The sequence below is a fragment of the Malaclemys terrapin genome, chromosome 1 (assembly GCF_027887155.1).
Source record: "Malaclemys terrapin pileata isolate rMalTer1 chromosome 1, rMalTer1.hap1, whole genome shotgun sequence".
Lineage (NCBI taxonomy): Eukaryota > Metazoa > Chordata > Testudines > Emydidae > Malaclemys > Malaclemys terrapin.
Window position 1 is genome coordinate 330,505,776 of NC_071505.1, and position 71,920 is coordinate 330,577,695.

General features: G+C 46.0%; 2 protein-coding genes across 5 annotated transcripts; one reads left to right on the top strand and one right to left on the bottom strand.

Annotated features, from left to right (window-relative positions):
• Positions 1–14,513: 14,513 nt before the first annotated feature.
• On the bottom strand, positions 14,514–26,241 carry PRSS23 (serine protease 23). The gene is made up of 2 exons (XM_054015692.1): positions 25,959–26,241; positions 14,514–17,868 (listed from the first exon to the last, which is right to left on the bottom strand). Exon 2 carries the CDS (start codon positions 17,853–17,855, stop codon positions 16,737–16,739), a length of 1,119 nt encoding a protein of 372 aa, XP_053871667.1. The 5' UTR covers positions 17,856–17,868; positions 25,959–26,241; the 3' UTR covers positions 14,514–16,736.
• Positions 26,242–26,401: 160 nt separating this feature from the next.
• LOC128830052 (uncharacterized) lies at positions 26,402–47,919 on the top strand. 4 transcript variants are annotated; one of them, XR_008443530.1, is made up of 5 exons: positions 26,402–26,565; positions 27,412–27,451; positions 27,558–27,650; positions 39,836–39,948; positions 47,726–47,919. XR_008443530.1 is itself a non-coding variant. In XM_054015690.1 (4 exons), the coding sequence occupies exons 3-4, from the start codon at positions 27,567–27,569 to the stop codon at positions 33,037–33,039; spliced, it is 1,170 nt and encodes a 389-aa protein (XP_053871665.1). In that variant the 5' UTR covers positions 26,402–26,565; positions 27,412–27,451; positions 27,558–27,566; the 3' UTR covers positions 33,040–33,357. The 4 variants fall into 4 exon arrangements, 2 of the variants coding, with proteins under 2 accessions (XP_053871665.1, XP_053871666.1); XR_008443529.1 differs by lacking the exon at positions 47,726–47,919 and adding an exon at positions 45,656–46,196; XM_054015690.1 differs by lacking the exons at positions 39,836–39,948; positions 47,726–47,919 and adding an exon at positions 31,954–33,357.
• The last annotated feature ends 24,001 nt before the right edge of the window (positions 47,920–71,920 follow it).

Sequence of the window (71,920 nt, forward strand, 5' to 3'; positions counted from 1 at the left end):
GGCCTTCTGCGCACTCAGGCTTGTAACTGCCCTTGAGCCAGTTTTCAAACCTGTTTACACATATGACACAGTTTGTGTCCATGCTCAGTCGCAAACAATGTTACAGCCCCATTAAGAACTAGTGAACCCCATGATGCAGTCTGTAGCATGACTTAGACTAGTATGTTTGTTTAGGGGAAGAAATTACCCATCTGTAGTAGAGCATCAAACCCTGCTCTCTACTGCTCTGATGGTAGTGCTTGAGAGAATCTTTTAAAAAGTGAGTGTAGTTTGTGTGGCATCTGCTCCAGGGAGAAGAAGCCCTATGAGGCACTCCACTAATATGTGCTTTAGAATTTTTAATGGCTGGGGAGAAGAATGGAAACAAAGAACCACACTTGGGGTATGTCTTCACTACCCGCCATATCGGCAGGTAGCAATCGATTTATCCGGGATTGATATATCGCGTCTCGTTAAGACGCGATATATCGATCCCCGAACGCACTCACTGTCGACTCCGGAACTCCACCAGAGCAAGCAGCGGTAGCGCAGTCTGACATCAATCCCACGCCGTCTGGACCCCAGGTAATTCGATCCAAGATACTTCGACTTCAGCTACGCTATTTGCGTAGCTGAAGTTGCGTATCTTGGATTGATTTCCCCCCCCTCCCCCAACTGTGGACCTGCCCTTAATCCAGGATTATTCAAGGCTTTGACTTTCCTGCCAAAGAGGACAGATCAGACATATTTGGGCTTGTGACCAAGCCCCTTGCGTGACTTCGGAAAGTTAACATGTGGGGGGGGGGAGGGGGGACTTTTATGTTGCTAAATACTTCAGATTATTGATGAGAGGAAACAAGGATACAGGAAGTGACGGAGGTCTTTTTTATTTAATCGGCATGTATCAGCCAACGGTGTAAGAGCAACAGGAAATCCTGTTTGAGGGTCACAAAGTGAACGTGTTCCCAAACCAAACTCCCAGAAGAGATTTGGTAGAAGTGGGAAAGTTCTTTGGCTAACATGGGCATCTCTGTTTTGTATCTGACCTAACTCAGGGTCAGAACAATGGAATTCAAATCCGGAACCAGACTGTATACAAAGTTCCCCAAATTTCACAGTGGTTTCTGATTAGCTTTTTCTAGTTCAGGACCATGCCCTGGTCCTGGGAGTCATATCCAGCAGTAAACAAAAGTTACTTTCAGGTTAAGAAAGGAAAGAAAAAGAGACTGGTGGCACCAAAAAGCACAAGATACACAGCTCTGCCAAAATTGGGGGAGGGAGGAATAAGCCAATACAATCAAATGAATTTTAAATACTAGGTCAGGAGTTCTCAAACCTCGTTGCACCAGAACCCCCTTCTGACAACAAACTCCTTCTGACACACACACACACACCAGTGGGGCTTGGGCTTCAAAATGGGGTTGTGACCCATTTTGAGGTCCTGACGCACAGTTTGAGAACCATTGTACTAGGTGATTAAGCAGCAGTAGGTTAAATCATAGTTTTCTTAATGTCTTTAGTTAATGTAATCATTTCTGTACCACTGTAAGGGCACACGAGTTAAAGAAAGAGCAAAATCCCTGCCCTGAAGATCTTACAAGCTCTTCAGCACAATAGGGTAGAGCAGAGTGAGCAAATAGAGTGCTGGCTGGTGCTTGTAGTTAGATTGTGTTGGGGAAGAGTTGATTGACTTTTCCTTCAACATCTCCCCAATAATCTCAGTTCAATTGGCTCACCTTATGATGGTGGGCACAGTACAAGAGCCTGAATAGAATAATTAAAGGTGTACCAAAAAGGGAACCTCAAATTGAGACCCTTTTGGGTTTTAAGAGGAGAAGGGGTCACATTTGAATCTCCAGATCCAAACAGACCCTGTCTTTAAGGTACTTATTTGGCCACCATTACTGTAGTATCTGAAGACCTCCTAATTTTTTAAGTATTTATCCTCACAGTGCCCTAGTGAGAGAGAGAGAAGTACTGTTATCCCCATTTTGCAGCTGGGGGAGCTGAGGCACAGAGGGCCAGATCCTCAGAAGTAATTAGGCTCCTAACTTCCATTGAAATTTATGGAAGTCAGGAGCCTAAATACCTTTGAGGGTTTGAGGCAGAGGGACTAAATTCCTTAAAGAAGGTCACAGATGGAAACTATGGTAGATCCTGCAGGATTTCTACCTTCCAAAATAGCATAAATCTCACCTGGATTGCTAATCTTGAAATTTACTCCATGTTGGAAATCATGCACAAGATCAGATCACCTGATTTTACTACTTAAACCTTAAACCAAACCTTATTTTGTCTCAAATTTGCACTTCACCCAGAATCACATAGCACCTCCTCAGCTGGTCTCTACTAATAACTTATATATTAATGTAGTCTTGGCACTAAGTTCTACACTAGTCTGAGAGTGTGACCTCTGTCCTAGAACACATTGGTTAGTTGCAGTGGTGCAATGTAAGTGTTTGTAATTTTTCTGTAGAAGCTGCACATAATCATTTAAGGTTATAGGTTAAAACTACTGCCTGGGAAGCTACTGTTGCAGTGGATTACCTCTCTGTCATGCAAACATAGTCATTATCTCAATTTTCCTCTCCTTTGCCTCTGGCTACACTAAAGCTTCACCCCTTCCAGGGTACAGAAAGCCCCAAATGAACAGAAATTCAACCCCTCATCCAGTCTCTCTCTCTCTCTCAAGGATCTGAGGATCTTCTTCCCTCTCCTGGGTATAACAGCAACAGTTCTCCTCTAGCTGAATGGAGCCAGTGTGGCATCATGGTTACCGTGATGGGGAAGTGTCTGGGATGCTGGCTTCCTTATCTGGTCACTGCGCGCATGCAGCTATTGACTCTGTCTGGAAGCTCTCCAGTTCAGTTGCTAAAATTTCACCCATCTCCAAGTAAGGAAATTTTATAGGGATAGTCCTGATATTTGGGGCTTTTTGATATATAGGCACCTAATATTCTCCACCCCCGTCCCGATTTTTCACACTTGCTAGCTAGTCATCCTATCTCCAAGGGATGACAGTAACAACTCTGACCGTCCCTCAGAGAAGAGGTGCTCTCTCCTGCCTACAAGAACTCTGGCCCTGGGCTCCATATGGTGATGCTGGTATCAGGTCTGACCTCAAACTCCCATCAAGGCCAATTCCTTTGACTCTGCTACAGACCCTTCACTTCCATCTATGGACTGGTCTGTGTCTGACTCTAAAGCTCAAATGACACCCTTGCTTCAGGGTACCTTACTCAGCTGTCTCCCCAGGGTACTTTTCCAAGCTGTCTGTTACTTTAGCCCTCTTCCTCCAGGCTAGGATTATACAAATAACAAATACTAAGAGTATATATTTCCCTTTAGAAAAATGTTAACACAATGCTATATGTAAGGGGACTTCCGGGAGCCGTGCGGAACCAGGGTAGGCAGGAAGCCTGCCTTAGTCCCACTGCGCCACCGACCGGGAGCCACCGGAGGTAAGTGCCACCCGGCTGGAACCCGCACTCCGAAACCCCTCCTGCACCCCAACCCCAGCCCTGAGCCCCCTCCCGCACCCAAACTCCCTCCTGGAGCCTGCACCTAAGTTCCCTCTAAGCTGCATGGCCGTGTGGCTGCGCAGCTGCCTATTAAGCCCTGTGCAGGGGCTCAGGGCGGGGAGAATGACTCTCCCCCAGCACGGACCTGCCATGGCCAGGGGAGAGGCGCCTCTCCCCGCTGGCCCCAGGCGGACCCGCCCCGGACTTGCTGCAGCTGGGGAAGAGGAGCCCCTCCCTCGGCTCAGCCCAGCCCCACTGGAGCTGCCACAGCTGAGGAGAAGCAATTCTCCCCCAGCCCCGAGCTGCTGTGGCAAGAGAGGGTTGGGGGGAGTCCTCTAACCCCACTGCAGCCCCTGGGCAGCCTGCAGCCCAAACCCCTCATCCCTGGCCCAACCCCAGAGCCTGCACCCCTAGCCGGAGCCCTCACCCCCCCACACACCCCAACCCTCTGCCCCAGCCCTGAGCCCTGTCCCACACTCGGAACCCCTTGGTCCCACCTCCCCACATGAATTTTGTTATGTGCACCAATATGAAGCTGATTTTATGCACATGGACATAAAAAATTAGAAGGAACATGGGCCCGCACCCTCTTCTGCATCCCAGCCCTGAGCCGGTCCTGCACCCAAACTTGGAGCCTGCATCCTGCAACCCCTCCCACACCCCAACCCCCTCCCCCAGCCCTGAGCCTGCTCCTGCACTCCAAACCTCTCAGCTCCAGCCCAGAGCCCCGTCCTGCACCTCAAACCCCTCATCCCCAGCCCCACCTCAGAGCCCTCCCTCCCAGCCAGAGCCCTCACCCCCTCCTGCTCCCCTGCCCTAGCCCGGAGCCCCCTCCTGCACCCTGAACCCCTCATTTCTGGTGCCACCCTGGAGCCTGCACCCCCAGCTGGAGTACTCACCCCCTCCTCCACCCCAACCCTCTGCCCCAGCCCCAGCCCAGTGAAAGTGAGTGAGGGTGAGGGAGAGTGAGCAATGGAGGGAGGGTGGATGGAGTGAGGAGGCAGGGCATCACATAAGGGGTGGGGCCTCGGGGCGGGGCAGGGGGAGGGGCAAGGGTGTTCAGTTTTGTGCCATTAGAAAGTTGGCAACCCTACCACTGCCAGAGCAAGTATCTGGCCCGTGGCATCCCTGCAGCACAGCAAGGGCCTCAGAAGGAGGCTGGAACATGTGAAGAACAGACTGTGAACTTCCCTTACATTCCAGAGATGGCTGGTTGTGGTTCCCTGTGCCCACAGAGTGGGGTTCCATGTTTTCCTTTAACCTTTTCCATTTTTTCCTTTATTTCTTTTAATTAGTTGCTGTTTAATAAATTGTATTTGCTTTGAACTATATGTGATGATCAGTGGGTCAGGGAAGTGTCCAGAGTGGAGAGAGTATGCCAGAGTCAGGAGACCCTAGCCAATTCCACTGGGGCAGTGCATAAACCTGGAAAGTTCCCCAACCCCTGCTTACATATAATTTAAAAATAATCCCAACTACATAACAGAACTCATCTGAGCTAAAGGGGGCAGTACGGTACAATGTGTAGCACACCATCTAGGGAGATAGAAGACGTGGTTCCATTCCCATCTCTGCCACTGACTCACTAAGTAAGGTTGGACAAGTCACTTATTATGTGCCTCAGTTTCCCTGTGGATGCTGCTGCTTCCCATTTTTGTAAAGTGCTTTTAGACCTGCAGCTGAAAAGTGATGTATGTGTTAGTTAGTTAATTCAGCTTTATTATCCCCTTTCACCCTCCACATACAGGCCGTCTCCAGTTAGCACACAAAACATGCCTGTCTTGCTGGTATTATCTTCAGGGAAAGTCTCAGGTTTTTATTTAAAGTAACAAGTATATGGAACATCTAGATTCTTTTCCCCTATGACTGCAATTCTCCCCACATGTAACTAACCATAGAACAAAGAGAAATAAAACAATGTTTCAGAAATTTGAGAGGCTTTCACAGTAAAGGAGATTAGAGAAAAGCATACACTGATACATGGTAGTGTCTGATTTAAACAGAATGGAGCTCCAGAACACTATACCAAGTTCTGTAATGTTTGCATCTTCAGGTTCCCTGAAATAGTTGAGGATGAGGAATTGTATTATTCAGAGTTGACATTTCTGAATTTGATTAGTGATTGTTACTCTCCCCCTTTCAAATATCCAAAATATTTTGTGTTCTATATAGGGGCTTGCTGCCAAAGCCTCCAATAAACCAACATCACAAACTATTATTGTAACCTTTCCAAGATCGTGAGAGCCAAAATCTGGAGAAAATGAAGGCAACATTATATTTTAGAATAAGAAGATTCATATATTTCCAGATGTCTCACAATCCTTTCAGGCTCAGCGAAAGAAATGATCACTTGTGAAAAAGCAGATTTTATAGCACTGGGCTTCAGAGTCCCATCAAAAATACGTCTTACTCATTCTCATCAAAAGAACGATCTGTTTTATGATTTTGATGAAGCTAAAGATATCTGCTCAGAAGCTTAGCAACAGTGTAAATGAGGCAGCTATAGAACATAAGTGATTGCAGTTCCTAATTTCTGTAGTTTATTACCCGTTTAATAATCAACTATGCCTGAAAAAAAATCAAGATGATTCTTAAGCTTTGAATGATCATTTGAGAAAAAACACAGATCTATAGAACTTTTTGTTAACCTTGAAGCTCAGGGTGATTTTGAGGTCTCATCTCCAAGATCCTAGCAAATAACAATTCAAAAAGGAAGAGTATGAAATAGTGCGTTTGTATCACACATGCTTTATCCTAGATTCTGAACTTGAGGAGGCAGCTACTGGCTTTACACTTGTTAGTACATTTCTTAACACACTGGGACCATAAGGCCTGATTGGGATCCTAAAGCACTGCAGCCATGGAAATATTAAATGACATGGACATGCATCTGTGAGCCTCTAGAAAAGATGTTAGTGCATTTGGGGCCCCCATTTGCAAACGCACTGTCTCACTGGTTCTTTAAACTGACGACATCTTGTTTCTAGTGCAGAATTTCAGATAAATATTCATTGTGCTTCTTCCCACCAGGGAGAGAGCTCCATTACGTACGGGGCAATGGAGGTGAGCAGTATTTAATGATCCATTGACAAGAATCAGCACATCATGTTCTCTCTCACACACAAAGGCTTGGTCTACACTAAACCCCCAAATCGAACTAAGGTACGCAACTTCAGCTACGTGAATAACGTAGCTGAAGTCGACATACCTTAGTTCGAACTTACCGCCGTCCAGACGCGGCAGGCAGGCTCCCCCGTCGACTCCGCGTACTCCTCGCGGCGAGCAGGATTACCGGAGTCGACGGGGAGCACTTCTGAGTTCGATTTATCGCGTCCAGACTAGACGCGATAAATCGAACCCAGAAGTTCGATTGCCTGCCGCCGAACCAGCGCGGTAAGTATAGACAAGCCCAAAGATACAAAGTGTGACAATTATTGCTTCCCTGATTCCAAGAGTCCTGAATAGGTCTCATGGCGTCCCATAATGGTTCAATAATTCTACCTACTGAAACATTGATCCTCAAATCTTCCTCCTCTTTTCCTCCTTCCATGTTGTCTCTACTATCACTTTTGGACTTGTCTCCATGGGGCCACTAAGGAAAGTTAAACCTAATTATTTTTTTAAGTGGAGTACTTAAACTGCGTTAAGCCCATGGATGCTCTTATTCAGAATTAAAGTGATCTTAATTCAATTTAGCTTAATTAAGTTAACTAAATTGAATTAGGCCACTTCTATTCTGGATAAGCCTATCCAAACAGGGGTTTGATGCGGTTAACTAATCCACTTTATATTCATAATTTTATTTAATTAGGATTAACTCTCCTGAATGTCCCTGGTGTAGCCAAGTCCTAAATATTGCCCTACAGGGCTTTAAGTTTTAAACCCTTATTTTAAGGAAAATAAGTTACAAAATAATACATACAGTGAGTAAACTGACAAAATGTGTGCCATATCCTGACAGATTCTGAAATACAGTATTCGGAGTAGCAGCCGTGTTAGTCTGTATCCTCAAAAAGAAGAACAGGAGTACTTGTGGCACCTTAGAAGGTGCCACAAGTACTCCTGTTCTTCTTTTTTTGAAATACAGTAGAATCTCAGAATGACAAACCCCAGAGTTACGAACTCACTGGTCAACCAGACACCTTATTTGGAACCAGAAGTATGCAATACCAGGCAGCAGCAGAGACCGGGGGGAAAAGAAAGAAGCAAATACAGTTCTGTACTGTATTAAATGTAAACTACTAAAAAATATAAAGGGAAAGTTTAAAAAAAAGATTTGACAAGGGAAGGAAACTTTCTGTGCTTGTATCATTTACATTAAGATGGTTAGAAGCAGCCTTTTTCTTCTGCATAGTAACGTTTCAAAGCTGTATTAAGTCAATGTTCAGTTGTAAACTTTTGAAAGAACAACCATAATGTTTTGTTCAGAGTCTCAAACATTTCAGAGTCACAAACTATCTTCATTCCTGAGGTCTTCATAACTCTGAAGTTCTACTGTATTCCTGCTTTACTGAGCATTTGATTCCCACTCTCCGACCCAACAAGTGCTAGAAAACATCTTCTCCTCTGTTTCTGTTCCTAACAATGCCCTTTCAGAAGAGCTGGCCTGATAGAAGCGCTCTCTCACATGACCAGTGGCATTTGTTAAGTCTCATGGCATTTTACTGTGCACACAGACCTTCCTTCTGCTCCAACTGAAGTCAATGGCAAGACTCCCCACTGACTTCAGTGGGAGTGGGATTAGGTCCACTGTGACATTTTCCTTCCGCCCCCAAACTTCTTTGCTGACTGAAACTTTTGTGACACGATGCAGGCCAGAGTGCCCACGTTTTTACAAGGCTCGCACAAGAAAGCTTATTTGCCAGCCAGGTTCTGGTAACACTTTACTGGAGAAGTTATCAATTGGCTTTCGCAGAAAGGCCATGTCCCTCTGAAAGAGTTTGGTAGCATTATGCTCCCCAGGCAGGCTAACTATCACTTTACATTCTAGCACAGATCCCATGGTGGAGACTTGATGTCTGTGTCTTAGGAGAGCATTAAAAGTGACAGTGCACCTGAAGGCTGCCATTTCAAAACCAAAACCTGGGCAGTAACAAAAGGAAGCTGTCCATCCCCCAGCTCTTCAGTGAAATAAGGCAAATGCATCCTTGTCCCATTCCCAGCAAATCACCATTCTCACGTGGAAGGATGGAAATGGAATTATTCTCTCACCCACAATCTCCAGCTCAGAGCTAAGGGGAAATTGAACAAGTATATTCACTGCAGTTTTGCAGAGGGACTAGACACAAAATACATCCACGTGACTTAGGCTATGTCCACACTGCTTCCCCTGCTCGTGTACACATCGCGCGAGCTCTCATCGAGCTAGTACAAGTATAAATACCAGTGTAGCCAGTAACACAAGCCGCTGAGGCATAGCTCCCCGGTGGTGCGTACAAACCCACCTGAAACCGGTGGGTATATACTCGGCACAGCTCAGACGTGCCCTCGCTACTGCTCTCAGTGCTAGTGCAGCTACACTGCAATTTATACTCACAGTAGCTTGAGGAGAACTAGTCATGTATGCGTACACAAGCAGGGGAATCACGGCCCAAGGTTGCAGCGTAGACAGCCTTAGATATGGTGTCTTTGGATTCCACTGAAAACTGTCTAATGCAGTGATTCTCAGACTGAGGCTCGCGAGCCGCAAATGGCTCTTTAATGTGTCTCCTGTGGCTCTTTGTGGCACATGATATTAAAACAGTGTGTGACTTAATTATTAACCAACCTAAGTTATTAACCAATCAGGATGCTTTCACTGTGTTAATAACCACTTGTAGTTGATAAAATAATAATACTTGGTCAGTCATTTTGCTGTGAGAATAATATATATAAACTAAATATTTCCCGGGATACTGTTTAAATATGGATATATAGTACTATAGGCAATGGAACAATGCATTCACACTTGTTACCCGAAATTGGGCCAGCTAGTACGCTTAGGGAGGACTAATGACCCACCAGAATTTGGCAGAAAGCAGCACATTTATTATACTGATAGCTAAGCTCAAAAGAAGCGGGAGGGGTCACACTCACACTCGCATACTCACGCTCCCGGGACAGGCACAGCACTGGAGATGTCAGGATCCTTTAAGGTAAGTGTCCCACAGTGCAGCGATGGACGATGCGATGGAGGTAAGTCTTCCTGAGGCACGATGGAATGCAATGCGGTGGACCACTGGCCAGGCAGTCCGGGTGAAGGGCCTTCATGAGAGGTACAAGCTTGTGAGTGCCCTCTTGAGCACATGGCCCCTTCCCCTTTTAAGGACCTGTTCCTCATGGCCTGCGACTAGAGATGACTTGGCCACGTCTAGTTGGTCACACTCCACCTCAGACAGTGTCCATGCATTGGGTGTGTGAGTGCTGCCTAATTAGAGTCCCCTTGTCTACCTGGGAGCTCTTCTGATCTTCCAGCTGTTCAATTCATTTCACAAGCATTCCAGGAGGGAGGGGAAGGGGGAAAGCCACTTCACAGGTATTCAAAGAGGGAAAGGAGACAAAAAGGGGGGGAAGGTGTAACAGACCTTTTGAACATACAGGTTATACAGAGCATACAAATCATTGCTGCTCCTACAACAGGGATCAGCAACCTTTGGCCCACGGCCCGGCAGGGTAAGCCCCCTGGCGGGCTGGGCCAGTTTGTTTACCTGCTGCATCCGCAGGTTTGGCTGATCATGGCTCCCACTGGCCACGGTTCACCGTTCCAGGCCAATATGGGCTGCGGGAAGCGGCACAGGCCGAGAGATGTGCTGGTTGCGGCTTCTCGCAGCCCCCATTGGCTTGGAATGGTGAACCGCGGCCAGTGGAATCGGCAATCGGCTGAACCTGTGGACGCAGCAGGTAAACAAACCGGCCCAACCCGCCAGTGGGCTTACCCTGGTGGGTCATGGGCCGAAGGTTGCCAATCCCTGTCCTACAACAACTACTATGGTTCTTTTGGGTAATGTTGATTGATAATTTGGCTCCTGAATCACTAAGACATGAGTAGCACTGGAAATGGTTTATTTAACCCTTAAGCCAAGTGTCATTTCATATCCCCATTATGGAAGCATTCTCCTACCCACTAACTACCTTCCCTACCGAACCCCCCTCCCCCTCCCATGTAATTAAATTCCTCGATTTAATAGAAATAAGATCACAACAAAGCAGCTACCAAATGAGTTTTTCCTTACTATAGAATTTTGTTTAGAGTATTGATTATAAGCTACAGTACCAACATCTGAGCACTGAGTCCTTCCCCCTTCACTGAGGACAGAATAGTACCAGTATATAAGGCCCAGCAAAAAAGTAAGGGTACAACTCAGTTTAAACCGATCTTTGTGTCACCCAACCCCTTCCGTGCTGTGGTAAATATGTCTTGGTTCCAGCTCAGAATCTGGATTTAGGACTAGAAAAGCCATTAAGTAATTTTTGGAGATGTTTTAAATTAAAACTAATCAATATTTTCCCCCTAATAGGCCCCACAGGTTAGCTAAATGCCTCTGGATTTACAGGCAGAATGATACGAGAAATATTTCCAGTAAAAAAGATTTAAAGTCTACATCATTCCTAGTATAGTTTTTTCTGTATCACATATGGCATATGCCAAGTACATGATGGTGTGGCAAAAACATTTTCTTAGAACTTTAGGATGACACACAAAACTCTATTATGGATTAACTACAGGTGAGAATGTCTGTCATCCCAAAGAAATCCTGATAAAACCTTCATACTACACTCTACCGTCATGTATTACACATGATCCTCCATGGTCACTTATCAGGAAAAGAAAATCTTCAAAGTACAGTAACCAGTGATTTCTGAATCCGAAGTTAGTGAATGTTGATGAATTTCAGTTACATATAACAGACAATTTCATTATGTGGCGTGAATTGAATTTCTTGTATAATATAATCATATGTTTGACTGAGTAATAAAGGTGTCTAGTTCTTTAACTACAGCTGTGAATACACATCTGTCTACATTCATGCTGTTAATTATGTTTTATTTTCTTTTAACAAAAACATTAGCCATCCAATAAAATCTTTGCATAAGAATATTAGCGTCTCTCCTCCACTATCCCCAAACTTTATATAAACTCACTCAGCAGTTGTTTGTGAAGTACTTTCAAATCCTTAGCCAAAAAGCACTATGAGCCTGATTCATAGACTCCCTGAGTTAATAACAGGTTTCAGAGTAGCAGCCGTGTTAGTCTGTATCCGCAAAAAGAACAGGAGTACTTGTGGCACCTTAGAGACTAACAAATTTATTACAGCATAAGCTTTCGTGGACTACAGCCCACTTCTTCGGATGCATCCGAAGAAGTGGGCTGTAGTCCACGAAAGCTTATGCTCTAATAAATTTGTTAGTCTCTAAGGTGCCACAAGTACTCCTGTTCTTTTTCCTGAGTTAATAGAAAGACACCAACTGATTTCAGAATCAGGCTTCATAGACATGCAAAGTGTTATTGCTAATTTTCACCCAGCTTCTCATTACTATTGGCAAGAGCTCAGGCCACTCAGATGTTTTCCCTTCCAGTTTTGTTCTCCCCTTTTTCTCCTCACCTACATGAATCCACATTCAAGTAGTATCCATAGTTAATACACCTTTCAGATGCCTGTGTGACCATGGAGGAGTCACTTAGGCCAGAATTTTCAAGTATGGTTGCCTAACTATGGACAACCAAGCTCCATATTTGAGCTCTTAAATAGGAGTTTAGGACACCTGTAAATCAGGCCACTTATTTATCTGTAGATGCCTAACTTTAGGCGTCTATGTTTAGAAATTTTGGCCTAAGCTCTCTATATCTCAGTTTTCATGTCTTTAAAAAGTCAGATACTACTACTTACCTACCTACCTCACAGAGGCATTTTGATAGATTAATTTATGCTTATAATGTTCTTTAGATTCTCAGATAAAAAATGCTATGGAAATGTAAATCATCATTTATAAAATGTGACCAATACACTGATTTAAGTCCTGTTCTTATTGTATGCTGTAGTGATGCCCTATTTAACTCCACTCCTCTCTCTGCTGCTTTGGGCTGTCCACCATTTCCTTTCACTCCAAGAAAACAGAAATGTTTCTACCCACCCGGCATGCTCTTTCCATTCTTTGAAAGCGTCTCTTGAAAAAGACAGTGTGCATATTGAGTTGGCACTCTACCAGGAAGGGCTAACAAATGGCAGATTAAGTGGCAACACGGAAAAGAATTTCAAGCATGTATTATACTTGCTCAGAGTTCAGCATGGAACTTTAAGATCATCACTACACTATATGCAGCCAGGCCTGGGAATTTCATTGCAAAGTAATTACAGATTCAAGGAGAATACCTTTGCTCTGACAATGGACCATGTTGACATTCTACAGTTCTCAGTGAAACAAGCTCAGCATGGTCTTCTGGGAGAGCTGAGAATGTTCTGTGTTCTTGCTTCTTTTCAGTTTCCATCCTCCCCACCACAACCCCTCCATCCAGAGGGGAGAGTTATTTCAGACTAACCAGGACTTACCCTATGTCAGCCTTGTAAGGATGCTGTAACAGGAGAGGTTCACTTCCTCCCATATAATCCTTTCCATATACCAGAATCTAAAACTAACCAGAATATCCAGGTTCCTTCTCCACACTATACTGAGATATAAAAGCAATGTGGTATATTGTTAGATGTGGTTTACCGTATTGTGCCTTTTAAAAAAAAAAGTTATTTTTGCCCCCTTGATGAGCTGGTTTTCTCTCGTTAAAATATGCCCCAATTATAACATCAAGATAAATACATTCAGAGAGCGGGTTTTTCAAAACCACTGGCCTAAAAAAAAATCATTGGCCTCAGTCTGCTCCCACTGAAAACAGTGGCAAAACTTCCACTGAAGTGACTGGGAGCAGTTAAGCCGATGCTGAGCACATATGAAAATTCCACCCAAAATGTCTACAAATTCCCTTGAGTTTCTCATTAAAAACCTAGTGCATGCCTGACATTACGGTAAGAGGAAAGTGATCCCCCATGACCTCTTTCTAAACTTGCTGCATAAGCATGCTGGTAATTCGACTGATAAAAAATTATACATACCAGTTGGTTTGCCTACTGAAAATGTTCACTCCACCAGCCTTAACAGCATCTCTATATTTATATTAAGATACTTTAGAATACCTGGGAGCTAAGGCCTCAGTCCAGCAAAGCACTTAAGAACGTGCTTTAATGGGAAGTAAGCATGTGCTTATGTGTTTCAATGAATCAGGGACTAAATTCTCAAAATTGCACACACCATCTTGTACATCTAAAACCAAAATTCAGTGCATGCAACATATTGTCACTCAATGACCCGTTCTCCTCTCACTGTAACTATGTTGTCAAAGGGGTTATTTCCAATTTACACCAATGTGAGAGGAGGAAAATCAGGTCCATTATATTCTTTGGGTACGTCTACACTTACCGGAGGGTCCGGCGGCAGGCAATCGATGTTCTGGGATCGATTTATCGCGTCTGGTTAAGACGCGATAAATCGATCCCGGATCGATCCCGGAAGTGCTCGCCGTCGACGCCGGTACTCCAGCTCAGCGAGAGGAGTACACGGCATCGACCGGGGAGCCTCCCTGCCGCGTCTGGACCCGCGGTAAGTTCGGACTAAGGTACTTCGAATTCAGCTACGTGAATTTGCGTACCTTAGTCCGAAGTGGGGACTTAGTGGGGACCAGGCCTTTGTCATGGGACTATATCCTGTACTTGCAGGAGATGGAATCATTGGGCCAAATTCCTCCCTTTACTTCAATGGAGTTACGCTAAGAATGAGTTTGACTATGTGCTGTAATAGGTCATTTTCATCTCGAAGATGATCCTATGACTCTTGTTTGGAAATGCAATGATCCCATGCAGGCGAGGATTTCCAGAGGCCTTTCAGTAGGGTTAAAAAATCCTCTCTACTGAAATACATTTGATTATCTGCAATGACTGTGGAGGAAAGAAAGCTGAAAGGAAATAAATGAAGAAACAGCATCGAGGATGTGGATACAACTGTGCTTGTATTTGAATGTCTTTACAAATAAGTAACAGTTAAAAGAGACTGAAGTTACAAACCCAGGTATGGTACAAGTACAAGAGTGTCTGCATTGAAATTCCAATATTTTTCTTTATTCACTGTGATACATTCAAACAGAAGTGCTCCGGCTAACAGCCACAAAATAAAGTAAATCTAGAATAAAAAAGGCAGAAGAAGTCTGTCAAATACATATGGTGATTACTCATATTTTTAAAGCATTAGTAACTGTATGTATCTGAGTGCAAACACCCAGCAAGGAAGGGTACCACAGTTTTGAACACTGCACCTGCTATCAAAAACATCTTTAGGCTGCTCTTGCAAAAATGGCTTTCAGAACTAGAGCCAAAGCCTCTAGAAAGATAAAGCACCATCAGGAGTGTGTTTTCCCACACCACAAAAATTAGTAAAGTGAAAGAAAAATAAGGCTTAACTGAATTACAATTGTCGTATAAAGCTCAGGAACAAGCCTACCTAGACTCAATCTTGCTCAACTCAGCCATTTTCCTGGACAGTGCTGCTCTTTGCCCCGGTAACATCTGTGCATAACTCAACGAGCTTCAGACGGTAGCGGGAGATGCATGGATGGAATGGAGACTGGAGTTTGAACCAGTGTCCACCTTCCTATCTAAAGAGTGGTGACAGGCTACCATGACACCAGCCTAGCAATGTTACTGAAATACAGTGGTGTAATCCACCTGAGAAATATTATGTGTCAAAAGTTCTTTGTTTTACTGACATTGTTTGCTGCACAACAGTATTTGGCTGGTTTTTTTTCAACCCATAACAAGGTAGTTCTTGCTGGAATTATAATTTTGCTACAGTAAAATTACAGGCATCAAGGTCTACAAGAGACACCAGTGCATCATTTTATCCATATTTCAGATTACGTCCTACAATTTGGCTCTTTCAATTAGCTCTATTACAGCTGCAGAACTGGTGAGCTGTGTGTGTCAAGAACTGCTCATAACTTGCAATGTTTAAAGAAAACTGCCCCAAATGCTGTAAGAAAAAATAAGAAGTCAAGATCTGGGTTAAGGTACACTGTCAAAGTGGGGTGAGCGAGATACACATAGAAATCTAATTAACAAATCTTTTCCTTCTTTCTCATCCATCACTGGGCACTGATTTCCAAGGGATGGAAGGAAAAATGCAGTAACAACTACATCATCCTCTCTCCTTCTATTTACTTTAAGGCCTTACAACTTAGGAAGCCAAGAAGACTAAGGATGGTTCTTCTCCCCTCCCAAAGGGCTTGCATTGCTGGAGGGGACGCTGACAGCTAGACATTTTCCATGATTAAAAATCTAGATAAGTCATAAAAGGAAACAACTCTCTTCCCCCTATACACCTTCTATACAATATATGTATAGGTACACTGTCATATTAACAATTGTGGCCAAGATGCTAAGAATTTAATCCCACGTATAACTCTATTTAAGTGAGCAAAACTCAATGGCACCGCTTGCGTGACTCAAATTCCATGCATGCCTGGCTTTGCATAATTATGGCCTAGATGTTTAAAAAGTATTTTCTTTCCTATGTTACTCATAAAGCCTCAAATCACTCAAACGTTAAAATTGGAAAAAAATCACATCTATTTATTTACCCTATATGTTATTTGCATGACATTCATCTTCAACAATGTAAGCCTAGTCTCTCTTGCACTCTGGTTCTCATGCACTAGCACAATACGGCAACGTTTGGGTGGCAAACACTGCAGGTGGGGGGTTGTTGTTAAACACCCTTTTTTACCTCCGATATAATGGAAATATTTTCGTTTAAAATTTCAGATTAAAACATTTCTATTAATCCTGTGTTTGGGGTACAAACAAAGCAGGTGTGAGTTACCCGACAGCATTCCTTTCATACAACTCTTTGGAGACCCTTCAGATTTTGCATTGTTTACCAACCTCCAAGTTAATCTTAAATTGCTAGAACTGCAAAGTCAGCAATTCCACCTGAGCTCTCCCCTCCCAACAGTTTTTCTACCTCCTCAAATTAACATTTTCTAACTGCAATTATGTCACACAATCACCTTCCAAAGAACAAGGTGGCCTGCTTGTAATTTTATAAATTATGTCCACGTGTTTCAAAGTAGAATCACACATATTCGTAACAATAGAAGTTTGGCTTTTCCTTGGATAAGTAATTAAGGCTATTAAGTGCTTTCTGGAAGGTTCATTGTCTTTATCCATCCCTACAGTCAAGATAGTTGCCTTTGATCCAGTAACAGATCTGTGCATATTTGAGGGGTGTGATGCGAACAGCCACATTGAAATCCTGTGGGGCGCCATTCATGTCCACCCACTGATGCCCTGAAAATATTCCAATAATTTTACGCTCCCATTTCTGATGCTGTCTCTTCCACATCCTCACATACACCCCAGACCCGCTCGCCCCTGGCTGGGCATCGCACTGCTGATACAAGAGGTCAAATGTTTCATCTTTGACGTCACAGAAACGGTAAACCAGATTTCCCGGGCGATCATTGTCATAGCCAGAGAAGTGAATCCTCCCTCCAGGCAACTGTCTAGCTGGTGGGCTCACACCTATCTTCATAAATTTTCTTTTGTGTGGCTTCTTGAGCTCCAACAGGGCATAGTCATAATCCATGCCGATATCGTTGGCATTTCCTTTGATCCATCCTTTAGGGACGTGTGTCCGTTTCACTCGGATCCACTGGAATTTCATTTTTGCAGGCATTGTTGAGCTCGTGATATTAGCTCCTTTGTTACCATGTTTCACTTTAGGCTTCAGGAAGCCCACCCTCAGTTTCTGGGCTCCTTTGACGTAACTTTTGCCATCGTGGATGCAGTGAGCTGCGGTAAGGACGTGCTTTTCTGCCACCAGTGTCCCCGTGCAACCTGTGGACAACTTCACCGAAGTGGAGAAAGGGTAATTCAACAAGAAGTCCTTGCCAAAAATGCTAAACCTGCTGTCGTAGCCATAGATCTGCCTCTTTGTTCGAGATCTGCTTTGTGACCCATCACCGCCACGGCTGATAATGTAAATGCCTACTTCAGTTTCAACAAGACTACCATTGGCATACAAGGTCTCATAGGACAGGTAGTCCTTCACTTCTTCATACGTCGGCAGCGGGGAACGCTTGTGGCACTCTAGGCCGCAAGAGGATACTACCTCCAGTTTGGTTTCTGCATCAAACTGTGGTTTGTCTAGATTAAGGGTAGATTGTGGCAGGATTACTGGAACTTTGTAAGACGGCCAGGTTGGTTTCCAGCGGGAATTGGAGGGTAGAACATCCTTAACAGTGCACAGGAAGAGGATCAAAGTTGGCACACCTGCCATGCTGAACACCAATCTGGGGAAAAAAAAGAATCCTCTGGTTATTAAAGCAAACATTCATTCACCATTGCAAAGCAATAGTTTGCTAGCCAAACAAAATGCCTGGCATTGTTCTGAAATTTTATCCCTACTTAAGGCTAAATCCTGATCCTATTGAAGTCAGTGCACAGGATCAGACCATTTGTAACTGTGGGAAGGAAAAGTTCTGTATAATACATCATAGCTCATTTAAAGCTTGTACTTGACCTTGGGATTATTTATGTGGCCTACTGCCAGCCCTGAGATATCAACTGATTGTTTTTCTGTTCTTAGCAACCTGGTAGCATTGTAGGTATAGCACAATTTTATGTCAGGCAGCCTAGATCACCCAGCCTGCAGACTCCACTTCATAAGCCCCCTAAGAAGAATTCCCTGCTCCCAACCAGGAATTTTAATGGTCCCAATTGTTTCAAATTCCTCTTTTACTGGGTATTAGGCTGTCTGCTAGGTTAATGTATACATTGTAACAAACCCCTCAGGCTGGCACTTTCAAATGTGGGTGCCAAGATTAGGAAACTAAATCTAAATTTGGCTACACAGTTGTAAATAGGTGGCCTCCTGGTTCTCCAGAGGTGCTGCGCACCAGCATCTCACATTGACATCAGTGGGAACTGCAGGTACTCAGCATCTTTAGAGGAGCAGAAAAAAATGCCAGGCTATTAGCATATACCTGCATTCAGAAGCTACAATGAATTGACTTTTAATCCATTATGTACATTACAGTAACCCCTAGAGGCCCTCACTGAGATCAGGATCCCACAGTGCCAGGCACTGTACAAACAAGCAGTAAATAGAGGACTCTTGCTCCAAGGGGCTTATAATCTTGGTTAACAATTAATCAAATGGATGAAGTAAATACATGGGTGGCATTTTTCTGTAGCATTGGTATATTAGAGGCTTGCTTCCCCTGCAGTTTAAGACAGAGGAGGGTTTCTAGTCTACTTAACAGACTTTACCCCTTAGGCTTGCATGGGGAAGATCTGGCTATTATGTGAGGTAGCTAATGAAGAAAAGATTATAGGTACTGAAGGAACTTTCAGCTAACATATTGACTTATTCCACAGTAAATCAAATTAATTAGAAATGCAAACCAACCCTCTCACAGCGCAGAGGGACTGTAAATTGTTTATGAACCACAGGCAGAGCGTCTCAAGCAGCAGAGAACAAAGAAAATGTGTAACTGAAGTTGATTTGAAAATTAGCCATACAGCTGAATCGCTGCAGGAGCCATACTGCTCGGTGCGAGAAGGCAGGCAGAACTTCTCTTGAACAAGGATTATACAAACAAAACATCACAATTATGTTGAGTTTATGTATATTGAAACCCGGCTGGTTACACTGATAATGGCTGCATGATCATTCCTGAAATGCCTCAAGTGAATAAACTACAACAAACAGTTGCAGAAGGTGTCTAAGAACTAAAAAGAAAATAAGTCTCCCCAACTCTTTACAAAACAGTTCTCTGTTCCTAAGCTGTGCTGGGGAGCCCTTCGGGAACCATGGGCTGGCAGAGGACAAAGGTGTCTGATTCAAATATTATTTCTGGATAATTTTACAGTCAGCATCATTTGTAGTAATCGATACTAAGACAAAGGTATGCAAAGCTCATCTTTCAGAATGAACATGATATATTAGGGAAGAGTCAATATGGCTTTTGTAAAGGGAAACCATGCCTCATCAATCTATTAGAATTCTTTGACGGGGTCAATAAGCATGTGGATAAGGGTGATCCAGTTGATATTATGCACTTGGACTTTCAGAAAATCCCTCACCAAAGGCTCTTCAGCAAAGTAAGAAGTCATGGGATAAGAGGGAAGGTCCTTTCATGGATCAGTAACTAGTTAAAAGATAGAAACAAAGAGTAAGAATAAATGGTCAGTTTTCACAACGGACAGAAGTAAATAACGGGTTCCCCCAAAGATCTGTACGGGGACCAGTGCTGTTCAACATATTCATAAATGATCTGGAAAAGGGGGTAAACAGAGAGGTGGCAAAGTTTGCAGACAATACAAAATTACTCAAGACAGTTACATCCAAAGCTGAGTGTGAAGAGTTACAAAAGGACCTCACTAAACTGTGTGACTAGGCAATAAAATGGCAGATGAAATTCAATGTTGGTAAGTGCAAAGTAATGCCCATTGGAAAACATAAAATCCCAACTATATTACAAAATGACAGGGTCTAAATTAGCTGTTACCACTCAAGAAAGAGCTCTAGGAGTCATTGTGGACAGATCTTCAAAAACATTTGCTCAATGTGCAATGGCAGTCAAAAAAGCTAACAGAAAGTTAGGAGCCATTAGGCCAGGGACAGATAATAAGACAGTAAATATCATAATGCCATTATATGAATCCATGGTATGCCCACACCTTGAAAACTGTGTACAGTTCTGGTTGCCGCATCTCAAGTATATATATATATTAGAATTGTAAAAGGTTGAGAAAAGGGCAACAAAAATGATTAGGAGGATGGAACAACTTCCATATGAGGAGAGATTAAAAAGACTGGAACTGTTCAGTTTAGAAAAGTGACAACTCAGAGGGGATATGATTGAGGTCTATAAAATCATGAATGGTGTGGAAAAAGGTGTGAATAGGGAAGTGTTATTTACCCCTTCACATAACACAAGAACCAGGGACCACCCAATGAAACTAAGAGGCAGCAAATTTAAAACAAAAATAATGAAGTACTTCTTCACACAACGCACAGTAAACCTGTGGGATTCATTTCCAGAGGACGTTGTGAAAGCCAAAAGTATAACTGTGTTCAAAAAAGAATTAGATAAGTTCATTAGGAAAGGTCCATCAATGGCTATTAGGCAAAATGGTCAGGGACACAACTAAACCTCTGAGTGGCAGAAGCTGGGATTGGACAACAGGGAATGGACCACTTAATAATTCGCCTGTTCTGTTCATTCCCCCTGAAGTATCCAGCATGGGCCACTGTCAGAAGACAGGATACTGGGCTAGACTGACCATTGTTCTGACCTAGCATGGCCTTCTTACATTCAGGACATAAGCTGCGTTTCACAGCAAATTAGATTTCTGTCACACCACTAAAAAGCAGATAAGATGTGTAGATTATAGACTTGGTGAATGGGGGCTGAGCATAATGCCCCAGTTCCTAGCCCCAGAAGTGGTTATACGATTTTCAGAAATAACTAGTGATTTTGGGTGCCTCGATTTTTGAATGCCAAATGATAGACACCTTAAAGGTGCCTGATTTTCAGAAAGTGTTGAGCCCCCACCCTTTGAAGGCTGCATGATGTTAGGTACCCACCATCATTAGTCACTTCTGGAACATCTGGAAAATCTTAGCCAGCCTTGAATATCAATAATAATCACAAAATCAGAGACCTCATAAAACTGGGAAATGGCTGCCCATTTATTCAGCTAATGTTAACTTCTCATGCTCCCTTTCCTTCCTTGCATCCTGAACTTACACACATACACGATTTAGACAGCAAAGTGTTGGATTAATATTGGAAACTGGCGGGGTCTTGCTAAATCTAATGAATTAGGCAGCCGCAAATTGGCAGAAAGATGACATAGTGAGCATTGGTTGTATATATAGTGAGAGGAAAAGTACAGAATAATAAACTAACAAAAACAAATCTTACCATTCCAGCTCTGTAGACCATATGTTCTTGCTTTAGTCAGCTGAGAGCTAACCTTATTTGTGATAGGGAGGACCATATATGGGAACCATTAGGAACTTAGTATAGATGTCATTCTGGCTAGGTAGTGCACAAAGTAATGTATCCCATTACTGGAATTGCACACTAACATGCTTCTTTTTGGTCCTCTGTCTTTCCCGGAGTTCTAGAGCAACATGAAGATCTCCCCTTAAGACAGATGAAGTTTCACACATACACATCGGATTCCTTTTTAATTAATTTGTCATAGAAAGCCATTCCTGGGGACACAATTGCCACTCACCCTTAGCTGGTTTATTTAGGAGTGGGCAGAAGGGGGGGAATGAAACTGTTTCATGCTGTAAACCAGTGGTTTTCAACCTTTTTTCATTTGCAGACTTTTAAAAATTTTCAAATGGAGTTATGGAACCCTTTGGAAATCTTAGACAGAGTCTATGGAACCCTAGGGTCTGCGGACCACAGGTTGAAAACCACTGCTGTAGACCATCATTTGTCCAAAGCTGCACGTTTCCCCTTCTCTGTGTAAATGTAGTTTCAGCCAGCAGAGGGTAGCCTTCCAATGAGGAGAATAAGAAGATGAGTGTGTTGGAACTGTACATGTGCCCAGAAAACACGTTTCAAAAGAATGAATCACATCTGGGCCTACTCTGAACTTTTTTAAAGCGGGCTTTACAGCAATTAATGCATTTGTGTAAAGCTTCCTGTAGCTTTTCCCTGTCTTTAGTGCTGCCTGATCCCATTGTGAGTTTATTGGATTTAAAGGCCGTTTCATCAGCTAGTATCTCAGTTCTTATCAAAACATAAATAAGACACTAGAGAGAAAAAAATCAAAAGCTTCTGTGTCAGATTAGCAGCCAAAACTGATTACAGAGTGGGACATTTGTTTCAATCTGTGTAATGTATCCAGATAATAAATTACTATTGTTTCACTGTTAAAACCTAAGAAATTCAGGTAGATATATATCTAAACAAGCCTATTCTGATGTACAGTAAGTAGAACAAATTTTGTACAATTTATCATGGGATGCAAACCACTGCATGTCATTCTTTCCATGTGGGGGAATCATCTTAAAAAGTTGTCTGAGGGAAACATGAGTCTATTTTTTAAAGCTAGTGGATGTTCCCTAATTCTGAAACCAAAATTAGGCACCATGCCAAATTTATTCCAAGGGAGCCTAGTATTTACCCCTTCGTTTCTAGTTTTAAAGAAAATAAATAGTAGGCAGGACATTTCTGTGCCATATTACCCTTGAACTAGATTCAAATAATGATTATTTTGCAAGTCTTGCTCAAAGATGTCAGAAAACAAGATAAAATGGAAAAGAAGTGAAGCACGTTTTGACTGATTATTGTAACATATTTTTAGTTCATTGGTGAGAATACTGTTTTGTAATGTACAACTGTTTATACTGTAGAAACTATTATTCTGTTTTTATTGAATTCTGAGAGAGACAATGGAGGTGATGTAATATCTTTTACTGGACCAACTTCTGTTGGTGGAAGGGACAAGCTTTCAAGCTCTTCCTCAGGTCTGGAGAAGGTAACCAGAGTGTCTAATAAAAGACATTACCACACCTACCGTTGTCTCTCTCATACCCTGGGACCAACACGGCTACAATAACACTTTAGTGAATTATGTCAGAAGTGCTGCATACTCTTTTACTCAATACAAAATATTGCTCTGCTATGCAGGATAGGAACCTCCAGAAAGTGTTTTGTACATGACCAAGTGTGATAATGGCATTACAATTGCTTTGGGAATGGAAACACTGACTGCTACTCTGGGGCTCCTCATGCTACTAGGACACTTGCAGACACATTTTCCTGTCTGCAATAGACAGGCATGCCTTAAGAAAATGCTGGGGAAAGAGAACTGCCTTGTTCGGAGTATACATGACTCATCTTCTAATAAGCAAGTACATTTTTGGAAGAGTTCCGCATTCAGGGGTGGTACTCGTAATAGACTGTAAAATGAAAATAAATCCTGGTACATACAGTGTGAAATCCTATGACCAGACTAGTCTCCATTACATTTTGAAATGAAGAAAGTTTTTCCATAGGGCTGTGACAAAAAAACCCAATCAAAACCTACCTCAATCCAAATGACAGAAATGAACCAAATTACTGTTACCACTGTGCCAAAATACCTCAGCTGCGTTTCTTAGTCATGAAACTTGTTAAAACACAGAACTAACCAAGCACCAGTTTAAGAGCTACCAAAGCTCCCCAGTGCAATTAAAACATAACACATATGCATTAGTCTGTCAGTGACACTGAACAGTGAGGCCAGTGGCTGAGTAAAGTTTCACTCACTCCGTCCCTTCTCCACTAGTTTGAAGATTATAAGAAGAGAATTGCTGGAAAACCTGAAACAGATTTCGATACTAGCAAGCCAGAGATATCTGCCAACATATACAGTAGGCACAGCGGGCATTTTGGCACATGTACTAGAGTGACACAAAAAAAGAAATAGAACCATATTTATATTTTTACCAATTAGTTCAATTTCTTTAGAAGATTTTTCTGTCTGCCTCCCCACTCACCCACCCCCATCCATTTTTTCCCCTTGCTATAAAATAGTTTTGGTTTTCATTACACAGGATCACAGATTATGGACCATTCTCTAAACTAGCAAATTGCAAGTGATGATACACATGGTCACTGATATCAACCAACCTGAGCAATACACACTGTAATGTAGTGTGACAGGCATTATTGCAGTTGCCAAAACACTGTTCCCTCTGACAGTGGTTCTCAACCAGGGGTACACAGAGGTATTCCAGGGGGTGCATTGGCTCATCTAAGATATTTGCTTAGTTTTACAACAGGCTACATAAAAAGCACTAGCCACATCAGTACAAAATAAAAGTTCATACAATGACTTGTTTATTCTACTCTATATACTATACAGTGAAATGAGAGTACATTATTTATATTCCAATTGATTTATTTTATAATTATATGGTAAAAATAAGAAAGGAAGCAATTTTTCAGTAGTAGTGTGCTGTGACACTTTTGTATTTTTATGTCTGATTTTGTAAGCAAATAGTTTTTAAGTGAGGTGAAACTTGGGGATGCGCAAGACAAATCAGACTCCTGCAAGGGGTACAGTACTCTGGAAAGGTTGAGAGCCATTGCCCTATGGGACATTACAAAGCAGATCTTCCTCAAGCTATCACCCACCCTCAGAACAAGACTGAACGTCCCCAGTTGTAGCAATAGCCTAAAATACAGATAATTTAATATCTTTCTTTAACAAAAATGGATTATCAATAGACCTGCAGCCATTCAGTGCAGAGCTCAGCACCGCAACTCCTTACCTAGGAGAACTTGCTCCAGCTGCTGGCTATTGTGAATGTCTCCTGGGTGTCACCCAGTGTGAAATAAAGCAAACATGATTTTTTATCAGCTATTTTCTCATAAGATGCTCTGCCAGTCCCTGTTTGTATTTCAAAATGATGTAATTTGCACAATGTCACTTCTACTAGGCATGTTTTTTCTTCTCTTTAAAAATTAACAACTGATGATGAATGATTATAGCTTGAAAAAGAAGTGTTTGCATCCAACAAATACTGATACTATAGTTTCAGGAGTTAGGTGATTTCAGTTCACAATCAGAATCCATGAAGAAACATTATTCTACTTTTTGTTTGCTAGATATATTTTTGGGGGGAGGGAGGTTGGCCAAGGTGTGTTCACATTCATGTAGATAAGAGTTAAACATTAATTTCCACCCAAAGAAATTGCCTTATGCTTCCTAAAAATGTGTGAACAAAACTGAGGGCAGGCAAAATCAGTGGAGGAAAGACAGCTGTCATGAAATAATTCCCTGGATTCTATTTAATGTACTGGCTAGTTTCTTTCTGATAACTAGTGCCAGTGATTTCATAAATAAACTGCACCAGTCTAAAGGTCCCAAGACTATTTCTCAATTAGGAAATGTGATATTGACTTTGGATTCCGCATCTTCTAGCCTGAAATTACTCTTCTATTTTGTCCCTGTCAACTATGTCTGATGATTAGATCTCGGTGAGATTTTGTACTTGTACCTTTCTCAGCACAAAAACTATTTTAACCGAGTAAAGAGATAGTTAGTAATAGTTTTAACACATCTTATCTAGGCAACTTGGTTATCCTCATCCAATACCCTTTGTCCACCCTCGGCTAATACTGATCCATGGATCAGTGATTTGCTGAAGGAATTTGCTTTTTTTTTTTTTTTTTTTTGGTAGCAGATTGTTTATAGCTTGCAAAAGTTATAGACCCAACGACTCCCCCTTAAAAAAAAGTCAGCATCCCCCGCCCCAGAAGGAACTGTCCCCTTCTAGCTTTGTGCAGAGCATATGCCAGCCAGGTCGGTTTACACTTGCACTCCTTTCCAAAACCTTAATGTCCAGGATCGCTTTACTTACCGCCGCCTCACATGCAAGGCTCAGTCAGGTTTACAGCTACGTGTCCTTCTGAGCAAGATCAGGCAGGTGAAGGGTCTGGTCCCATAACTCCAGGCTGCTCTGATGCTTTCTGATGGAATCTCTCGCTGACTCAGACCTGCCTCCTCCTATCACCCCCTCAGTGAAATGCTCAGGTTCCTACACACACTTCGGGGTTTCCAGTTGCATTTCCCTCGCGATCTCCAATGCACAACTCTCCTGCATTGGCTAGAAAGCTTCCGAGAGGGGGGGGGGGACTGGAAGAGGCAGCTCAGTCCTCCTTGCAGGTGTCACCCTAGAGCCCTCCGGCTCCTGCTGCTGCTACCAAAACTTTCCTGCGAACAGCGACTGGCGCCTCAGCAGCGCAGGCGCCATGTGACCCAACCCACCCGCACTCCGGATTGCTGGAGCTCGCAGGAGGCTGGCCTGGTGTGCAGAGCCACTGCCCCTCCCCCCGCGCAGCCCCCCCACTCCCGGCACACACACACACCCCCCCCCTTCTGTGCGCACTCGCTGCGCCAAGAGCAGCCAGCGGCCGCCTCTCCGCCTCCCTGCACCCGCACCGTGGGGAGAATTGCAAAGATGCAAGGTGCGCTCCCCCCTTCCAAGCGGGCATTTCTCTGGCGAAGATCCTCTGCCCACCCCCCCTCCAAAAATCCTCGGGGCAGCCCGCAGCTCCTTCCCAGCCGCAGGGAACGGCCAATGCCTAATCGGCTTCGGGTGATTGTCCGGCGCTTGGTTCGCTGTTTGAAAACTGGATCCCAAAGCTCCCGGTCCTCTGCGCGGGAGGTGCCGCCTACCCCATCCACGGTGGCGTCAATACCGAGCTTGTCACTGCCATATGTGAAGACGCAGGGCTTTGACTGCCATGGAAAAAGGCAGGGATCCTTCCCTGAGGGCAGGTCTTCACTACGGGGGTCGATTTAAGATACCCAAATTCAGCTACGCGAATAGCGTAGCTGAATTCGACGTATCGCAGCCGACTTACCCCGCTGTGAGGACGGCGGCAAAATCAACCTCCGCAGCTCCCCGTCGACGGCGCTTACTCCCACCTCCGCTGGTGGAGTAAGCGCGTCGATTCGGGGATCGATTGTCGCGTCCCGACGAGATGCGATAATTCGATCCCCGAGAGATCGATTTCTACCACCCCCCCCCCCCCCCATTCAGGCGGGTAGTGTAGACCTAGCCTGAGAAATTTACGATCTTAATCAGATGAATAAAATAGATGGGAAACCAGCTGACTCCCTCGAACTAACCCACTCTCGGCTTTTCACACCCGTAGTGCAGCACACTGAATTCTGCAGTTATGGTCTAAAGCACAACTTACAATAGTGAGGCTGCCGTGTTCACGGCTGTTAGTGTACAATTGTGATATTATTGCTTAATAAAGGATGTTATTATAAATGATAATTATAGGCTTTAACTTATCTTGCAGGAGTCAGCTGGTCAATTCAAAGTAAAGGCAGGATGGGCAGGTACTCACACTACCCTGTTTCCCCGAAAATAAGACAGTGTCTTATATTAATTTTTGCTCCCAAAGATGTGCTAGGTCTTATTTTCAGGGGATGTCTTATTTTTCAGAAATGAAAAATGCCTTATTATCGGTGGATGCCTTATTATCGGGGAGGTCTTATTATCGGGGGGATGCCTTATATTACAACGAGAGGCAAAACTGTAAGTAGGCCTTATTTTCGGAGGATGTCTTATTTTCGGGGAAACAGGGTAATAACGGCTGTGGGACCAGACCTTAAGGTATAAGTATGAATTTTATGGGTGAAATTCTGACCCCACTGACGTCAATGGGAGTTTGCTACTGCCTTCAATGGGAACAGGATTTCTCCCTATGTACAAATTTTACTTACTCAGTTTAATAAAGAAGGTTCTGACTCCGGGTGGGCAAACTTTTTGGCCTGAGGGTCACATCTGGGTATGGAAATTGTATGATGGGCCATGAATGCTCACGAAATTGGGGGTTGGGATGCAGGAGGGGGCGAGGGCTCCAGCTGGGGGTGCAGGCTCTGGGGTGGGGCCAAAATGAGGAGTTCAGGGTGCGGGAGGGAGCTCCGGGTTGGGGTGCCGGGGGGGTGGTGAGGGCTCTGGGTGGGGCTGGGGATGAGGGGTTTGGGGTGAAGGAGGGGGCTCCAGGCTGGGACCGAGGGGTTCGGAGGGCGGGAGGGGGATCAGGTCTGGGATAGGGGGTTGGGGTACAGAGGAGGGGTGGGAGGGCTCTGGCTGGGGGTGCGGGCTCTGGGGTGGGGCTAGGGATGAGGGTTTTGGGGGGCAGGAGGGGGCTGCGGATTGGGACTAAGGGGTTCAGAGGGCGGGAGGGGGATCAGGGATGGGCAGGCTGTTGGAGCATGGGGGGATGAGGGCTCTGGCTGGGGGTGCGGGCTCAGAGGTGGGGCTGGGGATGAGGGGCTTGGGGTACAAGAGGGGGCTCTGGCCTGGGATCGAGGGGTTCGGAGGGTGGAAGGGGAATCAGGGCTGTGGCAGGGGGTTGGGACATGGGGGGGGCTCAGGGGTGTAGGATCCGGGTGGTGCTTACCGCAAGCAGCTCCTAGAAGCATGTCCCTCCTCTGGCTCCGAGGCGCAGCCAGGCGGCTCTGCGTGCTGCCCCATCCGCAGGCCCCACCCCTGCAGCTCCTATTGGTCGGGAACTGCGGGGGCAGAGTCTGCAAACGGGGCAGCTCGCAGAGCCACGGGGCCACGCCTCCCTGTACTACGTAGGAACTGGAGGGGGCTCATACCAGCTGCTTCCTGGGAGCTGTGCGGAGCGGGGCAAGCCCCTAACCCTGCTCCCCGGCTGGAGCACCAAAGCAGGGTAAACTCCCGACCCCGCTCCCTGGCGGGAACTGAGGACCAGATTAAATGGTCTGACGGGCCGGATGTGGCCCGTGGGCCATAGTTTGCTGACCCCTGTTCTGACTGGTGAATGCTTTCCCACACGTTTAACCTCACACACCCAAGTAGTAACATCAGTGGGGCTCATCACGTGCGTTAATTTACTCACATGCATGTTTGCAGGATGAGTTCAAATGCATTTTGTCACACAGCTCTGCAGTGTATCCCAAAGCTATTGCCACATCATGCAAATATATGATTCTAATTATTTGTATGATATATTATGTCTATTTTTATTTTTAATTGCCCATCTTTGTTGAATCTTTATAATGATATCTGGCAGGAAAAGAAAAGAAGAGCCAAGAAAAACAGATACAAACACAGATGCAAAAATCCTGCAGATTTGAGGGGGAAATCCCTGTCATTTTTGCCAGAATTCCCTGCTGATTTCCATTAGTCCATGCAATAAGTATACATTCTTCAGGAATCAATTTGTGTGCTGACTCAAGCCTTCTCTCTAATTCTAACGTTACAAAGAACTAGTAAAGCTTGAACTGCAGAGAAAACTCTACTTAAATAAGCCAAAAATTGCTTTTCAGCGTGGATACTCTTAGGAGCTGAGATGGTGCTGGAACCTCAGTTCAAAGAATATACAGATACTTCACCAATCCCAGATTCTAGGTGCCCTGTCAGCCAATGAGAATGACCTATTTGGATTCACAAAAGGATTTTAAAGTGAAGGTTGGAAAGAGCAAGGGGGACAACACAGTTAGAAATACATATTAATTGTGCATGACGTCACCCAGTTTGGCTTCAGCACGTATCCTTGCTTCCCTAAAATGGCTGATTACAGCATCACATATTGATTTCCAAAGACCTACTCTAAGCAGCGCCATCAGAAACCCAAGTTAATGTACTGGCAGGCACTAAAAAGTAAACAGGGAGACGCAGTTGGTACTAAGTCAGCCACTACTAGCTCAGAGGGAAATTAGCATGGCACATTGTGGAATGGTTAGCAAACCCCAGAAGTATTACTAGTCAGTTCACCTTTAGACAATGGTTAACAAGTAGAACCAGGATATGGTCCTCCAGAGTGATACTGATGATAAATTAATCACCATCCCTTCCTGGGGAGAGTTCAACGGGGCTTCAAATCTACTCTGGGCCTTGTGGCTATAAAGCTCAAACTCCTATTGCCCTGAAACATATGCTCCCTAATTAAAGATATGAAGTCTCACTGCTGTAGGGTTCTTGGCGACAGACTCAGTGAGGCAGGGGAAAAAAAACTTTTGCTATTCTGCATGGATGGAGAAGGATATTCAGCTGCCTTGGGAGGAGGCAAAATCTTGTGACAGTGGATCATGTGGCACCAGATGCTGCAACAATTTTCTGATAAGGTTCTTGAGTTCCACTGAACAGCCAGCAGGTGCATTGCTCCCAGTCACCACTCACTCAGCAAGCCTCCCTCTTCTGGGGATCATATCTCACTATGGGCTTCTCTAAGTGCAGGAGCTCAGCACACAAAATCAGGCCTTTAGGTCACTCTTCCTCTTTTGATGAAGCACAAATTTAGATAGACAAGATGGATGAGGTAATATCTTTTATTGGACCATCTTCTGTTGGTGAGAGAAACATGCTTTTGAGCTTACACAGAGCTCTTCTTCAGGTCTGGGAAACTAAGGGCAAATCTACACTACAAAATTAAGTTGGCCTAAGTTACATCCATGTACAGCCACTGCAGTAACTAAATTGCCTTTGCATGTCCACCCTACGCTCCTTGTGTCAGCGGTGCATGTCCTCACCAGGAGCGCTTCCACTGATTTGACTGTCAGTCTGGGGCACTGTGGGATGGCTTCTGAAGGGCAGCAACAGTCGATGTAAGCAACACAGTGCCTACACTGACACTGCGTTGACCTAACTACATCGACCTAAGCGCTACGCCTCTCATGGAGGTGAAGTTATTAAATCGGTGTAGTGCGCAAGTTATATCGGTGGGAGCTACATTTTGGGGAGACGCTTACAGAGTTAGGTCGACCTAACTCTGTAGTGTAGACCAGGACTCACTAAGGGTATGTCTACACTACGAAATTAGGTCGAATTTCTAGAAGCCGGTTTTATAGAAATCGGTTGTATACAGCCGATTGTGTGTGTCCCCACATAAAATGCTCTAAGTGCATTAAGTCGGCGGACCGCGTCCACAGTTCCGAGGCTAGCGTCGACTTCCGGAACGTTGCACTGTGGGTAGCTATCCCACAGTTCCCGCAGTCTCCGCCGCCCATTGGAATTCAGGGTTGAGATCCCAATGCCTGAATGATGCAAAACAGTGTCACGGGGGGTTCTGGGTACATGTCGTCAGGCACCTCCCTCTCCGTCAGAGCAACGGCAGACAATCGATTCGCGCCTTTTTACCTGGGTTACCTGTGCAGACAACATACCACGCCAAGCATGGAGTCCGCTCAGCTCAGCTCAGCTCACCATCACCATATGTCCTCTGAGTGCCGGCAGACGTGGTACTGCATTGCTACACAGCAGCAGCTAATTGCCTTTTGGCAGTAGACGGTGCAGTATGACTGGTAGCCTTCATCGGCAATCTGGGTGCTGGCAGATGTGGGGCTGGCAGACGTGGGGCTGCATTGCACACAGCAGCAGCCCCTTGCCTTTTGGTAGAAGATGGTATATTACGACTGGTATCCATTGTCATCGTACTGCAGTGGCTGTCAATGATGGGCACCTGGGCAGACATGCTCAGTCCTATTGAACTGTCTCGATGATGATGGCTATCAGTCGTAGTATGCTATTTTCTGCCAAGCACCCAGTATTTTCTGCCAAGCACCCAGAATATGCCGAGGGCTATCAGTCATGCTGCACTGTCGTCTGCCAGCTTAAGATGTAAAAAATAGATTTGTTCTGTATTCATTTGCTTCCCCCTCCCTCCCTGAAATCAATGGCCTGCTAAACCCAGGGTTTTGAGTTCAATCTTTGGGGGGGGGGCATTCTGTGTGACAGTTGTTCGTGCTTCTCCCTGATGCACAGCCACCTTTGTTGATTTTAATTCCCTGTACCTGTACGCCATGTCGTCACTCGCCCCTCCCTCCTCCCTCTGTCCGTCAGATACTAGTTTTGCGCCTTTTTTCAGACCAGACGCCATAGCACTGGGATCATGGAACCCGCTCAGATCACCGCGGCAATTATGAACACTATGAACACCACGCGCATTGTTCTGGAGTATATGCAGAGCCAGGACATGCCAAAGCAAAACCAGGACCAGCCGAGGAGGCGATTGCAGCGCGGCGACAAGAGTGATGAGGAAATTGACATGGACATAGACCTCTCACAAGGCACAGGCCCCAGCAATGTGCAAATCATGGTGTTACTGGGGCAGGTTCATGCCGTGGAACGCCGATTCTGGGCCCGAGAAACAAGCACAGACTGGTGGGACCGCATCGTGCTGCAGGTGTGGGATGATTCCCAGTGGCTGCGAAACTTTCGCATGCGTAAGGGCACTTTCAGGGAACTTTGTGACTTGCTTTCCCCTGCCCTGAATCGCCAGAATACCAGGATTAGAGCAGCCCTCACAGTTGAGAAGCGAGTGGCGATAGCCCTGTGGAAGCTTGCAACGCCAGACAGCTACCGGTCAGTCGGGAATCAATTTGGAGTGGGCAAATCTACTGTGGGGGCTGCTGTGATCCAAGTTGCCAGGGCAATCAAAGACTTGGTGATATCAAGGGTAGTGACTCTGGGAAACGTGCAGGCCATAGTGGATGGCTTTGCTGCAATGGGATTCCCAAACTGTGGTGGGGCGATAGACGGAACCCATATCCCTATCTTGGCACCGGAGCACCAAGCCACCGACTACATAAACCGCAAGGGGTACTTTTCAATGCTGCTGCAAGCCCTGGTGGATCACAAGGGACGTTTCACCAACATCAACGTGGGATGGCCGGGAAAGGTACATGATGCTTGCGTCTTCAGGCATTCTGGTCTGTTTCGAAAGCTGGAGGAAGGGACTTTCTTCCCAGACCAGAAAATAACCGTTGGGGATGTTGAAATGTCTATCGTGATCCTTGGGGACCCAGCCTACCCCTTAATGCCATGGCTCATGAAGCCGTATACAGGCAGCCTGGACAGTAGTCAGGACCTGTTCAACTACAGGCTGAGCAAGTGCCGAATGGTGGTGGAATGTGCATTTGGACGTTTAAAAGCACGCTGGCGCAGCTACTGACTCGCTCAGACCTCAGCGAAAAGAATATCCCCATTGTTATTGCTGCTTGCTGTGCGCTCCACAATATCTGTGAGAGTAAGGGGGAGACATTTATGGCGGGGTGGGAGGTTGAGGCAAATCTCCTGGTCGCTGATTACGCGCAGCCAGACACCAGGGCGGTTAGAAGAGCACAGCAGGGCACGGTGCGCATCAGAGAAGCTTTGAAAACGAGTTTTGTGACTGGCCAGGCTACGGTGTGAAACTTCTGTTTGTTTCTCCTTGATGAACCCTCCGCCCCCCACCCGGTTCACTCTACTTCCCTGTAAACCAACCACCCCACCCTCCCCTCCCCCCTTCGAGCACCGCTTGCAGAGGCAATAAAGTCATTCTTACTTCACATTCATGCATTCTTTATTAATTCATCACACAACTAGGGGGATAATTGCCAAGGTAGTCCGGGATGGGTGGGGGAGGAGGGAAGGAAAAGGACACACTGCAGTTTAAAACTTTAACTCTTATTGAAGGCCAGCCTTCTGATGCTCGGGCAATCATCTGGGGTGGAGTGACTGGGTGGCCGGAGCCCCACCACCATGTTCTTGGGCGTCTGGGTGAGGAGGCTATGGAACTTGGGGAGGAGGGCTGTTGGTTACACAGGGGCTGTAGCGGCAGTCTCTGCTCCTGCTGCCTTTCCTGCAGCTCAACCATACGCTGGAGTATATCAGTTTGATGCTCCAGCAGCCGGAGCATCGACTCTTGCCTTCTTTCTGCAAGCTGACGCCACCTATCATCTTCAGCTCGCCACTTGCTCTGTTCATCCCGCGATTCAGCCCGCCACCTCTCCTCTTGTTCATACTATGCTTTTCTGTAGTCTGACATTGACTGCCTCTACGCATTCTGCTGTGCTCTTTCAGCATGGGAGGACATCTGGAGCTCCGTGAACATATCATCCTGAGTCCGCCGTTTTCTCCTTCTAATCTTCACTAGCCTCTGTGAAGGAGAAACATTTGCAGCTGGTGGAGGAGAAGGGAGAGGTGGTTAAAAAAGACACATTTTAGAGAACAATGGGTACACTCTTTCACGTTAAATTTTGCTGTTCACATTACACAGCACATGTGCCTTTGTTACAAGGTCGCATTTTTCCTCTTATATTGAGGGCCTGCCGGTTTGGTGTGGGAGATCACTCACGCAGTGCCAGGCAACAGATTTCGGCTTGCAGGCAGCTATGGTAAGCCACAGACTTTTGGCTTTTTTTAACCTTCTTAACATGTGGAAATGGTTTCAAACAGTAGCGCCCTCATTTCCCATACCAAGCACCCGTTGGGTTGGCCATTTAAAATGGGTTTGCAATGTAAAAGGAGGGGCTGCGGTTTCCGGGTTAACATGCAGCACAAACCCAACTAGCCCCCCTCCTCCCCACACCCAATTATCGGGGATGATCACTTCACCCCTCCCCCCCACCGCGTGGCTAACAGCAGGGAACATTTCTGTTCAGCAGAGCAGGAAGGGGCACCTCTGAATGTCCCCTTAATAAAATCGCCCCATTTCAACCAGGTGACCGTGAATGATATCACTCTCCTGAGGATAACACAGAGCGATAAGGAATGGATGTTGTCTGCATGCCAGCAAACATCGGTACCATACGTTGCCATGCTTTGTTATGCAATGATTGCAGACTACGTGCTACTGGCCTGGCGTGGTAAAGTGTCCTACCATGGCGGACGGGATAAGGCAGCCCTCCCCAGAAACCTTTTGCAAAGGCTTTGGGAGTACATGAAGGAGAGCTTTCTGGAGATGTCCCTGGAGGATTTCCGCTCCATCCCCATACACGTTAACAGACTTTTCCAGTAGATGTACTGGCCGCGATTGCCAGGGCAAATTAATCATTAATCATTAAACACGCTTGCTTTTAAACCATGTGTAATATTTACAAAGGTACACTCACCAGAGTCCCCTGTGTGCCCTCAGGGTCTGGGAGCACACCTTGGGTGAGTTCGGGGGTTACTGGCTCCAGGTCCAGGGTGATAAACATATCCTGGCTGTTGGGGAAACCGGTTTCTCCGCTTCCTTGCTGCTGTGAGCTATCTACATTATCTTCATCCTCATCTTCCTCGTACCCTGAACCCGCTTCCCTATGTGTTTCTCCAGTGACGGAGTCATAGCACACGGCTGGGGTAGTGGTGGCTGCACCCCCTAGCATGGCATGCTGCTCCGCGTAGAAGCGGCATGTTTGCGGCTCTGCCCCAGATCTTCCGTTTGCCTTTCTGGCTTTGTGGTAGGCTTGCCTTAGCTCCTTAATTTTCACGCGGCACTGCTGTGCGGCCCTGTTATGGCCTCGGTCCTTCATGGCCTTGGAGACCTTTTCTAATATTTTGCCATTTCGTTTACTGCTACGGAGTTCAGCTAGCACTGATTCATCTCCCCATATGGCGAGCAGATCCCGTACCTCCCGTTCGGTCCATGCTGGAGCTCTTTTGCGATCCTGGGACTCCATCACGGTTACCTGTGCTGATGAGCTCTGCGTGGTCACCTGTGCTCTCCACGCTGGGCAAACAGGAAATGAAATTCAAACATTCGCGGGGCTTTTCCTGTCTACCTGGTCAGTGCATCTGAGTTGAGAGTGCTGTCCAGAGCGGTCACAATGCTCCCGGAGACCAATAACGTTGAATTCCGTCCACACTACCCCAATTCCGACCTGCTAAGGCCGATTTTATCGCTAATCCCCTCGTCGGAGGTGGAGTAAAGAAACCGGTTTAAAGGGCCCTTTAAGTCGAAAGAAAGGGCTTCGTCGTGTGAACGTGTCCAGGCTTAATTCGATTTAACGCTGCTAAAGTCGACCTAAACTCATAGTGTAGACCAGGCCTCAGAGTGTCACTGCTAAATACAAGATTGAACAGATTGTTTAGCATAAGTAGTTAGCACATATCCTAAGGGACCATTCAAGGTGAAGTGACCTGTTAATACCCCATAGTCATAGGACAAAACAAGGAGGTTAGTGAGTTACACATTGTTGTAATAAGCCATAAATCCAGTGTCTCTGTTCAGTCCATGATTTTTAGTATCTAGCAAAGTTACAAATTTAAGCTCTCAGGCTTGTCTTTTGAAAGTGTTGTGCAGGTTTCTTTTGAGGATGAGGACTGATAGGTCAGATATAGAGTTATCACTTTGTGAAAAGTGTTCACCCACAGGTGATATGGTGTTTTTGTCTTTTATCGTATTCACGTGAGAGCACAGTGATTGTCTGGTTTCACCCACATGGTTGTTATTAGGGCAATTAGTGAACTGGATGAGATACACCTTCGAACAACACCTCAGTCTCTCCAAGCTCATCATCCCACATACCAGGACACACCAACTCAAACCGGCACCAGTCCCTGCCGGAACAACAGCTGCAAAATCTGCAGACATATCTCCACTTCTATTGTGATCAACACTCCCCACAACACCCCTCTCAAGATCCCTGTCACATGCCTATCACAACATGTGGTGTACCTCATCCAGTGCATCACACTCTCTAATAGCCTGGGACCAACAGAGCTACAACAACACTGCACACAAAGCACAAACTGTCATTCCCCATTGCCATGGAACCTTCAATCCTCAGCATTCCACACAACTGCTCCCCAAATCCCATTCCTCTTGTTTGGAGCTCATCTAGTCCATCTATCATCACCATGGCATCTCAAGGACCTCAGCTGCTGTTGAGCCAGTAGGAAGAGGGAATGAATATTAGGAAAGAAGGGATTATGAATAAATCTAGAGGGATTAAGTATCAGAGGAATAGCCATGTTAGTCTGAATCTGTAAAAAGTAACAGAGGGTCCTGTGGCCACAGGACCCTCTGTTGCTTTCTAGAGGGATTACTTATTCTCTAGACGAGAGCCAAAACAGGCACCATCCTAGAGTAGCACTTAGATATTATGTTGACGGGTGCTATAGCAAAATTTAAGATTGACAGACAGATAATATGAGTATGGAATTAAACCACTCTCGATAGAGTCTGTAGGACTCTTCCAGAGGGGTGAAGCCACAAGTAAAGTGCTGTGGTACGGTAGCTTTAAATTAAAATTGATCTTGAGGCAATTGGTTCCCATAGCTGTCAACGCCCGACACTTTTGAATAAAATCCTCCTCAATTTTAGCTTTTTAATTGTTTTTAATAAATGCTTACATTGAACCATACATTCACAGAGCTTTACAAACAGATTAAGACACATTTCCTGCTCCAAAGAGTTTATAATCTAAGACAAATACACAATACACTGGACAACTATTAAAAAAGAAGAGAGAGGCTGGAGGTGGGGATCATTAGTGATTAAAAGAAGGGAGCAGGAGTTGCTTGAAGAGATGGACAGAGGCATCTGGGAGTTCTGGGTTTAGATCCCGGCTCTGCTCCCTGTGAGACCTTGGACAAGTAACTTGGTCTGTCCATGCCTCAATTCCCGATGTGAAAAATGGGGGTAGCAGCACTTCCCAACCTAATAGAGCTGTTGTGAGGAGAAATTTATTAAGGTTTTGTGGTGTTCAGCATCAGGAGCCCCCAGGGCTAGTTGGTACAGCCTTCAGGCAGGTTAATGAGCCCAGATGGACTGCTGCATAATTGACTGATTGGCCAGCCCACCCAACTGGCTGAATGGAGCCAACAGGTCAACGTTTAAGCTCAGCAGCAGCAGTAGGTTGCTGGCTGCTCAATGCTTATGTTTGCAATTGCAATCACTCTGTGCTTGCCTTGTTCCTGTATTGCTCCAATCTGCTCCTGCCCTGTTCTGGTCCTGCACCAATCCCCTCAGCCCAGCTCCCTTGCCTGGCTTCTGACTCTGGCTCTGACATTGGTTCTGGTTATTGGCTTCTGACTCTGGCTATTAACTCCAGCTCTGGCCCTTGGCTTAATTCCTGGTTTCTGACTCTGGCTTTGGCTTCTGTCCTCTGCCTCAAATTACTAGGCTGGGCTCTGGCTCTAATCAACAGGTCAGACAACCCATATCTCAGGCCTGACACTGAGAAGGGAGAGTGATAGATTTTGAATGAGGATTTAAAAGAAGGGAGAGAATTCCAGATGGACAAAATCAAGAGAGCCTGGTCCAAAGCGGGGGCCAGCATCAGAGAAGGTGCAAAGACCATGGCCCTGATTCTCATTTACACTAAAGCCACATTATGCCACTCTTGAAGTGTAAAGGGGCCTTAAAGTGACAGTAAAGCCCTACCAATCTAGGTATTCAGAGGCTCTTATCACTGTAGTATCTGGTGAAAATAGGAAAAGGAGATGAAGGGAGCAGTAAGGTAACAGCATTGGTCTTTTTCCTCCTTTGGATATTAAGTTAAAATTAGAGGCATTGTTGTTGCAGTTTATTCATACGTGTATTTCCTAGGAAACGAGACCTCCTACTATCTTGTGAAATCAGACCACCCCTGCATAAAAAAAATCTTGAATTCTGAGCTCTCTGAGTTACTGTAAGCCATTCTGTAGGCAAACAGTGAGGAGTGGGAACTTAAATAATGGTGAAGGTATATTAACAGTGCAGTATTATCAAGTGATAACACACCTGCTAACATATGTCATCACCTCATGAACAAGTTGCAAATGAGACAGCCTAGAGCTGGGGCCCTGATGGACTGCACTATCTGGAGATAATTTCTCCTGGCTGAAGAAATCCTCTGTTCTGAGATGGAAGTGAAGAAATCTGGCATTCTGAACCTGATCCAAATTCCATTGAAGTCAGTGGAAAGACTGTCATTGACTTAAGGCCAGAAGTGATGATCAAATGGTGGCCACTGCTACTTTATTTAGAGTTACAGTAGATATTTCAAACCCAGCAGTGGGGTCTGGGGGAGAGAATGAAAAGATTGTCACATGGAGGACTATGGCTCAAATGATTCTTTCCATCTCTTATTGTGGTGGAGATCCAATGTAGTCAGGAATAGGCCAGAGGGGTATCAGTGGAGTGGAAGCAATACTCCTTTCCCTCTGAGCTGTCAGAACCACCTGCACACAAATATTATGGTTTGGCGGTTCCAATGGAAGCAGAGAGGGGAGGAGCCCAAGGATAAGGTGCTTTAGTCTAAATAGCCTTTTTGAGGCAGCAGAATTTGAGGAGAGATGTTACAGGGATTAGGGAACTAGCCTATGACTTGGTAGGCCTATATTCTAGTCTCATCTTTGCCACTGACTCATGGTGTGACCTTGGGTAAGTCCCTTAGCATCTCTGCCTTGGTACCCTATCTGTAAAATGAAGATGATAATGCTTTCAAACCTCACATGGGTGTTGTGAGGTTAAGTACATTGAAGATTGTCCAGCACTCAGATACTATGGGAATAGAGGGCATATAAGTATCTAAGAGTGAGTGCAATGTAAAATCTTGCTACCCTGATCAGTATGAATTCCCTCTCCACAGCTTTACAAGGTTGTGGAGATGATGGCAGCTGGGGGAGGCACTTGTTAGTGCTATTAAGAACCAAGATGTCATTCCCAGGAGGCCCCAAACCCACTGGGGCTGAAAGCCCTGGAAGCTGGTCCTTAAGTTTCTACGTTGGTTGGATGGAAGAACTGGGAGCCAAAGCCCAGATCCTCAAAATATTTAGGCAACTAACTCACAGGATGTAGGGACCTAAATACCTTTGAGAATCAGGGCCCAAGTCCTCTGGTTATTCCATCTTGCTAGCAGTCCTTTCAACAGTAGGGAATGATGCAGTGAAATAAGGTAGGGGCCTAAGGAGCCAGAGGTCTGACTTCTTCCTTACACAAAGGGGAGGATTTAAACCTGTTTGCAGCTAACCCTCTCACTGCAGCAATAAGGAATTAGACTGTGCACTCCCTTCTGCAGGCAAGAACATGCTGATGAACAACAATGCTCTCATCTTAAGACAGCCAGGGCCTGAGGTAAACCTCTTAAAATCATCAGCAAAGTGAACTGCAACCACATGGAAAACACAACAGGTAACGTTACATTTTGTAAGCACAATAAAACTCAGCCAACATGTACAGAATGTATTTCATGTGGAGAAGCATTTTGACTCCAGCATTCTTAATCCTACACCTTGTTTTGTTTCAGATACAGTGTTAGGCAGCTCATTTCATGCCAGTAAATATATTGTCCCATGTGTATATGTACCAATGTCCTGTACTGGATGGAATAAGAACTGCTCAACCAGTGTCATAGACCCTGTACATCAGTGGTCACCAGCCGGTCGATTGCCATCAACTGGTCGATCCTGGAGACTCTCCCAGTCGATTGCAATCTCTGGTGGTACAGCAGGGCTGCAGCTAATGCCTGCCCTGCCCCCACCCCACTCCCTGAAGTGGCCAGCACGCCCCTGCAGCCCTGGGGGGGGGGGAAGGCAGGGGTCTCCATGCGCTGCTTGTGCCTGCAAGCACCGCCCCAGCAGCTCCCATTAGCCAGGAACAGGGAACTGTGGCCAATGGGAGCTACGAGGGTGGTGGCTGCAGAGAGGGGAAGCGCGCGGATCCACGTGCCCCCCCCCAGGGGCCACAGGGGCACGTTGGCCCCTTCCAGGAGCAGTGTGGGGCCAGGGCAGGCAGGGACCCTGCCTTAGCCCTGCTGCGCCACCGACCAGGAGCCACCTGAGGTAAGTGCTGCCCGGCGGGACCCTGTACCCCAACCCCCTGTCCCCTCCTGGAGCCAGCACCTCATGCCCCCTCCTGCACCCCAAGCCCCTGCCCCAGCCCTGAGCCCCCTCCCAGAGTCAGCACCCCATACCTCCTCCTGCACCCAAACTCCCTCCCAGAGCTTGCACTCCTCACCCCCTCCTGCACCCCAGCCCGTTTCCCCAGGCTCACCCCAGAGCCCCCTCCCACACTGTGAATCCCTCGGCCCCATCCCAGAGCCTGCACCCCCTCCCCAACCCCCTGCCCCAGCCTGATGAAAGTGAGTGAGGATGGGGGAGAGCAAGCAATGGAGAGAGGGGAGAAATGGAGTGAGCAGGGCGGGGCTTCGGGGAAGGGCGGAGGAGATCCTGGGTTGTTCTTAAATTCAAAAGGTGATCTTGGGTGTAAAACGGTTGGAGACCACTGCTGTACATCTATCAGAGTTTCTCACTTTAACTCAAGTTGTAGGGACTGTGTTCTATCCCTTCAGTTGCTATAAGGTTCTAAGTAGAACTGGCTGAAACTCAGGATTTACATTTCACAAGAAATTTTGATATTTTGAAATTTCTCATGAATTGGAAATCTCTAAGGATATTTGTTTCAGAAACACCAACACATAGTGCTTCCAAAACAAAATCTGCTCCCTGGGACTGGTGAAGCTGACAAGAATGTTAGTTTCTGTCAGTAGATGCCATCCTCTCAGTGGTGCAGCTCCAGGACAGCCCCACTATGCTGACTGGCTCAGGAGTCAGGAAGCCTTGGGTTCTCCAACCTGGCACAGTCCATCTGGGGGGGCTGCCCAGGAGCCATGGACCCTGAAAACCCATCCCTGCACTGCCAGGCTCCTGGCACTGAGGGTCCCAGCTCAGTGGCTGGGAGCCTGCTTGATTCAGAAGCCATGTGGTGAGGTTTCCCAGGAACTGTGGACCCAGTAAACCCTGGGATCCTTGGCCCTGGGGCAGTTCGCATGTTGCGGCTGTCCCGGAGTCAGAGACCCTGGAAGCCGTAGGTCCCCCACCCAGGGCAGTCCACAGAGAAAATTTCTAATCAGTTTGAGTTCTAAGTGGCTTTTATATGCTGCATACATCCATGAAGTACTATGTGGCTACAGATTAGTTACAGAACTATGGGAAGACTAAAATAGGTCATTTATTTCACAGCTCTAGGGTTCCTTTCCTCTTAGTTCACATGCATCAAGAGCAATACCACATGCCTTTTATTTAAGAATCTAACGTTAAGCACCCAGCATTGAAAATTTGGGCATACGTCCTGACTTTCAGCAGTGCCGAGCACCTGCAGCTCCCATTGACTTCAGCTGCAACCGTGGGTCTTCATTTCTTTTCAAAAGCTGAGTAAGGCACCTCAGATTGAACACGCAGAAAATGAGGAACACAAAATCAATGGCTGCATTTGAAACATTTGCCCAAAGGGGTGTGAAATGCATAATATAAACAGACTGAAAAAAACAGGAAAAACTTTTTCTGCAGTCTTGTTCAGTTATACTGATTGGGAGGATTGTTGTGATCATTTTAAAGTTGATGGTGTCCCTTTGATTTCTAGATGATGAAAACAGACTAAAATAAAACAGGCAGTTGGGTTTGCTCTAGCAGGACTCAAGTTTCATGCAAGGCATATCTTCACAGCTTGTATAAACAACATAATGATAGAGTGAGGTAATCCCAAAATATCACCTGAAAAATAAAACATGCAGTACAATTAAACTCATCAAGAACTAGGGAGTTTCCTCAAGAACAGATCCTTCAGTATTATGCAAAGATTGGGCCAAATTCACCACTAGCTTTTATCTGAGTAGAAAAAATATGCCAGTTTGTCTGTCTGTCTAGCTTAGTTTATTCTATAGTTCGCATCACCCTTGTATCTTAGTAGGACCTGGGGCAGAAACCAGGGCTTTGGAGCTGTGCTTCGGCTCCAGCTCCAGGCAAAAACCTGCAGCTCCACTGCTCCGGAGCTGCTCCGCGCTCCAGCTCTGGGCTCCGCTCCACAGCCCTGCTAGAAACTGGACAGGTGGAGAAGCAGAACCAATTCAAATAAATCTAGGTCCCTTCTAACTAGTTCAGTTGGGTCCCCATCTACAAAGCCCAAGATCCTGTGCATGACTGGTTCTCCTTCAACCTGCTTCAGCTCTGATGGGGAAAGCTTTGGATTTATGATGTAGGGTTCTATGGGGAATATATCCAGAACTATGGTATGAATTTTTCTCAAGGTATCTCCACAGAGCTCTGTGAGCATGAAGCAGCTTGTACTCCACGCCTGGCGTGTGAATGATAAATATGCGGGTATTGATTTCACGTGTCTTGCCTGGTTAACTGAGGACCCCTGATAGCAGCAGATTTGGATGAGGTTGGTGACCAATGGGGAAGGGAAAGGGGAGAAAGTAACTGGGCAACAGATGTGAGCAGTGCTAGTATCAAAAGCAGAATGTCCCAGAAAGCCATCATCACTGCTGATACAGGGCTCACCGAGGAGGCTGTTGGCAGAAGCTCTGGAATGGAGCCCTGGTTTTAATTTCAAGTTGCCTACACCCTCTACCTGGTGCAGGACAGAGATGGAAACACTGTCTTCCCTTAACTAGGGTGAATCCATCCAGAATGCTGAGGTAGCACAGGGTATGCTATGAGTCTAAACTTGGGCCATTTGGCCTTTCCCAAGACTCTTTAATATTATCTGATGTGTTTGCTTTCTAGTTATTGGTCTAATATTGTGACAGGTTACCCCCCACTCCAGGGTGCCACCTGATGTACTGGGGTACCACTGAGCCCGCCTATTCCAACAGCCTGGGCTCCCTTACCCTGTCCTGCTGAGCCAGGCCCTCAAGCCTCCTCCAGCACACACACAGATAGGGACACACCCAGACACAGACACTGAAATCAGTTCTGTATGGGAAGACTCAGCTGGGGAATTGCCCAGCATTCAAGTGCACTCCCCCTCTGGAGAGTAAACCCAAATTGTATTGTCTTGCATTGCACAGAGAACTGTACAGCGTAAGCTCATTGAAATTTGCCCTCTCCCTCAACGTGGACAGAGATATGCACAGCTTTTTCCTCCCTCCCCTGCCCCAGTCATGAATTCCACAAACGGTGATTAGAGAAAACAAAACAAGTTTATTAACTACACAAGATAGATTTTAAGTGATTATAAGGGATAGCAAACAGATCAAAGCAGATTACCTTAGTAAATAAACAAAAACCGCAAACTGAGCTTAACACACTAGATAGGTAGATAGCAAATTCTCACCCTGAGTGATAAACAGGCTGGCAGATTCTTAAGGCACAAGTTGCCTTGGCTTTCCCAGGTTTTCATACACCGGGCTAAAGATCCTTCTAACCTGGGACCATCACATCCCACAGTTCAGTCCTTGCCCCTCAGGTTTTCCAGGTGTATTGTTGCAGGGAGAGTGAGGTCCCCCCATGATGTCATTGTCCCCCTTTTATATCTTCTTCCCACTTGCTGGAAAGCTCTTTTGCTGTGGCCTGGGTCAAGCAGTTCCCACTGTGTAGTGCTATCTCTGAGAGGTTTCTATTGTATACAGTTCCTGGGGTAATTCTGGTGCTTGTGTGCATTTCCTCACTAAGCCATTAACATTGTTTGGCCTTTTTACTGTTGTACCTGAAAGGCTGCTTGTGGGTGTTTTCAGCCTCACAACAGGTGTCAGTAACACGTACATAGCCAAACTTCATAACTTCACATACAACGATAACACATACAATCCAATGAGATACTAATGTCTAGCAGATCAAGACTTTTAGAATGATACCTCACAAGACATACTTTGTACAAAACATATCCTAATTACATGACAGTGGTGAATATTGGGGTGTCAGGATGTCACAAATATATCCTAAGACAATGTAGTCAGAGTAACAGGGACACCTCCCCTTACAGAAACAGCCAAGAGGCTGGGGAAGAAGTAAAGAAGTAGAAACCCTCCCTGCTCTAGCACAGCCAGACACGGTTGGTGTTTATTTATTTAGACATTTATTAGACATCTACTGGTTGGAGGCTGACATGAAAAATGGAACCCTCTGAGCAGGGTTTAGGGACAGCCCCTGACGGGATTTCCAACAACTTCCTTCTCAGTTCTCAGAATGGGGCAGGGACTGTGTTTCTCACCAGTGCATTGCCCTTGGACAATTCTTTCCCTCATCTTTCCAGAGTGAGACCGGCCTCTAGCTAGTAGCTGTCTAGAAAGTTTTCCAAGCTCTGAGAGTGTCCACTGTGCAGCTCATGGAGGAGATTTTTGTCTGAAGCAACTTATTTAGCTAACCTGGGGTCCTTCCCCTTCAGCTGCAGTATATCATGTCTCAAACCAGGAAGGGAACAGCTGCTTTTTGTATAACTGCTGTGACTTCACCTGCAATGGTACATGCACATCTAGCTACCTTATGCCCATAGACAAAACTGGAGGGAGTTCAGGAAAAAAACAACAAAAATGACTAAGAGGCTGGTAGGAGCTGATGTATGGAGCGCTAATCTCGCATAGTTTGGCTGAGGGGGAACATGATAACTGCCTACAAGTATTTGCAGTGTATAACACACTAAGAAGGAACTATTTAGCATGACACAAGAAAGTCTACTGATAAGTAATGGGGTGAGATTAAGAAAGGGAACATTTAGGCTAAACAGTGAAAACTATGTGGTTGTGAAATACTCTCCCCAGGGAAGTCAATCCCTAGGGATACTGGGCAAAGCACTAGACAAAATATTTTGCAGGGAGCAATCCCATGCTTCTTGGCAATAGTCTGGATTACCCACTAGGTCTTTTCCTTCTCTAGATTCTAGGATTCTAGAATTTATAATGCATCAAATTGTAGATTATTATAAACCATTTGGTGATACATTGTATGGGGAGCTACCACATAAGATATTTACAACAAGACTGGATTTCTGATAACTTGCTTACATCTTAGCATATCTACAAGTGCATTGCTCCTCTGAAAAGTCAATCTCTGAGACTAAAACTGTGGTGTCATGTACCTCTTTATTGTCTATCAGTAATTTCTGTCTCAAATGTGTTCAGTTTACAAGTAAAGATGCCGAGCTTTTCTAAATGACAGCCCTGCAAACTCAACCTGGGCCTGTGAAGCTGGTTTCCATCTTGTGAATCTTCTCCAAGAAAAGAGGTTTTGAGGGACAACTCTAGCTTTCACTTACACCTGTGCAACTCCAATGAAGGCAGAGCCAGATAACACCATGGACACTGTCAGCCCATATCTAGGACTCCAGCTCAAGAAGTCATGTGATTACATCAGAATCGCAGCTTTCACTTAAAAATAAGTTTCTAGTCCTTGTGGTTGCAAAGAAAAGCTCATAAATCTGAACCAAACATAATCAATGTAGAGATGCCTGCCTGAATCTGCTGACAGCCTGAAACTATAGCTCTGTGAGGTGTGGACTTTCCCGTGCATCCCAAAGGAGTATTAACAAGTTGCACTGCTCTGGGGAAGCCCTTCAATGCCACCCAAACAGAGGGCTTTGTGTGTGGCAGGAGGAGAAGAGTGCAGTGGGCCCAAGCCACACACCCATTCAGATACACCCCAGCTGTCACCTCCTGCACTCCTGCGGGGAGAAAGGAGCGCCATGCCACTGCTTCTGCCCCTATCTCTCTGAATTAATAGGGGACCCCCTATCACTGCCACTCCAAGTGGAGGTGGGGACAGGGCTGTGGGGGCAGCGCCATGCTGGGCCCCATGTCATGATGTGCCTAGAGGTCTGGGTTGACATAGGGAGTTTCTTCACTGCAGAGTTAATTAAGTTATCTACACTTGGGTTACTCTAGACCGAGTGAGAGGAGTCACACTGTGAAATAACACTTGAGTTGCTGTGTCCACACTGGCACTTCCCTCGCTCATGTGTAGTGTTAAGACTTCCAAGGGGCATATCCCCTGCTTCTTTGTGCTGCTGAGCCACTCTATACATTCTTTCCCAGTGAATTGTGGGAGAAATGGTCTGTCCTTTCTGAGCCCATGGAGGGAATTGTGCCAAGGTACTAGAAGACTAGCAGCACTCAGGGAGAACTGGCCTGCATCCACACTACAGAGTGGTTGTGCTAGTAGCTGACAATTTGTGCTCACTTGAGCTTTAGCCTATACACCCTGACAGGCCAGCAACTCAAGTTAAGGTTTGTGGGTGAATGGGACTCAAATTGGGGGCAACGCTTGAGTTACAAGTGAAGTTAACTTTGCAGTGAAGACAAGCCCTTAATCCAGTCCTAGTTGAAGGCAATGGGGAAGGCACACATATGGCTGGCTGAAACTCAGTAAACAGCAAACCTGTTGAGGACACACAAGCACTGGACCCCAGCTTGACACAGCTAAGAGAGAGTGGTCTTGCAGGGCAAAAGGAAGTGAAAAGCATTAAAAACTATTTGTCTCATAGTCGATGTTTTATAGCAAAACTACATGCCAATGTCTTCATGTACAGACGTTCATAATTTCCCATGTAGACGGTATGCTAGCAAACCTCCTGATCTACTTAAAATGGATTGTGATAGGCATTACTGTCCTGATTCAGCAAGGTATTTAGACACAGGCCAAACATTCAAACACATCAACTTCAATCCTTGCTGAAACGGGGCCGTAATCCATTAATAATGATACTTAAAAATAATTACCTACAGATCAATTGCCAAATATTTCCTGAATGCCACATTATGAAGGAGCAAATAAAACAAGCCTCCACTGTATTATTACAGGCAGAATTAATAGCCTAGAGTCAGGTTTAAAATAATGAATTCCCTTTTTATGTTTTGTTAAAAGCCAACCCTCTGCTACCCCGTAATCTGTTCCAGAAACACTTTAGGTTATTCTTTGTCTAAATGTACATTGCTTATCAGTGTTATGATTGGTACTTGTTGACATATTACGCCATCTGACTTCTGGACAACCACACTTGTACCCTTCCTGCGCAGTGAAACTTCAAAAAAAAAAGTTCTCAGTAAACATGTTCATATCTGCACTGAAAAAAAAAATGCAACAGAAAGTCTATCGAGTAGCCGGACTGACCATGTGAACTTCTGCAATTGTTTAAATATTTGATTGTTTAAATGTCATGGAAGGCAGCTAATGCCGAGCATTTGATTCCTCCTCAGGTTCTGCAAGTCTCTGAAGCACACTGTTTACCCAGTCATTCAGCCCAGCTGAGCAAGCCCCTTAAAGCTTGCAAGCTCACTGCTAGGCTTCCAATTCCTGGGCCTTTGTGTACGTATTAGGCTCACAATAAAGCCTGGCCCCGGAGCAAGCTCAGATGTTAACAGAGCTAGTGAAACCTCAGGCCAGGCTCAGAATTAAATCACTGCATCATGAATGATCTTGCTCTGAATGTGAATTTGGTGTTTGTGCAGGGAGGAAGAGGGAGTGGCAGGAGAAGTGCAAAAGTGAACATGAGGCCACAACAGTAACTTCAGTGGAAAGAGTTGAGATGGGAAGAGTGGATTGAGCCTTCATTGGTAATTTGGTGACCTAGTCCAGCAGGCACCACTTACACTGAAATCAATAGGCGTTTTGGCTGAATACGGACTGTAGGAGACTATTTTGTTATTATGGATCATTTGTATTACTCTAGAGCATAGAGCAGGGGTTCCGGATCCAGCCCATCTAACATTTCGGTCCGGCCCGCCAGGCTCTTTAGCTGCCCCTTCGCGATCTCTGGAACGCTAAAAGTCCCATGGCGCAGCGGGGTGCTCAGGCAGGCCCCCAGCACCGTCCTCACAGCTCCCATTGGCTGGAAACCAGCCAATGGGAGCTGTGGGGGCATTGCTTGTGGGCGCAGGCAGCGCACAGATACCCAGTGCCCCCCTTCCTCCAAGGGACACGGAGAGACGTGCCAGCAGCAGCCAGCCGCAACCGCTTCTGGAAGTGGCATGAGGCCACGGCATGCAGACAGCCTGCCTGAGCCCTGCTGCACCACTGCCCGGGAGCTGCCTGTGGTAAGCGCCTCCCGGCCAGAGCCTGCATCTCACAGCCCCGCCCACACCCCAATCCCCTGCCCCAGGTCAGAACTCCCTCCTGCACCAAACTCCCTCCCAGACCCTGCACCCCCTCCTGCACCCCAATCCCCTGCCCCAGCCTGGAGCCCCCTCTTGCACCAAACTCCCTCCCAGACCCCGCACCCCCTCCATTAAAGAAATGTGTGGCCCGTGACGACTTACCAAAATTCGTGGAGTGGCCCCCCTGAGAAAATTATTGCTCACCTCTGGCCTAGAGATTCCAACCAGGACTGGGACTCCAGAGTGCTAGGCACTGTACAAACACACCAATGAGAGTCCCCGCCCTGGAGCGCTTATAGTCAAAACAGACATGGCAGATACAGGATAGCAGGGGCAGTGATGTGCCCAAGGTTGCACAGCAGGCCAGTGGTAGTGCTAGGAATAGAACCCACATCTCTGAGTCCCAGTCTGCTAGACCCCACTGCCTCCGCTCTAGTGGGTTTCAGAGTCCAGGCCCATCACCATGGTATCGGAGCACCCTTCACGTTTTAAATGCTTTTTTTCCTTCTAAAAAAAAATGCCCAAGATCCTACTAGGGGCTGAGCATCTGCTGCAAAGTCCTGAGAGACTGCAACTCCTATTGACTTCAATGGGAATTGAATGCTCAGTACCTGGCAGGGCCTTGACGGACCGGGTCCAAAGAAGAGTGAGGAATGGAGTACGAAATTTGATAAGCAAGGGTCCAACCCTGCCCTCATTCCATGGGGCAACTTCCATTGACTGCAGTGGAAGCAGGACTCAGGCTTTTTAACTTCTTTTTTCCCTATCAGTGTTAGAGACAAGAGGAGACAGATCTGAAGCAGAAGGATTAAGGGCTTAATGCTGCTTCCCCCTCCCCCCCAAAGAAGTATTAGAGAGGCTGAGAGGAAAAGAAATGCAGAGCTGGAAAAGGGCACCGTTCAGATTGGGGTGTCTGGGCTTTTCAGAAAGTTCTCTGTGAAACTCAGAGTGGTTTATTTATTCGGGGAGGTTCATTTTATTATATCACCTGTTACAGAGGCCATTCAGGAAAAGAAACTCCTTTAAAAAAAAAAAAAAGAGGCCCTTTCTTTGCGTAGGTAACAAAAGCCTTGCTTTTCCTTTCCGGGTTGGTGAAAATGTCCTGAAAGCCCTTCTCTAAACCAAACAAAGAAGATGTAACAGCACACGCAGCAGCAATCTGGGTTTCTCCAAGCAGTGGCGGATTAACCAATGGGATGACGGGGCCCGTGCCAATTGGGGGGCCCTGGAAAAATGGGCACCCTGCCCCCAGCAGACATCCGCTGCAGGGCAGCAGAAGCCCAGAACCCTGGAAAAAGCATGGGGCAGGACGGGGGAAGCCCTTGCACCCCGACCCCGCTTCCTTGCAGAAGCACTGGGCGGAGCAGGTGGGGGAAGTCTCTGCTCACCAACCCCCGTTCCCGGCAGAAACGCAGGGTGGTGGGGAACACCCCATCGCCTGGACCCCGGCTGCGACCCCAGGACTGGAGGAGCTCTGGCTCCCAGCTGTGGCCTCAGGGCTGGGGGAGCTCTCACTCCCCGCCGCAGCCCCGGGGCCCTGGTGTGGGGGGAAAGAGCTTCTCCGGTCTTGGGACCGCAGTTGGGGGGGGGGGGGGAGAAAGGATCAAATGGGTTGTGGGTCCACAGTGGGGGGCGGAATGGGATAGGATCATGGGTGGAACAGGGGTGGGGCTGCAGGGGAAGGGGCAGAACGGGGATGGGACCACAGGTGGAAGGGGTTGGGAGAACCCCCCCCCCCCACACACACACACACTTGTTCTGGCCAATGGCCCCACGAAACCTTGATCCACCTCTGTCTCCAAGCTGTTCTAGCAATATGCCTCAGCCCTGCCCTGGCAGCCCAGCTCTTAGGATGAGAGGATATTCTGGTCTCCTTTCCCCACCCAGTCCTTGGCCTTTCTGCTGGTACTGCTAATGAAAGTGTCCATTAATGATAGAGACAAGATAGGTGAGGTAATGTATTGGACCAACTTCTTTCCAGCATCAGTGAGCTTTTCCTATTGACCACTGACCTGCGCCAGATCTGAATGTCTGACAGAGGAGTATCCCATCGTCAGTCCCTGTGGCTGTCTAGTTCACCACCAAAACACCTTTATGTTCTTTTCTGAAAGATTGGGCTTGCTCCGTTTCCCTGCCTGTGTCTCAGTTTCCCCATCTGTAAAATGGGGATGTTGCTACTGATTCCTTTGTAAAGAGCTTTGAGAGCCACTGATGAGCATTATATAAGAAATAGGTGGTGGTAGTATTATTCCAGTCTCAGAATGTCACTCTCAAGAGCCATTTCCGGATATTCAGCCTAAATTTTCCTTTTATATTTCATCCCATTCCTCCTTGTTACAGTATATTCCCCTTGGGCCTTGCTAGATAATTCCTCTTCCCTCCTAGCCATTTGCTGAAGTCAGTGATAACACTGAGCAGCAAGGACACTGCCAAGAATACATGGTCCTGAGTTCCCTCTATTGAAGGACCACTTTCATCTGGAGGTATCAGAATTCCTCTACAAATCAACATCTGATACATGAAACTTATACAGCCTTAACAAAGGCAAAAAATGCCAGTGGTTATTTGCTGTCTTGGCAGGCCACCATTCCAAGTGGTGTATCCACACTCAGTTGCTCCTTGAAAGAAGTGTGTCCATAGCAATATTAGCAGGGTCACCTCCTAAGAAAATGAAGAAAATGATGCTGTGGAACAACAGGGAGTAGTAGTCCTCCACTGCCCAGTAGTCCTCCACTGCTGCTGCTGAACACATCTAGCCATCATCTAATATAAGGATTAGTTTGGATAGCTGCTCTGTAGATTGTTGTACAGTATATGAATGATCTCTACAGCCAGATCTTTAACACAAGGAGCTGCCTAAATCACGGAAATTTTGAAAACTTATATTGAATGCTTTTTATTATTCTGTACCTAGAAAGGATCCTGATTCAAATATTCAGTCAATGTATTCATTTAAGGGCAGTACAGTGGGAAATGCAGCAATAAAACGCACAAGTTGAACTGTCTGTGCTTTAAATGCAACACTTCTGCAGCAGGGAGGCGTACTTAGGAGTCTGCCTGAGCTCCGTCAATCATTGTGACCCTGAATACCAAGTCCTGCTAGAAGCACCATCGGAAGTAGCCTTCAGGAAATCATAGCAAAATGTGCTGGCCAGAAGGAGGCTTCCAGCCCTAATTCTCTAAGCATTGTTTTTCTTTGTTTCTTTTCATTTATTCCCATGAAAGATTAAACAATTCTCTCTGGGCTATATTAGGATAAGATACAGTTTGAGGCTGTATTCATGGATAGGCTGGTGTAACAGGGTAGCTGGCCCATTGTATGAAACTGGGCTCAGTGATCCTGTTTCAGTTCAGCTGCTCTCAGTTGGGCCAATTAAAAGGGTGGGGCAGCCCCTGCGGGTTATAAAAGGTCAGTCAAGCATCAGAGCAGACTGAGCTAGGAGGTGAGAGCTGCTAGAGATAGACGGTGGTTTTTGGGAGAAGGCTGAGGGTAGCAGTGCAGTATGAGGGGGTTGCTGGCTGGTCTCCCCAAGGTGGAGGGCTAGGGCAGAAGATAGCTGAAGATGGTGGTGTCAGCAGAGGGAGATGCCTGCTGGCTCTAAGTTGGGGAGGAAGAGCCATGGGCTGGAGAGGGCTGAACGAAGTGGGTGCAGCAGAAGGGCTTACCTGCTGATGTCTCCTTGCTAGATTGCTGGCCTGGAGGGACAGTGAGAGAGTTGGGGGAGTGAGGGATGCTCCCTTTGGAAGGATGCTGTGGGAGATTCTGCTGGGAAAAGCAGGGCTGCACCCTAGAAGGAAGTGCTGGGGTGGCTGTCCTGGCAGAGGGACAGAAGAGGATTGATAAGAGCCTCACTGTGGTGGAAGATATGGGGCTATGAGGAGAGCAAGGCCTACATGTACTTGGTTACCTGGCCTGTGTTTTGGGACTCTTAATATAGACCATTTGCCCAAGGTTTTTCTAATAAAATGATTCACAGGAGGGGAAGCTGTGACGGGTTGCATCACAGAAACCCCCTGGGAGCTGCCACCTGATGTGCCAAGACTACTTCTGCCCCCTGCTTTCCCTGCTAGCTCAGGACTCCAGCATCCTGTCTTGCTAAGCCAGACACTTCTGTCTGTTCCAGCAAAGACCCAGGGTCTGAATTACTTGCCCCAAAGCTGCAGGTTTACCTGAAAGCAGCTAACAGAAGTGTGCTTGTCTCCAACACTCAGATGCCCGATTCCCAATGGGGTCTAAACCCAAATAAATCCGTTTTACTCTTTATGAGTTTACTCTGTATAAGCTTTATAAATTGTTTGTCCTCTATAACACTGATAGAGAGAGAGATATGCACAGCTGTTTGTTTGCTCCCCTGGGTATTAATACATACTCTGAGTTAATTAATAAGTAAAAAGTGATTTTATTGAGTACAGAAAGTAGGATTTAAGTGTTTCTAAGTAGTAACAGACAGAACAAAGTAAGTCACCAAGCAAAATAAAATAGAATGCGCAAATCTTTGTCTAATCAAACTGAATACAGATAAGATCCTCACCAGTTTAGATCCTCCCTTTTAGAGACTAATCTCCTTTTAGCCTGGGTCCAGTGATCACTCACACCCCTTGCACACTGTCCTTTGTTTCAGTTTCTTTCAAGTATCCTGGGGGGGGGGGTGGAGAGGCTCTCTCTTTAGCCAGCTGAAGACCCAATGGAGGGGTCTCCCAGGGGTTTAAATAGACTTTCTCTTGTGGGTGGAGACCCCCTCCTCACTCCTATGCAAAGTCCAGCTCCAAGATGGAGTTTAGGAGTCACCTGGGCAAGTGACATGTCCATGCATGACTCACAGTTTTTACAGGTAGCATCCATTGTTTACATGCTACCTTGAACGTCCTCAAATAGACTTCTTATGTGGATTAGGTACTTAATTTCAACATTCCTTTCTCCAGGAACTGACCAAATGCTCTACTAAGGTTATTTAGAAGCCAGTACACAGCCAACATTCATAACTTCGAATACAAAAATGATACATGCATACAAATAGGATTAATACATTCAGTAGATCATAACCTTTGAGATATGTTACATGGCATATGTAGCATAAAACACATTCTAAGCATATTTCCATAAAGCCTTATGGGAGGTACCATCACAGTAGCCTTTAAGTAAGGGTCTGAAGTACAGTCCTTTGGGTTACCTAAGAGGGGAAACTGAGCCAAAGAGCTACTTGCAGGGGTGCCTGGAAGGCCACTTGTTTACAGCTGGTAAAAAGTTTTGTCCAATAGGTGATTCCTCCCACCCACCCCCAATGAATGTTGAGTGCAACCAGCTGCATTTTAAACAGTCACTGCAGTTACAGTAGCTCAGGGTTTCTCAAACAGGGGTCACCACTTGTGTAGGGAAAGCCCCTAGCGGGCCAGGCTGGTTTGTTTACCTGCCCCGTCCGCAGGTCCGGCCGATCGCAGCTCCCACTGGCTGCAGATTGCTGCTCCAGGCCAATGGGAGCTGCTGGAAACAGCAGCCAGTAAGTCCCTCGGCCCGCGCCGCTTCCAGCAGCTCCCATTGGCCCAGAGCAGCGACCCCTGTTTGAGAAACCCTGCCCTAGCTGGACAATGCTGCGAACTGTTGGGAGATGAGAGGGGATAAACATAAACAAGAAATAGGCAGGCAAGTAGTCAGCTGCTTTTTATATGTGCCACCTCTTAGCTCTTCACACTGGGCTGCTGACTTCCTCCTGCAGAAAGAGTCAGACAGCTACACAAAGCCAGAGGATCAGCCCTCTACTTCTCCCTGACTAACACTCTCCTACGTGCAATCAAAACCTGTAGTTAAGAGATGCAGCCCTAGCCCTGTAGGGCTGCCCGGGGACTGCCGAACTGCTGGAGGAGGAGCAGGCTGCACTCTGGAATGAAAGCAGCTAAACAGCTGTGAAAATACAGCAGTGAGATCAAGATCACATGTGAACTTGAAGCCTTATCTGAAGTATAATGAGCCAGCAGCCAGTCTATGATTTGTGCCAATGACTTAAAAATCTCAAAGTTTACCTTGCATGGTGCTCAAGGATATGTTGATATAAGGCTTTCTCTGAGTCACTATGACTCAAATAACCTTTTCCGGCAGAGATTTTTTAAAACACATCAGCTCAGCTCATTGGGTTTGCTATAAATGAAGCTCAAACCCACTAGACAGGCTATAAATAAGGGCTTAATCCTGCACCCATTGAAGTCAGAACGAGGCCTGTAGTTTGACATGCAAGTCCCCAGTTCTCAAAAGCTGGAATCTTGTTTAAGCTCTTATTATGCTATTCCTTGAAAACATTTAACCGTAGGGAAGGCCCCCATCCACCCAATAGCCATATGGCACCAAATGGATCCCTGCATCTCTCGCTGAGTGCCAGGAAAGGTGCGCTTTTTAACGGTATGGGTGGAGTTTAGTCCAGTTTGAGAGGAACCGCAGAGCCACACCTTCATTTTCATAACATTCCAATCTATCAAGTAATGTTGATACAGTCTTTGCTGTTGAGACCGTTGGAGGGATCTCATCAGTAACATTCCCTTCACAGAGGAGAGAAGTTTTCCCTGGGTAGCTAAAGGTAACAAGGAGCTGATTCCACTGGAACGCACTACAGCTTTAAAAGCACACCAGGTAACCTGTATTGTAGGATCCAGTTGTCAAAAGCAGGGTGGGCATAATTGTTTATTAAAGTGATCTTTGATTCATATCAGCAGCCAGGGCCTAACTCAGAATATGCACCTAAGCCAAAAAAAGCCTCTCTCTTCATTACGCCGATTAATTAATTTAAAATTCATGTGACAGTGGGAGGGGTGGGAACAAACTATCACTGGTGATAGCTGGAAAAAAAAGGGAGGCTAGGAAGATTGCCAGTAAATTTAAAGGAGACCTAAACTATGTGTGCGCCTCTCATTCCCACCCATTAACTGTAATCAGTCGACTTCCTCCCTGGTGTCCCTTCCCTCAGTGCATGGGATGTTGCAGGGATGACTTTGGCCCAGTATGTTTGTTTAGTGCAACAAAAAAGCCATCGCTTTGTTCTGGTACTTTTACATCCAATAAAATACCACAGATAACATTAAATAGCCCATAACTTTGGCAACATGCAACTAATAACCACTTGACCAGACCTTACCAGTAGGATCCAAATGAGCTGGAAGAGGGAGAATTGTTTTCCACTGCCAAACAGAGGTAAATGAGGCCAAAAGATTTCAGCTGTGTCACTGAGATTTTCCACATTCCCGAGCCAAACTAATACTGCAGAATTTCCCCTCCTACCTCATCCTGTGCACATGGGCAACTTAGTAAGCTTTCTAATGTGAGAAAATGTTCTCACATCCAAAGCCGTGGTGAGGGAGTCGCATGGGATTTGTAGGGTTCACCACTACTGGCTCTCTTCTCTGTTTTTCTAAGTCCGGTAGAGGTAACAGACCTAACCTCAGGCTGTGATCTCCTAACCTAAGCAATTGCAGGGCAAGCCAGTACTATAAGAGAGACCTCTAAGAAGAGCCCATGTTACTGAGGGAAGCGATACTGGAAATAGGAAATGACTATTTTTTGACTAAGCACTGGATGAGTAGTCCAGAATGGTATAAAGACAAGTGCTGCTGGACATGCCATCTTTTGCATAGGATGGCAACCTAAGGTCCTAACAACTTGTGGTCATTGAAGATCTTGTAGTTTTTTCAAGGTAAGGCTGTTAAACTTGGGGTCCAAGCCAATTCCCAATTTAGGCACTTAGGACTCTGCTGTAGCTCTTTTGGTAATTTTTTGCAACATCACTGTAACCTTGAATGCCAGGTTCTGCTAGAAGCATCAGAAATAGCTTTCTGGAAATCATAGCAAAACGTTATGACCAGAAAGAGGCTTGCAGCCCTAATTCTATTTTATTCCCATCTGGGCTAAATTAGGATAGGATCCATCCAGACTGGCTAGGCTGCTAAAAGGTTGTTGGTCCAAGCGATGAGAATTTTTTCCTGGGAGTTCACTTTAAACAGTCAGTGGCGTTACACTAACTGGGCCTTGCTCCCACCCGTTGGGAGATGAGGGGCAATAAACATGGAGAAACACAAACAAGAAATAGGCAGGCAAGTAGGCTGCTTCTGTGCCATCTCTTGGCTCTTCACCCTGCCTAAATTATGTAAATTTCCCCCTGTAATTACAGCTGAATACGCTGTTTTCACTCCCTCTTCTATATAATGTGGCGTGCCCAGTTAAACAGTTGTCACACACCAACCCAGAGGAGGCAAAGGTCACATTTCCTAAAGTGCTTTGAGATCTTCACTCTATGCTTTGCTCGATGGTAGAAAGCCATTGGGGTTTCTTGCTGTTTCAACTGCTCCAAGGAAGTATTCTGCAGCCTCAATCAATCACCATTTGGAAATGCATCAGATTAGACATTACTTTGTCCTATGTTCTATATTTACATTTCCACAGCATGCTGGCCTCTAAACTACAAATATACTGTGCACGTAGGTGAGCAGCTTTACAAAGTGTATGCAAGTTTGGGAGGAAAAAGCTGTAGGAGCCACTCAGAGGCTTACTTACCCTCAGAAAAATGGCCTACGGAGAGGCAGAATGTTCTGCTATGGCTTTAGAAGATCATGTGTAATGCGAAGAGAATGTCCTAAAAATAACACTGGCTCACAGTGGCAAGGTAGGGGAAGCTAGTAAGAGACTGGCGACATAGCTGAGGGCCTAGCCCTGTGAAGTGCTGAGCTCCACGCCCTCCCCCTTCCTTTGTTTGTACATCACTGAGCACCAACAACACTTATTCAACAATGAGTAATATTTGTTGCATGGCAGGCGAATGACCCATGAGTCGCCACCCCAAGTTGAAACAACATTAATTTATAGCGTAAACACAGGCCAGGAATATTTAGGATCATCAGCAGAAGCTTCCAGCTGCTGTCATTCCATGCTCACTCTTGATCCTATAGAGACTGTATTTCCCTTCTACTTAGACCAAGTAGGGGACTTCTAATATGTGAAATGTAACAAACACATTAAAGAGGGTGTCTTTAGTTTCTATTTGCCAGATCATTCCACCCCAGGGATGCTGCTCTTAGGTTTTTGGTTTATTTAAAATAAAGACTAAATCAGAGTGAATCTTATTATGAACTCCTCCTAATACAGCAAACCTAGAATGCACAGGTTCACAGGCAGCACAGATAGTTCTAGAAGGCTGCTCCCAGTTACCCTCTGTTGTAAGGATAAGGCCTTTGTCTGCAGCCATATTGTAAGGCCTTCATCTACGGTGAAATTAAAAGAGCGGCCGACCAGCAGCCATTACCTGGGAAGCAGGAAGTCACATCCTCATATTCCATCTAAATTACATTAAAACAATGTAATGTCAGTCTGTTAAGAAGGAGATCCTGTCCTAATGGCCCCCACTATCACCAGATAAAGAAACAGATCTTAAGATGGTTAAAGAAAACTTAATTTGATAGTATTCTGTCTTTCAAGAAATCACTTATCAATAGTTGGGGTTGTGAAATCCTCATTTCTTTATTGTTTTGTCATTACGGTCCCCACTTTCCTATTGTTTATCTGTATGGTCTCTTTAATTTTTTCTGTCTGTCACATAATTAATTTTGCTAGGTGTAAATTAATTAAGGTGGTGGGGTAGGATTGGTTAGAGAATTTAGTTACACTATGTTAGGATTGGTTAGTAAAATGTTAGTAAAATGATTGCTTAAGATATAGCTAAAAAGGAATCACATTTCACTTTATAAACTGGGGTCCAAAAGGAAGTTCTTTGGGAACCAACTCCAGGACACAGCCCCAAGATCAGAGCTGCCAGACCTCAACACTCTGCCAATGACACTGTGCAGAAACTGGAGTCCCCCAGATGGACCTGATCCTGACTGACCATCAAGAAAAGTTCATCTAACTCTTATTGGGAGTGGTGAGCACTGTATGTGTAATGTGTGCATTCTGGTTTTGGTGATTGTTAATAAATAGAGGATAAGGATATTACTGTGTAAGGCTCTTTCACTGGTAAAAGGTCCTGCAAACCCACTGGGTTACACCTGAGCCCTAGGAACAGGGTAAGGGTGGGTCCCCTAGCGTGTAAGGTTACTCCTGAGCCCACAGAAGGGTGAGGATGGGTGCCTAAATTGACTGGGTTACGCCTGAGCCCCAGGAACAGATAAGGGTAGGTGCCATAAAGTGTAAGGTTATGCCTGAGCCGTAGGAATGGGGTAAGGGTGGGTTCCTAAATTAAGAGGGTTACGCCTTGAGCCCTAGGAACTGGGTAAAGGTATGGGCCCCTAGAGTGTGTGTGTAACTCTTCTGCTCGTCAGAGTTGGCAGCAACAAGGGCCGGGTTCAGTATCTAGGGATTCGGTTTCAATAACACAATGCAAAACTGGCTCGAAGCCCCACCAGGGACCTGGACAATTACATATAACCTCCCTGGGCGCCTCTAAGAGGCAATACTTCCCCTCTCGCAAGTACAGAGTCTGAGTGTAGCAAAAGCCTTTTGATAAAGGAGGGAAACAATGCAGTATTATGTTGGGGAACCACCACAAACAGGATTCATAACACAAACCATGAGCAAAAGTTCCACCCCCCACTAAGTTTGGCAGTGTCCTTTTTCCCTCAGGGTCTTAAGTCCAGCAACCCAACAGTCACCCCACCCACAGTGTCTGACCTTGGTCAGTGCAGCCCCAGATTAGTTCTTGAGTCCAGCAACCCAACAGTCACCCCTCCCCCACCCCTCTGTCCTTGGTCAGTGCAGCCCCCGAGAGTTCAGAAGTTCCTCTGCAGAGTTTACCTCCCAGCCTGGGTGGAAGTGGGGGAAGGTATGGGAGGAGGCATCTTACATGTTCTGCTGCTTGGGTTGAGGGCCAATTGCCATGCCTCTCCATGGGGTTCTGCTGCAGTCTTCACCACCAGCTGCTCCACTCCACCAGCCACCCTGCTATCTGCTCGGCCAACCGCGTCTCTCCACTATCCACTCCTCTCTGCTAGCCATCCTGCTAGCCGCTCGCCAACTTGTGTTCAGCCCCTCCCCCGAACTTAACACAGCTCTCAGTGATCTCAGCTCTTAAGTGACTTCAGCTGGTAGTAGGGGAGCCTCTAGGGACCAGATGTCCCAATTTTATAGCAACAGTCCCAATTTTGGGGTCTTTTTCTTATATAGGCTCCTATTACCCCACCCCCCATCCCGATTTTTCACACTTGCTGTCTGGTCGCCCTAGGAGCCTCAGTGCTGCTGCACCACTAGCCCAAAGTAGATCAAATGCTTAGACCCCAATATCAGTGATTTCAGCTCTGTAGCATGTAACAAGACTCCTAATGGAGTCAAAACTAGCTCTGTTGTTGCACAGTGGAGAGAGGAGGGGTAAGAGTGGTGTTTGGGTGCCCACACTACCAGGTACACATACCTGTCCCCAGCCTCTCCCAATTCATTGGGTTTTGGAACCCATGTCCCTTGCCATCGAGGGCTACTTACTTGGGGGCGAGTCCCTCCATCATAAAACTCCAAGTACAGTTCTACTGTCCTTGATTCACATAACCAGGATAACAACTCTTTATTACTCCTGCCCCAATAACAAAGAGACTGGGGATCCCACAGCAGCCAAAGTGGCCATTTGGGCAAGCAGTCCATCATGCGAGACAGGGTGGGTGTGCCCATGCAAACGAGATCAGCCCCTGACATCCTTTTCCACAGCTCACCACCAGATGTCAAGGTAGAGCCCATTCTGACTCTGCTTACATCTGAGTAACAGAATTTTGTGCAGATAACACTACGAGCAGGAAGCTTGGACTGAAGATGGCACAGACGGCTTAGATCAACATGGAGAACTGCAGCCTGAATCTTTGGGGTGAAATTTTTGCTCTATGTTGGCCCAACTCTGCTCCCATTGAAAGTCAGGGGGGTTCTCAGAGCAAGGTCTCTATAGGAGACACTTCCATCTGAAAGAGGAGGGCAACTGCAGTCAGCTCCATTTTATGCAAATTAGAGGCAGCCATCAGGCTCTTGGTGAGTTAACCATGAGGCCTTGCCCTGGAAGGGGGAAGTGTAGTGTGTACAATACGCTTATATGATGTATTGATCTTGTGCACAGTGGGAAACAGATACAAGGAAAATGGAGCCAATAAGAGCAAAAGAGGGGAATAGGGAGCTAACATATTCCACAGAATAACCTGCAGAAGGCCCTCTGTTCAGCCTTTCTGAGGTACAAGGGCATGGTGGGACAGTAGGGGAGTATCCACTCTATCAGCAAGTTCCCCTCAGAGCTGATATCCCAGCAGATATCTGCATGGTATTAATTCCTCCCAGCATTAACTTCCCCTACACACCTGTATCTATCCTCCCCAGATGGGTGTGTAGGAAGGTAATGCAGGGACCACAGTTGGAGAGCCGTGCACAGGGGGAGACTAGGCAGGGAGAGGCATTTCCTTTCCTTGTAGATCCTCAGGATCCACAGAGTTGGGGGCGGAGGATTGACCCTAGCCTCTTCTCGGAGGTCAGCATTGATCAGACACTGTATGACGTTAACATCAGTTTCCTTGGCCAGTTAGACTCCAATATTGCCTTTAATGTCAAAGATTTTTCCACTGCTTAGAGTGCATTAAAAACAAACGACTTTAGGAGCATCATGAGACTGACACCAAACATGCTTCTGGCAAGTGAACCCATATTCGTGCACAGCTCAGAAAACCAGCAAGGAAAGGAACCGAGTGGAGACCAAAATATTTCCATGGTAGATTTATGATTTAGTGCTTGTTTAAGTTAAACATTAATATGGATAAAGCAACTTTAAAAACAGAGCCAATGCAGAGTTGATCCAAAAGTCAACCGAACAAAAGAGGCTGAGCAAAAATGTGAGCCAAACCACTGAAGCTGATAATGTCTGGCAAGAAAATTGACCTTAGAGAAGGGCTCAAGGACAACACAATTCTATTTAAAATATAAATAACCAGCCCTCTCTCTTCGCTCATTGTTTTTCTGAGGGTATGTTTACAGTGCAGAGACTATGCTGGCATAGGTATGGCACTATAGGTATGGTAGCCTAACCCTGTAGTGTAGATGCAGCCTACACTGATGTAAGGGGTTTTTCCATCACTGTGAACACCATCTCCCCAAACAATGGTGGTTGGGTTGACGGAAGCATTCTTCCATCAACATAGCTCTGTCTACAGCGGGACTTAGGTTGGCATAGCTACATCACTTGTGGATTTTTCACACTCCTGAGTGACATAGTCATGTGGACCTATATTTTAAGTGTAGGCCAGGCCTGACTTTATTCAAAGATGTCAAAGACTCATTATCTCTTGAGGGCAGGAACCTCTCTTGTGACATGGCTATAAAATCATATTGAGTCTGCACTTGTGGATTAGATTCAGCACTAGCAGCCATTCCCAGCTGGGGACATCAGGTCAGAAACTTTTAAGTGACTCAGTTTGGCCTCAAACTATATTTATTGTGGACACTGACTGAGCTGCTCCTGAGCTCTGGCTTGCCAATTACTAATTGCTCTTCACCCAAATTACAAAGGCATACTGTGATCCATCAAGGTTCTCTGTTGTCCATTATTCTGGGCTAACTGCTTGTGTAACAAAGTGTTTCAGACACTAGCAAATAGAACTTCATTATAATAACATGAGACACTTTCTCAGCTGGACAGAGTGTTGTCTAGCAGTTGGAGGAGTTGGAGTCAGAACTCGCGGGTTCTGTTTCCAGCTCCATCACTGACTGGCTGTGTAAATGTCAGTAAGTCTTTTCACCTCTCTGTGCCTTGATTTACCATGTCTGTATATTGGGAACGATAATGCCTGCGTATATCATGTGGACGCTGAGAATATGAATTACACTAAGGGATCCTTGGATGAATGCGAAGTGTTAACCTTTTACTGTTCAAATTTGCCATGTTAGTAAAAACAAGGCCTTTAATGTCGATGTATTGTTACAGTAATCAAAGATATCAGATCAGAGTCAGAGTTTAAGGGCAGAAGGAGCCACCAGATCATCTGGTCTGTCCTCCTGCACAGCATGGGCTACTAAAGACCACCCAGCTGCCTTACATCTAGCTCAGCAACCAGAATTTGTGTGGTATAAGGCCATGGGAGGATTAATTCTTTCCATATGGTACCCGTGGTGGCAGTGCTAATAACATGAAGGGGGCGACGGAGCAACACCTGGGCACGCACAGCTGAAAGTACTGGCCAAGATTTTTTTAAAGGGTGCCTAAAATTAAATGCCTAAAGAAGTGATTTTCAGAAGAGCTGAGCACTCAGCAGCACCCAAGGAAATCAGTGGGAGCTTTCGGCCTCTCAATGCTCTTGAAAACCAGACTGCCTATTTAGATGCCTAAATATGGATTTAATCATGGCTCCTGCCAGCGCCGCACAGCCCCCACTGCAAGGCTCAGGCCCCCTCACTGGCCCAGACCAGAGATCACAGTCTCAGCAATCGTCCAGCAGTTCAGAGCTGCTCATGCACAGCCCTCCTGGGGCGTTCAGTACTGCTGACAGAGTAGTTAATAACAATGCAGCCTCCTCTTTTGTGCTCTTGGTAGGCAGTTGCCACCTGAGCAGAAGCTTTGTCCCCTGTCCTCTGCACCCCATCCATACCTTCAATGCACATGTGCCAGGGCTGCTTAATGTGGCCCTTTGCATTTGTATAGAGCTTTTTATGAGAGGCTCTCACAGCACTTTCCACAGAGCTTGACTGCACTGGCATATTATTATCCCCATCTTGCAGGGAAAAATGAATCAGGGAAGTTAAGAAATTTGCCCAAGGTCTGAAGTGAGTCGGTGTGGCAAACTCAGGAATGGAATCCAGGAGCTGGCACCCCGCCTCCTGCTTCAACCAGTTGACCACAATGCCCTGCAACCAGGATCTAGGTTCTTCTTGTTCATCTACCAAAATTGCAGCCTAATCATTGTCAGATTCACCCACGCCCACAAGCAAGTATAGTAAATGAGGAGGAAGGGCCATCCCTCTAATGTTTCAGAGAAAGGAGACATTCTGGGAAAGTTTGTTATACCACTGAATCCAAACCATATTTTCACATTCCAGCTGACAGCTTTCCAGAACTCTTCAGTTCTCTTGTTTATACGCCACAGCCATTTTATATCCCATCAAACTGAGTCTATCCATAGAATCTCACATCGCAACAGCAGCAACGCCAAGGAATATTTCTTAGTCATTAACACTGCAGATGTTATTGATAGCAGGGCAGAAAGGGGATAAAAGGAACCCAGCTGGTATAAAATAATCATTTTAGCAAACTGCTTCCAAGGAGAGAATGTATTTAACATTTTAAATGAGTTTTTCCAATCACATTGTTTGACGAAACATACCTAATACTGAAACGAGGCTGCTTAAGATTTGTTGCAACTTGCATTGTGGTTATGCTTAGTTGGAGCTCTGGATGGACCACAGCAATGACTGGGTATGGGAATATTCCATGAAGTCTAGACTACCTTGGTTAATCCTCAGTATCATAATTCTGCTCCTGGTTTACATTAAAATATTCGCCTGGTGCAACGTCAAGAGAACGGCTCTGGGTGCAGTTTACTGAAATGTTGTTTGACTTGAATTTAACAAAACTATGAATGGCCGATCTCAATTGTGTGGGCGGCCAAATGCAAATCAATCACAATGGTTGCTTTTATTTGTAGGACAATGCTTGTGCTTTCCAAGTATAGAGTTAAATCAACACCAAATTAAAAGATACACTACAGGTGCAGGCTGACCGTGTGCTGTAGGCAGCTTCCAAATATGGACAAAAGGAAGAGCTCAGTTGAAAATTCACTCCAGTTAAGAGCAACCGCCCAAGATATAGGCATCACTTAAACCCCATTCTGAGGGCATAAGCGGTGCCTAGACCTTGTGATGGGCCTCTGCATTGTGCTGAATTTAACCCAGCGTCCACAATGAATCATATGAACACACTGAATGCAGCTGATACCTGTCCCCAGTTCTGCATTTCCTACTTCCGTTGACTTTCATGGGAATTTGGGGTATACAAGGAACCCAGGCAATGGTTCCAAGTTTCACTTTAAACATTAGTAAAGAAACATGGATTTGCAAGGAAGAGGGATTTTCAGGACAATAGTTCTGTAGCATACATGCACATGACAAACACACAAAATTTCAGAGGATAAATTGACTGCCAGCAGAAGGCAGTGCCACCCAACTGAAATAAATGGAGTGACACCAGTGAATTTGACTCAAGGTCCTCCCTTAGAAGAATCAGGCAATAGAAACATATTACAAACCAGCTCAACATTTACCCATCCCTAAAATTCTCCAGAGAATCCTCAGCCCCTCATTACTACAGCCCTACCCACATGCCTGCTCCAAATAAAGGAACTTTGCTGCACATTCAGGCTATATCAGACTGTCGAGGGGAGGGGATTCCACAGTCAGGGGCTTTCATGGAGAATGCCCTGCCAGCAGAACCCTTTCTTATATACCAAGGCAACTCCAGCTCAATTGTGTCTGTTGATCCCAATTGCAGTATGTTGCAGGAAAAGAGGGGAAGAGGCTGTAGGAAAGGAAGGGGGGGTGGGATATGGCAGGGGGAGGGGAATGTGGGAATGAGGGGAGGGGGAGGGGGCAGGGGACAATGGGGAGAGGAAGGGGATGGGGCAGGAGGTAGGGGGGAATGGGGATGGGATGGGGAAGAAAAGGGAGTAGAGGAATCCAGGGCTGGGGGGAATGGGAGCCCAGCATGTGGTGTCCCATCAGTGGTAGCAGCTGGGGCTCCCCTGTTAAGAAGGCCCATTGAATCCCTACCCCAATAAGCCTGATCTCCCCTGTACCTGGATGACCCCAATGAGCCCTCTGCACCCAGACCGCCACTCCACTGAGCCCCAACCAGCTGCACTCAGATCTACACCCCAACAAGGCCCATTCTCCCAGCATCTAGACCAGGGGTGGGCAAACTACGGCCCTCGACCTCTCGCTAGGGAACGGGATCCAGGACTTGCCCTGCTCCAGCGCTCCAGGCGGGGAGTGGGGTCGGGGGCTTGCCCCACTCTGTGCGGCTCCTGGAAGCAGCAGCATGTCCCCCATTGGCCAGGAACTGCAGCCAATGTGAGCTACAGGGGCGGCACTTGCGGACAGGGCAGTGCACAGAGCTGCCTGCCACGCCTCCGTGTAGGAGCCGGAATGGGGACATGCCGTCGCTTCTGGGAGCTGCTTGAGGTAAGTGCTGCCTGGATCCTGCACCCCTGACCCCCTACTGCGCCCCAACCCCCTGCCCCAGCCCTGATTCCCCTCCCTCCCTCCCTCTGAACCCCTCGATCCCAGCCTGGAGCACCCTCCTGCACCCCCAGCCACACCCCAGAGCCCTCATCCCCTCCCACATCCCAATCCCCAATTTCATGAGCATTCGTGGCCCGCCATACAATTTCCATACCCAGATGTAGCCCTCGAGCCAAAAGGTTTGCCCACCCCTGATCTAGACCCCCCTGCCAAACCCCATCCCCTCACACCCAGACCCTCTGTTGAGCCCCAACCACTTTCACCTGGACCCCCATAGAGTCCCATTGCCCCAGAACCCCACAACGAGCCCCTGTGCATCCAGAGCTCCCACTCAGCCACCTGCCCCCAGATTGCTCCACACAGAACCCTCTTACCCCACACCTGGATCCCCCCACACTAAGATCCTGTACTTGGGTCCTTCTAGGCTGAGCCTGCCTGCCCACACCTGGTGTGCCTGGCGCAGAGGGGCAGGACCATGGGGTGTTTCTGGGGCAGGCCTGGCCCTTGCACTGTGTCAGTGTTGGATGCAGCCTCATTGCTGAGTCCCTGTCTCTGGGGTGAGGGGGGCTGCAGGGTGATTTCCCACCTCCATGCAGCCAGTGGCCTGTGCTCCCCACTGCCATGCTGGAGTTTCCACATTTATTTATTGACAAATACAATTTGCAGAATTTTACAGGATTTTAAAATATTGTGTGCAGAATTTTTAATTTTTTGGTGCAGCATTCCTTCAGGAATAACCTGTCCCTGACCATTGGTAACTGATGGCAACCTCTGTGTATGCACTGGGAATAAGTGTACCTAGTGGCTGCTTTATTGATCATAAATGGCAAAAAGCCATTACAAAGTCCTACCAAACCATCATCAACATTGTTTGTCAACAATAAAATATTCAAATAAAGACATGCATGGCTGACTTTGACAGAAACCATGAAACTTAATACACGGGGAGATCGTTCATAAACATCTTAAATATATCCTGTAATGTTGCAAAGGTCAGTGTCAGGTTTGTATTTTTGTCATGTAAGTGTCAGTTGTAACCGTGGCAAAGCCTGTCTAGGGATAGGTCTAATTTATTCAAATAACATTTCACAGAGCCTGGGCGTTAACATTTTCAAGTGAACAATATAACATACAAAGTCATCTGGCAAAATGAAGCTTCTGGCAGAGACCCGACTTAGGGACTGCTACTCGCTGCCTTGGAAGAGATTCTGTCCCTGAGAGTGGAGAAGCTGGTCAATGATGGAATGAGTTCAGCTGGAGAGGATCCTTGTGGAGGGAAAGCTGCAGGCCCACAAGGAGGAGATGGACTTTGTCCAACATCACAGTGGGGGTGGACATGCAAAACCCATGAAAGGCACTTTTCTGGAGTACAAACAGTAACTTACTATCACTCTCTGGGCCCAATCATGCCCTCAAAAGCCCCTCTTTGTGTGGCTGTCTTCTAGTCTACATGAAAGTGGCTTTTTTTTAAGGTTTCTCCCCAGAACCATTCCCCCTTTACCCAGACCCAGTGCATGTGTTTTGATGAGAGAACAATTGATCCAAGCCATCCATTCAGTAACTTCTTGCAGACTGTGATGGGGGTTTACCAGACATTTGCTGCCCTCTGATGAACACCCCACTGCCTAGGCGCATTCTGCCAAAAGAAGGTGTCCTGTTGCAGGAAATCAGAGAGTTTAGACCTCCAAGAGCAGCCCAAAGAGGACATTCAGGGTCAATCTGGGCAGAGCCAATGAGTGATCCTCCAGTGGCTAGAAGGGCATGGAGCAGGCAGAAGCCAATTAGAGCCAAGCAGGCAAGATAAAAAAAAAAGTCTGGCTGCTTCTTCCAGGGCCAGTTCTGAGTGGAGCTGAGACAGGAAGGATTTCCCCTGTCCTAACCCAAGAAATCTGGCCTGGTCAGGGTCTTAACTCTGACTGCAGCTTTATGGTTGAACCAGGGAAGGCTGTTGTTAGACGGCCCAAGTGGCCATTTTGAGTCAACTTTACAGTAACAAATTGATATTTAAGGCAAGCTGGCTCAGAAGGTGTGTCTTGTTGCTTTCCCATTTCAACTCATTAGGTCAGCACTATCAGCCTGATCCTGCAATATTATTGAAGCCAAATTTTAAATGTCTGAATCCTAAGCACGCTCATATATGCTTCTCTGGGAACAGGAGGAAATTGTCTGTGGTGTCCCCATTGACCTTCATAACATAACTATAAAAATATTTGCAGTTGAGTTAAGTAGTAGTAGACCAGTCCAAACAATATTGAGTAACTTTGCCTGACCAGAAAAAGGGTCCATAGAGTCAGTGGGAATTGATATTGATGTCTCAAAGAACATGGGAATAAATCAGTAAGCCAAAAAAGGCATAAGTAAATATTTAACTGAACACTCAAAACACTTTTCTTTTAGGTAAATCTCTCTTTGTATCTGACTTCATTCCTGGGTGAAAAGATCAAAAGCCTTTGAATGGGCATCACTGAAACAATTCCTGAGGCAAGTATTGTCATTTTGGGATAAAAATTAGCATATAGTAAAACATAAACAATTTGAAAAGAATTGAACTGGGAGAAATGATGATCTTGTGGCTAACATACAGGATGGGACATCTACTTAGAGATGGGTGTTTTATGCTCCTGAGTGACCTTGAGCATTCTGTTCCCATTCTGGTTCCCATATCCTTCTCCCAGGGGTACACCTCTTTGAAAGTGCTTCATACATGAAGGGGCATTTTGAAGTAAGGCCTAAGGGCAGCTGGCTACACATATGACCAAATCCTGCTTCTACTGAAGTCCAAGGGAATTTTTTGCCATTGATTTCAGTGGGACCACAATTTAGCCTATTGTACACACATGCCTTTTCTTGGCTGTGGCCCAATGAATCCCTATTAGTCCAGTTCTGGCTTTGACATGTTTGTTAGTTGCTTCGTGTGGGAAGAAATATGGAAAGGCTCAGAATGCAGGCTGTATATTTGCTAATGGAGGGAAGGAGAGGAGTGTGTCATGCTGATCTGTAGAAACATCTGTGTTTAATTTTGCATATATGTAACTATGACTTTGGAAGAAGTGTGTTTGAATAACTCATAAGCTCAGCCACAATAGGGAAGCCCTGGCAATGCATTGTACAAAACCCTACCCCAAACAGATATTAATTGTTTGTTATGAGATCAGTAATTCAAAATGCCATAAAGCTGAAAGGTAAATAACTGCATGGATGGAAATCCTGGCCCCACTGAAATCAATAGGAATATTCCCATTGACTTGAAAGGGGCCAGTATTTCACCCGATAGGTAGTTCAGTATTAACCTTAAGGCATTTCAGCTGACAAAATCTTGAGTTGTCACTGTCAGGCTTTAAATAATCATAAACACTACTTTTACAAGGGCTTATTTTCAGACTAATGAAAACTGCTTAGTGGCATTTTAAAGCTAAAGGTCATGTAAACTGGTTCTAGCTGGCAGATCATTTATGGTCTGAAAGGCAGGTCATCTTTCTAAGTTACTTTGTGCATATGACAAACAACTAAAATATGCATCTTGAGCCATAGGGCTTAAGAGACTTAAGTCATTAAAAATACTTTTATGGGAAAAAAACAATTATGAGTACAAATGAAAAAAAGTGACGTACTTGACCACAGTCTGATACGAGGGAAAATTTAGTCCAATGTATGGTATTCTCGGAGATCTGTTCTCATAGGATATAAGGAACAGTATATGTAATTTTTATTTACTTGTATTGTATTCAGTTGTAATCACTTGTATTTACTTGGACACCCAGTAACCTAATCAGGATTAGAGTCCCATTGGATTAGGCAGTATATAAACACGTGGTAAGGTACAGTCATCTATCCACACACACACGCCCAGAGAGAGAGAGATCTATTTAATAAATATTAGTGTATACATTACACCTATTATATCTGTAGTTCAAGAATACTACATTTTTATTTAAAAATGTACTTCACAATAGTAATCTGAACAAACATAATAATAATAATAAAGACTCTGTGACACTTAGGGCCCCTTTATCCTAGGAGAAAGACCTATAACCTGTTGACAATGGTTATAATAAATGGGTGACCTCTGAACACCCCTCAATTGGTGTTGAAAACCAGCTGCTAGCAAAGACAGGGCAAAACCATTTTCAACGCTGTTATAGGAGACGGAGGAAGGATGGTCCAGTGGAGGGTCGGCTTTAGCAAGAGCGGGGCCCGATTCCTGGAGGCAGGACTTGCGGCAAGCCCCGCCCCCAGGAATCGAGCCGCACTCTGGCCGGGTTCGCCGGGCTTGGGTCTGGCCCAGAGCCGCTCGGTGGCCGGAGCCGAGCAGAGCCATGGAGGCCAGGCTGGGGGGGCGGAGCCGTGCCACGGGGGCCGTGCCGGGGGGCCGGAGCCGCGCCACGCCGCGGGGGCCGGGCTGGGCCAGACCCAAACCGCGCCGCGGGGGCCGTGCCGGACCTGAGCCGAGCCGTGCCGCGGGGGCTGGGCTGGAGCCAAGCTGGGCTGGAGCCGTTGGGGCCGGGGCGCTCGGCCGGAACCGGGGCCGGACTGGGCCATGCCTCCCCGGAGCCCTTCTCGCGCCCCCCGCCACCCCAGCTTACCTGGTGCTGCCTGCCCGCCCCTGCTTCTTTTCAGACTTCCCGCGAATCTCTTATTCGCGGGAAGCAGGGGAGGGGGAGGAGTAGGGGGCAGAGCATTCAGGGGAGGAGAGGAGGGGGAAGTGAGCTGGGGGTGGGGTGGAGAGCTGTGGCGCGGGGCCCTCTTAGCGCGGGGCCCAATCCAGTGGTTAGTGTACTAACCTAATCAGTTCCTGTGGGACATTGGGCATGTCATGTAGTCTTTCTGTGCCTCCATTCCTCATCTGTAAAATGGGAATAATAGCACTTTCCTACTTCACAGGGATGTTGTGAAGCTAAATAGAATCATAGAAATGTAGGATTGGAAGGTACAATGAGAAGTCATCTAGTCCAGTTCCCTGCACTCATGGCAGGACTGAGTATTATCTAGACCATTCCTGACAGGTATTTGTCTAACCTGCTCATAAAAATCTCCAATGATGGAGACTCCACAACCTCCCTAGGCAATTTATTCCAATGCTTAACCACCTTGACAGTTGGAAAGTTTTTCCTAGTGTCCAATCTAAACTGCCCTTGATGCAACTTAAGCCCATTGCATCTTGTCTTATCCTCAGAAGTTAAGGAGAACAATTTTTCTCCCTCCTTCTTGTAGCAACCTTTTATGTACTTGAAAACTGTTATCATGTCCCCTCTCAGTCTTCTCTTTTCCAGACTAAACAACCCAATTTTTTCAATCTTCCCTCATAGGTCATGTTTTCTAGACCTTCAATCATTTTTTTTGCTCTTCTCTGGACTTTCTCCAATTTGTGCACATCTTTCCTGAAATGTGGCACCCAGAACCCGACACAATACTCCAGTTGAGGCCTAATCAGTGTGGAGTAGAATGAAATAATTACTTCTCGTGTTTTGCTTTTAACACTCCTGTTAATACATCCCAGAATGATGTTCGCTTTTTTTGCAACAGTGTTGCACTGTTGACTCATATTTAACTTGTGATTCACTATGACCCCCAGATCCCTTTCTGCAGTTCTCCTTCCTAGGCAGTAATTTCCCATTTTGTATGTGTGCAACTGATTGTTCCTTCCTAAGTGGAGTACTCTGCATTTGTCCTTATTGAATTTCATCCTATTTACTTCAGACCATTTCTCCAGTCTGTTCAAATAATTTTGAATTTTAATCCTATCCTCCAAAGCACTTGCAACCCCTCCCAGCTTGGTATCATCTGCAAATTTTATAAGTGTAGTCTCTATGCCATTATCTAAATCACTGATGAAGATATTGAATAGCACCAGACTCAGAACTGATACCTGTGGGACCCCACTCAATATGCCCTTCCAGATTGTGACCCACTCTCTGGGAATGGTTTTCTAACCAGTTATGTACCCACCTTATAGTTCCATCTACGTTGTATTTCCCTAGTTTGCTTATGAGAAGGTCATGCAAGACAGTATCAAAAGGCTTACTAAAGACAAGATATTCCACATCTACCACTCCCTCCCATCCACAAAGCTTGTTACTGATGTTCTT

What these genes read in the sequence shown, in the direction of transcription:
- PRSS23 (XM_054015692.1), bottom strand. Translation starts at nt 17,855, where the DNA reads ATGGCAGGTGTGCCAACTTTGATCCTCTTCCTGTGCACTGTTAAGGAT.
- LOC128830052 (XM_054015690.1), top strand. Translation starts at nt 27,567, where the DNA reads ATGCCTTATTATCGGTGGATGCCTTATTATCGGGGAGGTCTTATTATC. An exon ending in TTACAACGAGAGGCAAAACT is followed by an intron (nt 27,651 to 31,953) that starts GTAAGTAGGCCT and finishes GCCTTTTTTCAG; the next exon opens with ACCAGACGCCATAGCACTGG.